The sequence below is a fragment of the Panthera onca genome, chromosome D2, assembly GCF_046562875.1.
Source record: "Panthera onca isolate mPanOnc1 chromosome D2, mPanOnc1 haplotype 2, whole genome shotgun sequence".
Classification (NCBI taxonomy): Eukaryota; Metazoa; Chordata; class Mammalia; order Carnivora; family Felidae; genus Panthera; species Panthera onca.
Window position 1 is genome coordinate 70,034,870 of NC_138349.1, and position 72,089 is coordinate 70,106,958.

Consider the following 72,089-nt stretch of genomic DNA (forward strand, 5'->3'; position numbering starts at 1 on the left):
CACTTCATGCAATAGTTTAATGCCAGATAAATTATCTCTAATGAAAAATATTTGGGGGCGCCTGGGTGGCTCAGTCAGTTAAGCATCTGACTTCAGCTCAGGTCATGATCTCACAGTTTGTGGGCCCACATAGGGCTCTGTGCTGACAGCTCGGAGCTTGGAGCCCACTTTGGATAGTGCGCCTCTCTCCCACTCATGCTCTGTCTCTCTCTCTCTCTCTCAAAAATAATAAACATTTAAAAAATTTAGAAAAACATAGTTGAAGAAAAACTTAATTCTAATTTTAGAAACAAAATATATGTATTTAGGTAGATCACCAATTAAAGGAATGCTAAAGAAAAATTTTGTCCAGTTAGCACTTTGAAAATAGAAAGGGTCTTCCAACTTCATCATTTTTTCATGTATTGGTATGTGTAAAATTGAATTTTATTTTTGTGGCTCTAAATTATCTATAAGATGTGAAAAATCCCTGGCCATTAAAATGTTAACCCCAGTTACTGGTCAAAATAGGGCAACTGAGCTATTTGCTGTCTTAAATAATTTGGTGGTCTTAGAGGATGACCTTCATCCTGGAGAAGAGAGGCTAAAGAAAAAGTGACTTGCCAGAGCCCCCAGGTATTGGGAAAGTTAGGAGAGAAACACTGAACTCCCATTTTTCTCCACCATTCTGCACGACCACAGTGGAACCACCCAGAAAAACTGCATCTCATGACAACCCATCTCCTTTCTTAAGAATAAGGGGGCTTAACCCTGAGATTAGTTTCAAAGAACTGCAGGTAAGAGTGGCTTCAAAACCCAGAGCCTAAATCACTTGCCCAGGTTGCTTCCCATTGAAAAGCTGAGGCACCAGAGGACCGTGAGCTCTGGGAGGTCCCTCTGAGCCAGGTGGTGAAGTGCCCTTGGACTGGGTTCTGGCCCTGCCCGTGCCTGCCTACAACTTTGATCGTGGACCCCTCCTGAGCCTCACTTTCTCCCTTTCTAAATATGGACAATAACACCAGCTCACAGGACTCTGAATGGATTATGTGAGAGTGGGAACACCGGGTGCTCTGTTCACCTCCGATCTCCCTTCTTCTCCACCACACTGCTCTGCCCACATGTGTGGTCTTCAAGAGCCATTCAGACATGAGCTAATTCTAGTACATTAGTGACTATATACAGCAAGATAAATGCCATTTATTAGATCAATTGGGGGGAGATTTTTCCTCACTAAAATGGGATTTTGTGCTTTACAAAAGGATTCACTTAAAATAGCTTATTGCTTTAAACAGAGAGCCCCTCCTTCACACATTTATGGACAATTTACCACTTAGGAAACGAAAAAATGAAGTATTTGGGGTATTTGATGATCAATTAGAAATGCAACAATTCTGTCAGCCAAAGGTGAAATATTTATAAAAAATACATACACATCATTTTTTAGGAATATTCCTACTACAAGCAGCCAGTCCAACACAGATGCACCTCCATGGTGCTCAGCATCAAAGACAGCCTCAGTCCAGTGCAGAAAGGCAGAGGCAGGGCCCTGTTCCCTTATGTTCACCAATGTAGGGCCAGTGCCTTGCTAACCAATCTTAATTTAGTGGTGAAAAATAGTCTATAATAACCTTGTCAAGAAGTTGGTTCCCATAATCTCCCTAGCTTGCTTCTCAAAGTCTTCTCATTCAATAGAACTCATGACTGTTTCATGTAAAAACCCTTCTTCCAATTTCAATATGTTGCCCATGAAGATTCCACAGGGTGTACAAAGCAGGAGACTCACTGGCCCCTGGGGACCATAGCCATGAAGCTGCTGGGCATGTAGGCCCTTGCCCAACCCCTCCACTGGCCACAGGCCAACTCTGTTCAAACCCAGGCTTGATGTCTTCCCAGGTTGCAGCAAGGAGGGAGCCCCAGCTGAAATTGCATGCGGGTTACAGGCTCATTGTAGCCTAGATTCAGAAGACGTGGACTTACAGTGGATGCAGAAACCACCCCATGTTTCCCTTAGCTCTGAACAGAAGATTCCACAAGTGCTGTGGACAGACAAAGGGCATATGAAGAAAAACCACCGTCCGTGTCCTCAAAAGTGTGCAGTCTAGTGTGGAAGGTATGTCTAATACATCCACCACGTGGAAAAAAATTCAGGGTCAAATTTGGTGCCCACGTTGCACTAGGACTTGATTGTTATGCAGCTAGAGAAGTCAAAGAAGCTTTGTGAAGAAGGTAGATCGGGGATGGACTTTAAAGAACGGTTGGTAACAATGACCATAACCATGAGTCCTTCGCATTTGCCTGTGCAAGGTGCTTTGCATGTGACTCTCCACCATGTCACTCTTCTGTCAACACATGGAAATTTATATTAATATTTTCATATTATGTGAGGTAACTCTGACTTTCAAGGTTAAAAAAAAGTCACACACAGCCAGCCAAGTGGTAATTACATAACTTTAACACAGATCTCTTTAACCTTGAAGCTCAAAATTACAATTTTACACATTAGGGTAGGCAGGAGGAAGGAGGAACTGTGTTTTTCAAAAAGGCAAAAGGGAAGATGGGGTTGAACAAACCTATGATCTGTGTAGGGGACAGAGGGAAGGGCACCCTTGTTAGTCAGCAGGAGTCTACTTGCAGAGGAAAGGATATGAGGTCAAATATGTTGGGAAGGGTGATTATGGACCATCTTGAAGACCTACCATGGGAGACTGGCCTTGGAAAATATGGCAGTAGGGCCTCACAATAGGTTCTGTAGTAGAGGCCAGGCTGTGACCATAAAGACAGGACCAGGGGCCAGCAAGAAGGTCATGGAAGAAATCCAAGCGAGGACACTATGTGTCTGAAGTCCAGTTGTGGAAGGAAGGAAGGAAGGAAGGAAGGGGAAAAGGGAAGGGCAGGGCAGGGAAGGGAAGGGAAGGAAAAGGAAGGGGAGGGGAAGGGAGGCAAGGAAAGGAAGAGAGAGGGAGGGATGGAGAAAGGAAGGGGAAAGTGGAGAAGCATTCCACAGGGAAGGACAAGAAGGCATGGTAGAAGGAGAAGGCAAGAGTCAAGATAAAGTTACTATGGACCTACAGAACATCTGAGCCCAGGGCAGCGGCCACTGAGCTGCCCACCCAGGGGCCAGATTTTCCATGGTGTGGCCGTCTCCCCAGCTAGTGCGAAACTTCCATCAGAGCAGGTCTTCATTTCATTCACTGATATATCACTAAGGGTATCTCCCTTCCATTCCAATCCTTTCTCCCCACCCGATGTTCACATGAACTTACAGTCTTATTGCTCTTTCTTGTTACTCTAGATCTCAAGAGAAGAAAAAGAAGGACAGAGGGAAGGAAGAATCCTTAGTTGCTCTGTGATACTGGTACATTTCATCATTTCTCTGGGCCTCAGTTTCCATATCAGTTAAATTAAGATTGTAACCTCCTGCAGTTGTTACGAGAATTAAATCAGATAGCAAAGTGCAATCATCTATTAAATGTAGCAGAGGTTAAGTTATATATGCAAATTATAATTTATATGAAATTCTACATGTAAAATCCGTTGGAAGTAACAACTATCACACTAAGTATTGTGCCTTCTATCTCTCTGGAATCTATTGTGAGTAGAATAATTGGGCAATGAGAAAATCTTGAAGCAGTGAGAACACGTGACTCCTCATATACAAAGCGTCCCAGGAAGATTAACAGCTGACTTTGCATGAGAAACCGTGGAGGCCAGGTGCAGTTGGACGCCATATTTAAAGTGTTGCAGGTGGAGGGGAAGAGTGATCAAGGATTCTATATCCAGCAAAACTATTTTTCAAAAACCAAAGATGAAATAAGGACATTCCCAGATAAATGGAAACAGAGGATCCATCGCTAGGAAACCCACCTTACTAGAAATACTAAAGGAAGTTCCTTAGGTTGAAAGCAAGGGACTCCAGATGGTAATTCAAATCCTCATGAAAAAGAAAGCGTACCAATAAAGGTAATTACATAATCATAAGACATATTTTAAATGCACATTCTATTTTCTTCTCTGAACTGATTATAGAAACAGTTGTGTATGTATATGTAATACATATAATGTACTGTGAAACCTGTAACATACAGAAATGTAATATATTTGAAAATAACATCACAAAGGAGGTGGGTGGGGACAAACTTGTAGTCGAGTAAGGAAATGGCACCAGGCGGTAACACAAGTCCTCAAGATCAAATGAACAGAAGGATATGGTAAAGAGGATTAATATAACCAACTCCATAAATATGTACTATATAATTCCTTTTATTTCTTTTGCTAACTTCTCTAAAAGCTATAAAGTACATAAAGTAGTAATTGTAACAATGTATTATTAGGTTTGTAACATATATAGATTAATGTGTATCACAATAGTAGTATAGAAATGGGAATGAGAAATAGACTTGTTTTTAAGTTTATTTACTTATTTTGAGAAAGAGAGAGACAGAGCATGGGAAGGGGCAGAGAAAGAGGGAGAGAGAGAGAATCCCAAGCAAGCTCCATACCGACAGCACGGACACCGATGCAGGGGCTCAAACTCACAAACTGTGAGATCACAACGTGAGCTGAAATCAAGAGTCGGACGCTTAACCAACTGAACCACTCAGGCGCCCCGAGACAATAGAATTATACAGGAGTAGTGTTTCTATATCTCACTAGGATCAAGTTAGTAAGTCATACGTAGTTAATAGATCCAAAATACATTCTGATGAGTAAAGAGCTATGTGCTAGGCCCTAGGGTGACCACTAAAAACAACAAACAAAAACTCCAAGAAAATCATTAACATTTAACAATCATTAACAACGTTACAATATTATCCTAAGAAAATTATTATAAGTATGCCCATTTACTAGTGACCAAAAAGCTCGTTGCAGAATAAACTGTGAAAAATAATTTAATTTTTTAACACAGAGAATTAGCCATATATTTAATGTTTATCCATATAGTGGTTTAAGTTAATGATTACAGTCATCTAAAATTATGTTGTAGAATTGCATTAAGGGAAAAGAGAGGTGGCTACAATACAAATTTTAAGTGTTATAAAATAGTAGGTACAGTATGGTTCCACTTCGGGAATGACATTTATATTTTCACAATTTAAAAATGTGCTTTTATCGCATTTTATTATTTCTGAAATGGATTCATCTTTCCACTGAAAGTACTTCTTTTAGTTTGCAAAAGGCTATTAATTGGGCAAGATGTATCTTAGAATTGATATCTTAGAATCAAGAAAACACACACACACACACACACACACACACACACACACCGGCCCCAAAATGCTGGGCTTGAATGTGACACTTGCCAATGAAATGAGAATGTGCACGACCATACCGTGCCAAGACCAGGCAAAGCTTCGAACGTTCCCAAGGGTTTGCTTGGCCCCTGCCCAGACCACTGGGAGGAGGCCAGTCGTCTTCACCCAGGAGTCCCCGGACTTGACCTGACCTGGAGCAAAGCCACGCTGCTGCCCTGCCAACCACGTGGAAGAGAAGAAAATCACTGAGCGATGTGGGGCTTTTGTTATTTCGGCAAAAAACTAATACCTTCTCCCGAAAGTTGAACGCAGGAAGGAAAACCTCATTCACCTCAAGGGTCTAGTCCGTTGAGTTCTGGTTAGCCAAGGATCTACAACGTGCTTCATCGAGGTTAATATCAAAGTAGATGAGTAGCAAACTTCCTGGGACTGTTTGGTCTAATCTATGAGTCGCTGTGTACTCATAACTCCAAACAGACTGTGTTCACACCTCATGGTAGCTTACTCAACATTACCTCTAAGATCTCTGTGCTCATTACTTCAGACAATGCTCTATGTCACTGTGACCTCATGGGGTCAATGGTGATAGGAACTGTATGGCCCGTCAGTACCCCCTGAGGTCTGCTCATCCCCCACTCATTCAGCACGCACCCATTCATTCAGCACGTCACTCTCATGTGGTGTGTTAGCCACTCTGGTTTCCCCTGGAAACACAAATGTGAGGATGACGAGATCCAGCCCTAAAGAAGCTCATGGCCTAGCGAGCCTATAAATACCATTCTGTTGGGTTTTTTTAAAAAAAGAAAAGGGCTCACTATAATCTCCAAGTTACTTGTCCAATGGTGAAAGGAATAGGGATAACAAATCCCGTGTCCCGATCTGTGGTTTGACGCAAGGAGACTTTGCGGTTCAAGGCCACTTTGGGGAGGGCTAAAGCGTCAGAGGAAATGCAGAAAGACCCTCAGAGAAAGGTAATTGTGTGTGTGGATGGATGAGCACGTGGTGTGTAGAAGGAGCACGCGCGTGAGCATACATTCAGTCCTCCAAAGCCAACTGAGGAACAAAGTGAGGACGTTTCTCCTTGGCCCCTCTGCCTCGCTCAGGGCCCCCCGCTCTGCGCAAATTGACCTGGTATAAGTAGAAAGAGCCTCAGAGGGGAGTCGGGCCGCCACCAAGCTGTCATTCTTGAGCGAGTTTCAATTCTCTTCACCTAGGGTCCTTGTCCAAAAAGTGAGAACTGTAGAGGGTTTACGGAATTGTGTGGGAACATTTTTGGCGGACACCACGGATGGGGAAGGAGCTCCTCGCCTTCCCAGGCACAAGCGACTTTCCAGGTCAGCAGAGCTGGTAAACCACTCAGCTAGATGGTGCCCTGCATGGCATTTGATGATTCTAGGAATATTCCAAACGGAGTATCTTAGTAAAATTACCAAAAGACACCCCTGATGTCCCCCCACACTTCTGATATCTGTGACTCTGGACCTGCGGATTAATATTTCCAGGTTGTGTCAGCTTCATATACTTATTAACTGCCTTTCTTTTTTCTTCTCAGTCCTAAACTATGTCCTTCAAGCTTCAGTGGCGCCCACTGGCTCCACTGTGGAGGTCACACCATCCATACACTGACCCCGCACCAGCTTCATCCAGCATCTCGTGTCATGGGGGCTGACACCCACATACCAGGAGGGAGCACCTTGTCCATGGATGGCTGAAACGGGCTTTAAATTATAGGCTCAGCTTTAATACAGAGGAAAACAGAGGACTTCAGGGCTGCTTTCAAAAAAAAGAGACAGGGTACCTGGATGGCTCAGTCGGTTAAGTGTCCAACTTTGGCTCAGGTCATGATCTCACGGTTTGTGGGTTCGAGCCCCGTGTCGGGCTCTGTGCCGACAGCTCAGAGCCTGGAGCCTGCTTCGGATTCTGTCTTCCTCTCTCTCTGCCCCTCCCCCGCTCACGCTCTGTCTCCCTCTCTCAAAAAATAAATAAACATTAAAAAGAAAATTAAAACACACACACACACACACACACACACACACACACACACACACACAAAGAGCCAAGGACATGCTCCGTGGATGAAATGAAAGCTCATTTACTAATTGAGGAAGAAGCATGCAAATCCAATCAGGAAGTAATTGGATTGGAGGCTTAAGGCCCTATGTTGGATGTGGGTAGAGGAAATCCCTTAAACTTATACATCAAGAAAAATAAAGCCTGCAGCTTCAAGAGAGAAAATGCTCTTAAAGCAGTGCTGCGGCAAACAAGCAGATGAATCAAAGACAATTCCACCTTTGTTTTGCATCTGGGGGGCTTTTTACAAGCCCGCCGTATTGAACTTGCTAGCTGGCAAGACAAAGTCAGTGATCAAACATCTGCTCACATGTGAATCCAGCTGATGAACAAGAAATGACAGAAACCTACTGGGAATGGGGGTAAAGGGGGAGAGACAGGGACAGAAAGGGAGGGGGGAGGAAGGGAGGATAAAAGGGGAGGAGAGAGGGAAACCATGGGGGTAGGGGAGTTGGTGGGGGGGGGGGGTAGAGGGAGCCAGATCAGAGTTCAAACCCATAGGTTCAGCATTTTCCTATATTCTCATATATTATTAGGCTCCCACCTTTGTGGAGAATTGGGAAAAAAGCATCAAACCTCTATTGGGGGTAAAGACAGATACGGACATTTTAGTGACTCCTTTGCACGAGAACCATACGTGACAAATGCCTTCCAAGGAGAAAACGGGAAGAATGGAGGGTTGACCTGCCTTCTCCTCCAGGCTGAGCAGATTTGCACGGGGCAGGGCCGGGGGAGGTGAGGAGGGGTGCACGTGTTGTTTTGTCTGTCCAGCCTCCTCTGCTCACCACACACAGTCTTCTCCTCACAGCACCCCCTTCCATTGGAGAAGTACTCCTCCCTCTCACCAAATGCTTCCACCCATTACAATATCCCACCCCTAGACTTGCCCCCGCCCGGCCCATCCTAATAACTTCGGCTTGGACACCATGACTGGCCCAGGGACGGCCGTGTGGCCTGGTGTTTGCAATGTGCACAATAAAAAGTCTTTCTTTTGTTGTGGCGTTGCTAACACTCTTACACAGATGTGATCTGTGGGTCCCTCTTCTGCTGTACGAGGAACAGGCCCCTCTGTACAAGGAGCCCGAGTCCCCTCGCTGGTACCCCAGAGCTGAGAAAGGACAAGAGGAGAGAGAGATGTCCCGACCTCTCTCTTCGAGTCCTTAGATCCAATCATGCCCAAGGAATGCCACTCCATCTCTGCCTGTCCCAACTGAGACAAATAAGTCCCTCTTTTCCTTAAGCTAGTTTGAGAGAGTTAGGTTTTTCCTGGCATCAGAAAGTGTCCTCATGGGGTCTGGTTTGTCACAGCACCACCCTTAGACCTGAGCCACTCCAGTGCCCCTGGGTGTCCCACTTGCAAGGGCTCTCGTCCACTCAGGCTCTCATGTGGCTACTCCCCTCCCCGTGGTGCAAAGAGTCTGGGGCCAAGGGACCACCTCCCCTTCTAGGCCAGGCTCCAGAAGCTCCTGCCTCAACCTGGGTCATCTCCCAGAGCCACACAGACCTCTCCCCTGGGTCTATCTTCCAAAGGACAGAACACCCTGTAGGTTTGTGAGCTCCCGGGCTCGAACTGCCGTCTGCAGGAGCATGAAATTAAGGTGTTCGTCACGTGGACCTAAGGCCATCACGATGCAAAGTAGAGTCAGGTCAGGGCTGGGGGAAAGGAGACTTTTTTGGTTTTTTGAGAGAGCACAAGCAGGGGAGAGGAAGAGAGAGACAGACAGACAGACAGAGGATCCAAAGCGGGCTTTATGCTGACAGCAGTGAGCCCAGTGTGGGGCTTGAACTCACAAACCACGAGATCATGACCTGAGCCAAAGTCGGATGCTCAATTGACTGAGTCACCCAAGTGCCCCGGGAGAGGAGACTTTCATCCACACTCTTTCCTGGGTGCATAAGTATGGGGTGAGGGTGCATTTAACCTCTCAACAACCCATGAAGTCAGTACCATGACCCCATCAGATAGATCAGCCAACAGAGTAGTCAAAAACATGAGAGAGAACACAGTGTGGCCAGAAGTAGGGCTTTCACGAATTGGTGACATTCTCTCACCTTTTGTGCCTAAATCACAGGGCAAATGCCCCGTGCCAGCACAGACATCAGGGCTTGTGCCTGAGCCGTACCAGCCAAATGGTGACCCAAACTCTGCCTCTGTCCCCATCTGACTCCGCTCAGAAGGCAAGTCCCTAAGTCCTTTGATTGGTCACCGAAGCTCCAGCTTCACAAAGCTCAGGGAGGCGTCAAACTGTTCACTCTTCAGGGACAAAGAGTGGGCACAAGAACACCAGGCTTTAGTCAGTTTGCTTCAAGGACTTAAGGAGGCCAAGCGCACAAGGCCCCGGGCACCCAGCGGTACGGAGCTCCTCACCCCAGCCTCCGGAGGTCAGTGCTCCCGATGTGCTTTCAGATCAAACCTCAGGAGCAAAGGAGTGATTAATCAGCCTTTCCAGCTGTGTCCAATCATTCTCGAACGCCAGCCCAATCTAAGTGGCTACAGGTTAGGGGCACAAAGAGGAACTCAAGACATGAAGCAAATTCCAAGAACCATCAATAAACCAGCTCCTCTCCGGATGATTAATGTTCATAAAATACCGGGGCGCCTGGGTGGCTCAGTCAGTTTAGCATCTGACTTCGGCTCAGGTCAGGATCTCACGGTTCGTGGGTTCGAACCCCGCGTCGGGCTCTGTGCTGACAGCCTGGAGTCTGCTTCGGATTCTATGTCCGCCTCTCCCCTGCCTGCACTCTCTCTCTCTCTCTCTCTCTCTCTCTCTCTCTCTGTCTCAAAAATAAACAATCAAAAAATTTTTTAAAAGGAAAGAAAAAAAAACCTGCATCACTGGGCTGGGACAAAAGAATTTTTAACAGATCAGTTTAAACCAGAGTCGGGAGGAATGGGAAGAGACCAAGGCTGATTTTTTTTCACCTTTTAAATGTGGGGGGAAATCAAAGGTTCCCAGAGGTGACCATGTATCCCAGGTCACCCCAGGATAGGCGAGAGCCCAGAGAGCATCGTTTAGGCTCTGCAGTGAACCTTCCTTCCTCCTCTCCGGCCTCTTCATCCAGGACTGGGATCCTGCTGCGAATAAACATCAACCGGTGTCTGGGTGGGAGCATCGCTGACTCCAGCTCAACTCCGACTTCTCTGGCTTGGGAGGCCCACGGCTGAGAGACGAGGCCTTTAGTTTCCGTGTGACTCCAGAAAACCACACCACCAGACAAGCTCTGCAGCCAGGGAGATAGAAAGACAGGAGGAGAGAGAGAGAGAGAGCAGGGCAGGTCCGCCCTCAGAGAAAGTCCCTGCTGCCCTAAATAATCTCTGCTTCACAGGTACCATAGACTCTCCACTTAAAGAGCACCCAATGCAAACGTCCTCACCTTTAAAACACAGTCATTGGGAACTGAAAACGAAAAGTTTTTTTTTTTTTTTTTTTTTTTTTTTTTTTCAAAAGAAAGGATGAAAATAAAAGGTGGGAAAAGATATACCAGGCAAATGGGAGTCAAATCCAAACACCAGGACAACAATCTCAACAATTTGCCAAAAATAGAATCCGGGGGCACCTCGGTGGCTCAGTTGGTTGAGCATCAACCTCTTGAATTCGGCTCAGGTCGTGATCCCAGGGTCGTGGGCTCTGTGGTGTCTAAATTTTTTTTTTTTTAATGTTTATTTTTGAGACAGAGAGAGACAGAGCATGAATGGGGGAGGGGCAGAGAGAGAGGGGGACACAGAATCGGAAGCAGGCTCCAGGCTCTGAGCCATCAGCCCAGAGCCTAACGCGGGGCTCGAACTCACGAACCGTGAGATCGTGACCTGAGCTGAAGTCGGACGCTCAACCGACTGAGCCACCCAGGCGTCCCCTCTGTGGTGTCTATAAAGAGTGACCATGTACCTTGTTGGGTTTTAAGGAATATGTATATTTAATAACTAATAAATATATATTTACATATATAAAAGGAATATAAAAGAATATATAAATAGAATATATTATGTTAAATAATAGAATTGATTAACATAATTTAAAATCCTATTATATTAAAATGTATTTAAAATACATACTTATATACAATATATTTTCTGATCATGTAACAATAAAATTAGAAATCAATATCAAATGAGTATGTCTTAAAATCCCATATACTAGGGTCACCCGGGTGGCTCAGTCGGTTAGGCATCAGACTTGGGCTCAGGTCATGATCTCACAGTTCGTGGGTTCGAGCCCCGCGTTGGGCTCCGTGCTGACAGCTCGGAGCCCGGAGCCTGCTTCAGATTCTGTGTCTCCCTCTCTCTCTCTTCCTCCCCTGCTCACACTCTGTCTGTCTCTCTCTCTCTCAAAAAGAAAGATTAAAAAATAAAATAAAATCCCATATACTAAAAAATAACGAGATTAAAAATAAAATTAAAAGAGAAATTGTAAAATACTCAGCAGTGAACTAACAATGAAAACACCGCATATCAAAATCTATAAAGCCGTCACAGACTGCTTTAGAGTAAGTTCTACCAAGTTTTCAAGGAGTAGATAATATGTTTCAAAATCTAACTGATTCAAGCAGCATATTAAGAAAAATTATAACTAATTAGGATGTATCTGTGGAAGCCATTAAATGGTTCAACGTTAAAAAAAAAAAAGACCTGTCAATGTAGCTTTTTTTAAATTATTATTTAAATTCTAGTTAGTTAACATGTAGTGCAATATTGGTTTCAGGAGTAGAATTCAGTGATTCATCACTTACATGTAACACCCAGTGCTCATCCCAAAAAGTGCCCCTCTCAGTACCCATACCCCATCCACCCCATTCCCATCCACCTCCTTCCATCAACCCTTAGTTTAACTTTACTAGAACAAAAAGAACAATTCTATGATTATCTCAATTTTTGCAGAAACAGTTGATAAAGTTCGATCCATATATTTTTTTAAAGAGCCCTTAACAAACTGAACAAATTACAAATTGAAAGGAAATGCCTTAGCTTTAGAAAAAGTTATATACCAGAAAACTTATAGCAAATCTTATGCTGAAGGGAAAAGCTTTATCCTTGCTCCCATTAAGATTGAAAGTAAGACAATGCTTTCCCATCACCACCATTCTTTAATACAGTCCTAGAGGTCTCAGCCAACAGGAAATCTTTTTTAATTTTTTTTCTTTAATGCTTACTTATTTTTGAGACAGAGCATGAGCAGGGGAGGGGCAGTGAGAGAGAGAGAGACAACAGAATCCGAAGCAGGCTCCAGGCTCTGAGCCGTCAGCACAGAGCCCGACGCGGGGCTCGAACTCACGGACTGTGAGATCACGACCTGAGCTGAAGTTGGACGCTTAACAGACTGAGCCACCCAGGTGCCCCAGGAATTTTTTTTTTTTTTTTTTTTTAAAGAGAAAGAACAAAGGGGCACCTAGGTGGCTCAGTCCATTAAGCATCTGACTCCTGATTTCGGCTCGGGTCATGATCTCACAGTTTGTGGATTCGAATCCCATGTCAGGCTCTGCACAGAGAGTGTGGAGCTTACTTGAGATCCTCTGTCTCCCTTTCTCTGCCCCTCTCCTACTCACACTCTATTTTTCTCAAAAATAAATAAGCATTAAAAAAATAAAAGAGGAAGCACATAAAATTTGGAAGGGAAAAGATTAAAAAATACCATTATTTACCAACAATGGAATCATCTATATTCAGAAACCAAACGGGGGGCACCTGGGTGGCTCATTCAGTTAAGCGTCTGACTTCGGCTCAGGTCATGATCTCGTGGTTTGTGAGTTCAAGCCCTGCCTTAGGTTCTGTGCTGACAGCTCAGAGCCTGGAGCCTGCTTCAGATTCTGTGTCTCCGTCTCTCTCTGCCCCTCCCCTACTTGTGTTCTGTCTCTCTATCAAAAATATATAAAATGCAAAAAAAAAAAAAAAAAAGAAACCAGAGTTCATAAAAATTGCCCTCCGTGGAAAACAAACTAACTCTTTTAAAGGACATTTTAAAAGAGCTGACTAAATAGGGTGACATTCCATGATCTCAGGTAGGTTCCCATCATATTTTAAAGGTACCTGTTTTCTCCCAAATAAACGTATAAATTCAAGGCTATGCCAATGAAAATGATAGCTGATCCTCTTGAGAATTTAATAAACACATTCTAAAATGTTTATGAAAGAATAAGATCTAGACACAGCTAAATCTGTATTGGAAGAGAAGAGTGGAGTGGGGGGGAACAGAATCTACTAGACATAACCACCTTCTCTAAAGCTCCGCTGATAAATCTGCGCGCTAACAGCTCAACAGCAGTAATGACAACAAACGTGACAGAGTGTGTTTGAGGCTACGATAAAGGACGACCGCACCCACGGAGACCAGGACATCCCGGGATGGGCTTAGGAAAACTGACTCCCAGCATGCCATGCTTTCCTAAACCCATAGGAAATGGCGGAAGCCAGACGGCCCGACACCCCAACGTGGAAGGTAAGACTGTAAGTTTTAGAGAAGATGATGTAGGAGAAAAACCTGGCATGCTAGGAAGGGAGAATAACTTACACAGAATCCCGAAAGCACAAAACATAAATTCAAATATTACCGAATACGATTGTATCGCAGTTAAGGAGCTCTGGTCAACCAAGAACTCCGGAACAAAGGAAATATTTTGTGCTTATGTAGCAAATACTCATACACTGCACACCGTGTGCCTCGGTGCTTTAAAATACTGACTGAGTCAATGTTCTTAGCTGCCCTATGAAGTGGGTACTGTTATTATCCCCATTTTGCAGACAAGATGCTGAGCTGTGCAGACGTTAACTGGCCCAGGATCACATAGGTTAATGAGCATGGCCAGGAGGCAAACCCAGGCCGTCTAGATGCAAACATCTGGAGTCACATTCTTTTCCTTTTTTAAGTAAGCCCTATACCCAACATGGGCCTTGAACTCACGACCCCAGATCAAGAGTCACACACTCCACCCACACTCTACCAGGCACCCCTAGAGCCACATTTCTTAACTACTATGCCGCACAGACACTCCACAGAGTGGAGACAGATTGGGACAAGATACTTGTGAGGGTGTGTCTAAACCATGTTCCAAAACAAAGGACTAACGCTTGGAATACGTAAGGAGCTCCCGCAAATCGGCAAGCCTAGGACAACGAAGTCCGACAGAAAAATGATGTGCGTGCCAAGGCTAGAAGAGGAGATCTAAAAGGACTGACAAGCATATGGATGGGATATTCAAATGCATTACTATCAGAAAAATGGAAATTAAACAAGAAAATATCACATCACACCTGTTGGACTGGGAAAAACTGAAAAGCCAGACGGGAGGCTGCAGGGGGTTAACTGTTTACTGTAAACCGGCTCGGCCATGTGGCAAACAACCTGATCGTTGTTATTCCGCGTATGTGTATGGATACTTTATGACCCAACAAGGCAGCCCCTGAGTGGTTCTGTCTTAGTCCATTGCACTGCTATAACAGAGCACCATAAACTGGGTGGCTTATAAACAACAAAAATCTATTTCTCACAGCTCAGGAGGCTGGGAAGTCCAAGATCAAGGCGCTAGCTGGTTCAGTGCCTGGGGAGAGCCCACTTCCTGGTTCATGGATGGCTGTCTTCTCCCTGTGTCCTCACAAGGCAGAAGGGTTCTGTGGGGTCTCTTTCATAAGGGCACTTATTCCATTCATAAGGGCTCTGCTCTCGTGATCTAATCACCCCCCTCTGGAGGTGGATGTGATTAGATCATGACCAGGTCGGATCCTAGCCCCTAATCACATTGGGATTAGGATCTGAACATGTAAATTTCAGAACACAAACCTTCCGTCTATAGCACCTTCTCATAGATGTCCCAGAACGGGATGAATATGCGGACATTCATCTCAGTTTGTTACGGAGTCCGGGAAGTGGGGCGATCTAGGCATCCGTTTCCAGATGAAGCAACATACACCGTAAGACGGATATGCACTGTGGAATCCTGTGCAGCTGTGAGGGACCCACACGCCAGATGTACACACAGCAGTAGGAACAGACCTCAAAAACATCGTGTTGAGTAAAAAAAGGAAACAGAATTAGATGTAAAGCACATTACCATTTATGTAAATTTTAAAAAGGCATCCATGCAAACTACACCACATGTTTTATAAATCACACTTATACATAGTTTACGCATGAACTATATATTTTATAAATTATATGTTTGTTTACAAACAAAAAGACAGATACAGATACAGATCCAAAACAGGCAACGATTGCCTTTGAAGGAAGGAACTGGAAGTGGGAAACGCCTACCAAAAGGAATGAATAATGAAAATTAGAAACCAGCGTGGGATCTTGCACAAACAATGATGATAAAGTGCCCTGAGCCACGAAGTGTGATTAATTCAGCCCTCCTTGTCTGGGGTTAAAAAATAAATTCCAAAATTATGAAACACAGTTAGGGACTGACCATTGGTTTTACACAATGGATTCATCCTCCATAGGGTCACAAGCTTCCCTTACCTACTTAGATTATTTTGTTGTAAAATTTAGGTTTCCAATAAGACTATTAAATAATGCATTTGTCAAACAGGGCTACAGGGCATGCCTTTAGGGAGCTTTCAGTTTTTTCTTTTTGAACAACAAATATATATCAGACCTGTTTGCTATCTTTGTCCTAAAAAGTTACTTTGGTCTCATGTTTAGAGCAGTTGGTCTCCAAAGTAGGGTACAGGTAACTTAAAACTAGTTACAACAATCTACTAAGGGATGGAAAGAAATGTTAGAAATTCAATGTTTATCTTGCAAAATGAAGACATTGTTTTAGGCTATTTGCTCCACGATTAAAGTTGCAACTCTGGCTTTTTCAACACATCAGACTGTCCTAGGTTGGAAGCAATGCACGGGTATTGTGAGCGACCCTGGAAGAGGTGACATGGCGTTCTCATTCACTCATTTCTTCCTGCGTGTGATGCAGTGACATATGCCTGACTAGACTGTCTAGCTTGAACTGGAGCCACTCTTACAAAATGACCTTAAAAGATTCCTGCAAGGAAACTATAGAGTGAAGAGAAAGCTAATCATGCAAGCCCAGTGAACAACCAGAAAATGGCAGAGATGACCCTTTTCCCGTCCTTGAGACAAAACCTCCATCAGCCACGTCCACAAGAAAAACAGGGACAATCTAATCAGACCTGATGGATAATCAGTCACAAATACTGAAATAATCAAGGAGATGATTTGAAGAATGGATTTACAGCCACTCTTAATCTCCCCGAAGTGTGTATTATGCTGAGATATTGGCTAATGATAGCATAAAACCATCATGATGAGTCAGACATTTCAAATCTAAACAAGATTATAGAGGCGAGGACAGACCTCTATCCGTTCTTCAGCAGTGTTTAAAGTAAGAAAATATTTAAGCCACCACTTTTGGCTATTTTTAAAATATTTTTTAGAGGGACCTGGGTGGCTCAGTCGGTTAAGCATCCAACTTCAGCTCAGGTCATGATCTCACAGTCCGTGGGTTCGAGCCCCACGTCGGGCTCTGTGCTGACAGCTCAGAGCCCAGAGCCTGCTTCGGATTCTCTGTCTCCCTGTCTCTCTGACCCTCTCCCACTCACACTCTGTCTCTCTGTCTCTCTCTCTGTCAAAAATAATTAAACATTAAAATTTTTTAAAATATTTTTTAAACCTTATTTATTTATTTTGAGAGAGAGAGAGAGAGAGAGCAGGAGGGGCAGAGAGAGAGGAAGAAAGAGAGAATCCCAAGAAGGCTCCACCATCAGCTATCAGGGCAGAGCCCAACGAGGGGCTGGAACTCACCAACCATGAGATCATGACCTGAGCCAAAGTTGGACGCTTAACCGACTGAGCCACCCAGGCGCCCACCCACCACTTTTGAAAAGCTCACTGAACCCAATGATAAATTTGAAAACTTCTTTCAAGGCTTCTCTTTCATAGCAATGGACTAACAAATGCACTTACTTGGGAAACACATTGTTTTGTTCCTGCTGGGGAAAAAAAGTGACTGAAATAAACTATGAAAAACAATAGCAACAAACTAGAACGTAATCCTTTGTTAGCAGATCCTGCTGAAAGACACAAATTCAAATCTCGGTGAGCATTTGAAAGAGGAGGCATCAAAGCAAATTACTTGAGGAAGTTTGTTATACAATCAGATGAAAGTACAGATGTCCCTAACGTGTCTTGGCTTATAGTATGTACTAGATTCTGTATTAATAATGCAGTGTGCTTTCAAAAGTCTTTTTTTTTTATGAGCTTCTGACAGATGCCCTGGAGATGTGCTCACCATTAAATGATATCCTTAATAAAAATAAAGTCTTAACAGGAAGACATGTTCCTCCATGTGGCCATGGAGGGAGCTACTCCTTTAACCAGAATTCTCTCTCTTTTTTTTTAATGTAAGGAATTCTGGGCTTAGGTTTATGAATAAAGCACCTCCCTTGAATTTCATTTGCAATAAGTTACTGTGCCATAGAAGTGGATGTCACAATGCAACAGTAAGTGACACTGGATGTCTCTGATGTTGGCTTTATAAAAACAAGACCTTTAAACTTTCACTGGGAGTGATCATTCAACTTTATACCACAATGGTTGCCTCATGGCAAGATACTTAAGAGACTTATCAACTCAACCCTTCTTCTTGTACAAGGTGTTCCAAGTCGGCTGACATTTTCTGTGATGACAAGAGGCACTCAACAGTTTGCCTGCCAGCAGATTTTATTAAGATATGTAAATGAATTTTTATAACACTCTGGGTCTTCAAGGTAAAAGTAAACTTGTAACTAAGAGTGAAGAAAGAACTCTTTCAGAAACAAAGTTGTGTATTGGAGAAGGCATTTTTTAAAACCAAAGTCGGGAAAGGTTTGCATCATTATGTGACTTCATTCCTGAAAATTACCGAAGTGTGACACCTACAGAAACCCTGGTATCTACACACTTTCAAAACTTAGAAACATCAAGAAAATGAAAAGGCAACCCAAAGGATGGGGCAAAAATATTTGCAAGTCATATATCTGATATCATATAATATACTAAGAACACTTACAACTCAAGAGTAAAAAGGCAAACAGCCCAACTTAAAAATGGGCAAGAGATTTGAACAGACATCTCTCCGGAGAACACACAAAATGCCCAATAAGCACATGAAGACATGTTCAACATCATTAGTAATTAAGGAAACAGAAATCAAAACCACAAGGAGGTACCCTTCACACCAACTAGGGAGGCTATAATAAAAAAGACAGATAGTAACAAGAGTTGGCAAAAAAAAAAAAAAAGTAGAGAAATTGGAACCCTCAAATGTTGTTGATAGGAATGAAAAATGGTGCAGCCACTTTGGAAAACAACCTTCCAGTTACTCAGAAAGTAAACACGGGAGCACCTGGGTGGCTCAGTCGGTTGAGCATCGGACTTTAGCTCAGGTCGTGATCTCACGGCTCGTGGGTTTGAGCCCCACGTTGGGCTGTGTGCTGACAGCTTCAGAGCCTGGAGCCTGCTTCGGATTCTGTGTCTCTGTCTCTCTCTCTCTGACTCTCCCCCAATCATGCTCTCTCTCTCTCTCTCTCTCTCTCAAAAATACACATTAAAAAAAAATTTTTTTTAAAGAAAGTAAACACAAAGATACCATATGACCCCATAGTTCCACTGCTAAGTATGTGTTGATAAGAACTGAAAACATATGGGGGTGCCTGGATGGCTCAGTCAGTTAAGGTCCGACTGTGGTTCAGGTCATGATCTCCCAGTCTGCGGGTTCAAGCCCGTGTCAGGCTTTGTGCTGACAGCTCAGAGCCTGGGGCCTGCTTCCGATTCTGTCTCTCCCTCTCTCTCTCTCTGCTCCCTCCCCCCACCAGCACCACTCATGTGCTGTCTCTCTCTCTCTCTCTCAAAAATAAATAAACACTAAAAAATAAAATTAAAAAAAGAATTGAAAACATACGTTCACACAAAAGTTTGTACGTGAATGTTTGTAGTAGAACTAATCATAATTACCAGAAGTGAAAACAACCTAGATGCTCATTAGCTGATAATGGATTTTAAAAATGCAAGGTATCAAGATAGTGGGATATTATTTGGCCATGAAAGGGAATAAAGTATAATACATGTCACAACATGGATGAACCTTGAAAACAGTACGCTAAGCGAAAGAAACCAGTCACAGAAGACCACGTGTTGTATGATTCCATTTATATGGAATATCCAGAAAAGGTAACTCCCTAGGGATCAAAAGTAGATTACGGAGGACCTAGTGGTCGTCAAGGGCTAAGGGGAAGGGAGAAAGGAAGGGTGACTGTACTGGGGATAGGATTTCTTCTTGTGGCGATGAAAATGTTCTAAAATTGCCGATAGCGATAGTTGCACAACTCTGTGAATATACTAAAAGCCATGAAATTGGGGGTTTAAACGGGTAAATCGTGCGGTATGTGAACTATTAACTCAATAAAGCTGATACGAAAAAAATCCTTAAAAACAGACCCTTCCGACATGCTTCTAAAATTTCCAGACAACCCATAAAGGCAACCCCATTCGTTTTAAGAACCTCGCTGATTAAGGCAAGGAACGCAGAAATGTAGTTACTACGTTTTGTTTTGTTTTGTTTTTTTAATTTTTTTTTTTAACATTTATTTATTTTTGAGACAGAGAGAGACAGAGCATGAACGGGGGAGGGGCAGAAAGAGAGGGAGACACAGAATCAGAAGCAGGCTCCAAGCTCTGAGCCATCAGCCCAGAGCCCGACGCGGGGCTCGAACTCACGGACCGCGAGATCGTGACCCGGGCTGAAGTCGGCCGCTTAACCGACTGAGCCACCCAGGCGCCCCGGTAGTTACTATGTTTTGAAAAAGAAAGTGGCGTAATCAATAGATAGAACTGGAAAAGAGTAACGAAGCTCAGCAAAGGCCTAGCAAGTGCCACCAACCACGGGTGGCTTCCACCTAGACCCACTGTGTCTTCTTTGGGGGCAGCTGCCATTAATCCAAGTATCCAAACTGGACCTAACACAAGCCTTAGAATCACCACATCACACAGAGTGGAGCCAAGATGTCAAAAGAAAATAAAGCCTCTTCAAACAATTTTCCTCACTGAGAGAAAACAATTTTTGCACGTTTTTTTTTTTTCAAATTTTTTTTGATGTTTATTTATTTTTGAGAGAGACAGAGACAGAATGCGAGTAGGTTGGGGGAGAGAGAGAGAGAGGGAGGCACAGGATCCAAAGCAGGCTCCCGGCTCTGAGCTGTCAGCGTGGAGCCCCATGCGGGGCTCGAACTCACGAGCTGCGAGACCATGGCCTGAGCCAAAGTTGGACACTCAACAGACTGAGCCACCCATGTTTGCACACTTTACTAAGTAACACATAAATGTTAACTCGCAATATTTATTGCATCACTTTGACCTTTGTGTGTAGGTATAGTATACAAATTATATTAACACAGTTGTATAGTGGATAAAATAAAATAAATACCCCCACTGAGGCTGCAAGCCCAAAATCTTGTCGCAGACATGATCAGAAAATCTAAGAACCTAGGCTGGAGGAGGAAGTTGAAGTTGGAAGGCTGGGATATTCTACGTTCCGCCAACTCTCTGCGCGAGTCTGAGCGAAGGGTGCAGTTGTGAGTAACTGAGCCACAGTCGGCCACCCCATGAAGAAGGAAGTTTCTGCAAGGCTCCAAGGAGCCCGAACCTGGAACAGAAGCCGAGGAAGGGCAGGATGGGCTCCCATTTGCCCCCAGGGCTCTCCCGGCTCCTGCTGTGACTACTGCTCTGTCCCGGTCTGCCTGTTCCCTGCCAGCTGGTCAGTCCTCCTGTCTCCCCGGTTCGTGTGATGCAGGGCTAGACTGCTTAGTGTGGTTGCCTGCCCCTGGTCCCCTGGGCAGAACCCGAAAGCCGGTCTCCGGGTCAGGTATGCATGCGTGTGCTCACACACACACACACACACACACACACACACAGCCTGGACCACCAGGGATGGAGCAGGGAGGAGGGGTGGAACTGATTATAGCAGGCACTGTGCCTGATAGGGCTCCTACAGGGGACGTAACAAGAAATGCTAAGACTGGCAGGGACCCGCGAACAGACCACCTTCTCCATCCCGCTTTCTGCAGTCCAGGGATACCACCCTCGCCCTTTTAGGGGCCACAGGGTCCCACGAAGTGGGAGTCAGAGGCCTGGGTTCTCGTCCAGCTCTGCACAAGGAGCCTGGCCTCTGCACCCCCCGTTCTGCGTGCAGGGCACACGGGCGCTTTGCAGGTCCTTGCAGGGATGCGGAGACAGTGTCATGAGGTGAATCTGGATTTTCCCAAAAGGATTGTGCCAGTACACTTGGGTACATCAGGTGACGAGCTCAACGGTCACGCTGAGGTTTCTAAGTGGTCTTCCCGACAAGTCTCTTTTGCCTGGGCCGCAACAGAAGAGCATCCAGGAGCACCCCGTGCCTTCCTGAGCCAGCGGCATCCTCTGCTGCTGTGTCCAATATCACAGACAGGTATTTCGGACACGCTGGGGACACACACGACATAGACTCACTATCAGAGCCAGGAGGAAACCCAGCCACTACCCAGGGCTAACTCCCGTTTTACGTGTAAGGGAAGTGGGGCCCAGGATGGGAGAGGGACATTCTCAGTTCACACAGATACACAGACACAATAGACATTTCTCACGATACAAGCCAGTGCTCCTGGGATGGCCCGTAGTTAAGAATTGTGGAAAAATAATAATAGCTCCCCCAGCAAGTCCTTTCCGCTTGCCACGCATTATCTAAAGCAATGTTTCCAAACTGTAAGTCATGACTTGATATTCTCGGGAAATCTCTTTAGAAAATTGAACCCGGGACGAAGTACAGACTAGAATAGGATCTATCAAAGTATGTCACTTGGTACGCCTGGGTGGCTCAGTCAGTGAAGCGTCTGACTCTTGATTTCTGCTTAGGTCATGATCTCACGGTTTGCGAGATCGAGCCCCCAGTTGGGTTCGGCACTGATATCTCAGAGCCTGCCTGGGATTCTCTCTCTCTCCCTCTCCCTCTGGCCCTTCCACGCTTGTGCCTTCTCTCTCAAAACAAATAAACATTAAACACACACACACACACACACACACACACCCCAAATTCATCACTTAAGAGTAGAGGTAAGTATTGTTGTCACAAACCGTTGTTTCATTTTTATAGACACACAAACACATGCAGATACATACATGTCTATAAGCGCTGAGTATTTATCTACTGGGTTACTAAAAAATGCCTTTCTTCCTGAGGTCCTCTTCAAAAAGGCATGAAGGCCCGTGACCTGAGGACGAAGTGTGCAGAAAGCAACACTGATGGGAAGAGAAGCTCTTTGTGCACACACATAAGGGGATACAGCTGAGGAGCAGCCCGGCAGGGGTGGTCACTGCCACCGGTGAGGTGATTGGAAGCCACGGGGTAGGCTCTAGGCAGCTGCAAAACCAGCTGGTCCACTTTTGTCACACTCCAGGCCACACCTGGCTGCCTCAGGTAAGGACATGGCAGGAGTTCCACCCAGGATGGGCTCAGGCCCACCCGACCCAGCTCCCATCCCTCGGCCCAGGATGCTCCCGTGCTGTTCAGCCTCACCAGAATCAGGAGGACATTAGGGGGCCTCACTCCCCTGTGCCTCTCAACAGTAGAGAATGTATCTCCTGGACACTGGCCAGGGCCTGCTACTCTTCCAAAGGTCACGATTGCTACACGAGGTAGAGGAGAAGCATGCCCGGTGTTGAAATTGGGTTTCCAGTGTCCTCCTGTCTGAGAGCAGCGGGCCGTGGGCAGCAAGGGTGCTCAGCAATGCTGTGGATCACACCCCGTCACACAAACTGCAAAGGAGCTTCTCTAAAGGGAACTGGGATTGGTACAAACATTTCTTGAAGCAAATGGTCCACTGGCAAGGGCTTGACAGATAATCAGGGAATTTAAGAACTGCCCTTACAATTCAGAGTACAAACCTGGGTGAAGCCCTTCCAGGTCCCCTAGTCCAAGGGTCACAAACACTGTCTGTAGAGAGCCAGAGAGTCAGTGTATCAGCTTTGCAGACCACACAGTCCCTGTCACAACTCCGCTCCTCTGTGGTACAGCAGGAGCCCCACAGACAGGAGGAAATGAGAGGGTGTGGCTGTACCCATAGAGCCACATCCACAGGGACAGGTAGGGGCCACGTGATCTGCTAGCCAGAGTTGGCTGACCCCACTCTAGTCCAATCTCCCCTTTTTATGATTTGGAAACTGCTATCCGGAAGAGGGAAGCACGGTCAAGTGTCCTGGGGAATGACTGCTGGCCAGATAAGGACTCCTGCTGCCTGGAGACAGCCTACCCAGTTCTCTATCAAATAACGTCCCGCTACTGAGACATAGACTTTCTAGCTCTGTCTTGCCCAAGAGGAAATTCAGTTTAAAGGTTAAATCGTTGGGACCAGAAGTCAGGCAGATCTAAGTTCCAAATCAGGCATTGCCCTGAATTGCCTAAGTTCTGTAAACATTGGTCCTTTTCACTGGAAAATAAACGATAAAATTGCATTAGGCTAAAACTGTCCTGAAGTATATACAGGTAAAGACGAACAAGGTGAACATTTGGGGCAAATGTGGGCAGGCTAAGCATGTTGAGGTGAGGGTGAACAAGGCGAAGCTACATCGCACACAAGGCAAAGGGAACAAGGAGGGGTATGTGAAGGGCCTAGATGTAATGAGCGCTCAGTAAATTCCGGCTGTCTTTCCCCACCCCTCAGACCTGAACTCTCACACCTCCTGTCAAGCTCCACCCTACTCTTACTTGAAAGGATGGAAGATAACATAGGTGGACTTTGAAAACCATAAAATACTGAGATGGCATCACACCCTCCTAGACCTCATCCACTCCTTTTTGTCCATTGAGATGTCTCCTTCCATGAACATGGTATACTCGTCCCCACCTACACATTTGTCACACATTTATGGAGCGTCTTTGGGCCAAAAACTACTAAGCAGAGTGTCATACGTGTGATCTACTCACACGGTTCCACTCACTTGCAAAGGCATCATCTATTCTCTTTATATACTCAAACCCTATCTCTGCTTCCTGACTTGAGTATTATTTTCCCCAGGATGCCACCATTCTCCTACTGTCTTCTGATCCTCAGCAGTATTCTTACCTCTGATCATTCCTGTATCTCAGGGGCTGAAACTCTTATTCTCTCATCCCAGGAAGTTTCTGGCCTAGCTTAGGCCATTGAGAGGCACTGGCACATGAAACGTGGAAGACGGAAGAGAAAGAGTAAAGTAATATTCTTCTCTAATAGCAGTGGGTATGTGTATAGTTAGACAGCAGACACAGGGTTCATGGTGTCTAGGCAAGCTCCCAGAAATCGCTTACTTCAATTCAGCAAGCAGCTGACTTCCAAGTGGTGACTTCCTACAATTCTGAGCACTTCTTAATTTTCTTAAATCCCGGAGCACTGCTCCTGACCCTTGTAACCTCAATTTGATAAGCATGTAAGTCCTTATATTACATCTTTTACTACTAAAATACAGAGTAGTTTTAGACCAAACCCTGACTGTTATGGTCATTGGAGCGCTGAAATGAGTTTCCACCATGAAAACTAAATATGGCATTATCTTAACAGTTTTGTGGCAGGCATGAGGAAACCAGGATCAGAGTCTGGGAAGATGGCACCGCATGTCATGTGGTGGTAAAACACTTGGTAAAACTTCCCCTTGCGATAATTTGGAAACCATTTGCCTCTCAAGCAGGGTCTCTAAGGGAAATCATTGGAAAGAACCAGTATGATAGTATGCATTGGCCACTACTGGCTTCTTGGGGCTAGGTTTATAAGTAAAAGAAGAGATCAAAAGAGACCTGGCCAATGAGTAAGCAGAATAAAGAGAAATACAGTCTAGAAATTTGGGTGTTGAAGGGTTGGAAAATCCAACTATTTCTAAAGTCAAAAGTTCAATAGATTTCTCAGCTGAATAAAATAACTCGGCCCTCCATCGATGATCAAATTAACATTATTTTTCTAAAAATTTTCTTGAATAATATGAAAATGGCCACCATTAAGCTGACAAAGAAAGAGCAATGACAGTCCGGCAGAAAAAATAATTATTAAGAAAAATAATAATGGGGGGGCACCTGGGTGGTTCTGTCAGTCAAGTGTCAGACTTCAGTTCAGGTCATGATCTCACTGTCAATGAGTTCAAACCCCGCATCAGGCTCTGTGCTGACATCTCAGAGCCTGGAGCCTGTTTCAGATTCTGTGTCTCCCTCTCTCTCTCCCCCTCCCCTGCTCACTCTCTCTCTCTCTCTCTCTCAAAAATAAATAAACATTAAAAATTATTTGAAAAAAAGGAAAATAATCATGGGAGTTATGTCTAGGAAAAATGCTTTGAGTATTACTAACAGTTACTAACACAGAACTATACAGAAACAACGGACGTGGGGGGGTCTTCCAGAAGGCAGAATCATTGTTGTGATGGTTTTAAAATATGTCTCTAAAGTTTCTTCTAACAAACAGAACCAGGTAAAGGGACAATGTATGACTTTTGAAATTAAGATTTTTAAAAAGGTATTGTGGCTTCCTCCTTTCCCTCTTAGATAGTTCACTCGGGGAAGCTAACTGCCACACCATGAGAACACCGAAGTAGTCCTATAGACAGGTCCATTGGCGAGCAACTGAGATTTCTTGCCAACAGCCAGAGAGGAACCGAGGCCTCCAGCCCACCGTTGTGTGGGTTAGCAGCTCCTCCGACACCAGTCAAGCCTTCGGATGACAACAGCCCCAGCCAACGTAGTGACTGAAACCTCAGGAGAGACTGAGCCAGAACCACTCAGGAAAGACACTTTCAGACTCCTGACCCTCAGAAACTGTAAGATAAATAAGCATTTATTGCTTTTGGCTGCTAAGTTTTAAGATATTTTGCTATGCCACAATAGACAGCTAGTACAATGGCTGAATCCAGAGGTGGGAGGGGAGGGGCTCTTCACAATGTCTGCCCAGCAGGAGCTTGAAACTACCACATGCCTACCGCTTTTCAATTTGTGTCCAGTACTAGATGAACCTGGAAAATATGGACTTGTACTGTGGCTATCCTGTTCTTCTTTCACCATTTATATTCAGTTTATGAGGACGTGGGAAGACACACACATTTTAGTTCTTAGGGCGTTACACCATAAGCAACCACATGTAGACTGGTGGGACGAATTGCACATCATTTGAGTGTGACCATTAAACCGGATGCAGAGACTAGATGGGATTAAGGGATGTGTTTCTCTTGGGGAGGGATGAATGTAGGAGAAAGATAAAAACAGGTACTCGATGCGGTGCCTGGGTGGCTCAGTCGGTTGAACGTCCTGCTTCCGCTTAGGTGATGATCTCACGGTTCATGGGTTTGAGCCCTGCATCGGGCTCTGTGCTGACAGCTCAGAGCCTGGAGCCTGCTTCGATTTCTGCGTCTCCCTCTCTCTGTCTCTGTCTCTGTCTCTGTCTCTGTCTCTCTCTCAAAAATAAACATTAAAAAAATTTAAAACAAAACCAAAAACAGTTATTTGATGACCAGAAGGATGGACCTTGGCAAAGACAATACTATTCCCAAATAGTATTCTCCACATCCCATTTTTCTTCTCCTCCTGGACACACAGCTAGGTTCTATTTCCCAGTCTCTCTGTGGTTGGCGAGGCTGTGTGAGCTCTGTAAGGGAATGTGGGCAAAAGTGTCCACGGCACTTCCAGGCCCGGCCCCTAAAAAGCCTTCTGAGCCCTTCTTCGTGCCCTCTATTCCCTCACTGGCTGCCCATAGGCAGTGTATCCAGTGGGGGGCCCAGGGGCTCAGGGAATTGCTGCTTCTAGAGCGAAGCAACCTAGGTCCCTGCAAACATCATGCACGTGATGCACACACACACATTCACACACACGCTGGCCTACCGAGTAAGACAGAAATATGTTTTTATTTGAAGACATTTGTTATAGCAGTTACCTGCCACAACTAAAACAATTTAGCTCCTCTGCTCTGCGTTGCAATTTTACTGAGAGCTGGTGCCACACTATCTCACAATTATATGCAGGCAACCCGTGAATTATAGCAATCCACATTTACAATCCTCTGACAACCGCCTCGTGACATTAGTTATGGTATTTCAAAACCAGAAGAATACAAAACCATATCTCCCCGGAGGGCTTTGGCCTTGGCCTGGCACCACAAGCCTCCTTTAGTGGTGAAGAGCGTAGACGCTGGAACTCATGTTACTCAATTTGGTTCTCATATCGGCCATGTAAGAAATGTGTTTTTATCAACAGTTTGCTATGCCTGAGAAAGTCAAGGCCCTAGGAGGCTTGGAGCCTTGCCCAAAGTCATACATCTGATAACTTTAGAGCTAGTGTTCCTGTCGAGCTCTTCTGACTTCAAGCCCCACGGTGTCTTCCTCATCACGACGCAAGGGGGAAAGTCCATCTGTGGCCTTGAGGTTGTCTCTCTCTCTGCATGACTTACTGCCAAATGCCTTCAAACATGCGAAAATAACAGAGAGGACAAGTACACATAATGCTTCTTCCCGGTTCTGACAAAGCCCTTCCCAGACAAAGATGATTCCATTCCCAGTTGGGAATATTTTCCTGAAGCAGGAATGTGCATTCCCCATTGAGGACAGAGGCCCCTACCCCATCCTATGTGTAGAGTCCACAGGGCTTTTCCCTTCTCTGTTGGGCCAAAGAGAGGTAGCCCTACGACATTCCCCTGGGAAGAAGGCCAACTTGAAACCGGTAGTCTGGACCCCAACTGCTTTGAGAGGTTAATATATCCCTAACCTCCAGTCACTAAGCAAATGAGCCAACTGTTAAAATTGTCTTTCCCCAGTTCCTGATCCGACGGGACATATCTGTCCTGTGGTGACTCTAGAAGTACCACAATAGGTGGAACAGGGTTCTTGGGGAAACCCAACTACACAAAGCACGAGCCACGGTGTTCATCACAGTCCATCGCGGTTCTCAGTGGCCGTAACACAGCATCCCTCAGCTGGGTACAAGGAAGACCACGTATGTGCCTTCTGAAGCAGACGGATGCTCGGAGCTGGATAAACCAACGAAAAGGTGTTTTTACACATGCCAGCAGCTTGGGGTTGGAGCTCAGAGGCCGGGCAACCAATGAGCTCTTGCCTCCATGATGCAATGCTTCCAATATGGAATCTGGGTGGGTGAAGGACTTATCACTCACTCACCAAAGTTTACAGGGATGAAATCTGTGTAATCCAGGGCTTTCTCCCATAAGGAGAGGCTCAGGGAAGCTCTGGTCGAACTCCGTTGCTGTCTTCCTCTCCTACAATTCACTTCTGAGGGTTTCTTGGGCTTTTATGCCTTCTAATATCATTAGCGTAAAAAGCCCTTCAGTTAAGAGACTTTCCGAAGCAGTAAATATTTTCGGGAGATTGATGCTCCACACTCTTCAGAGTCCTGCTGTTATTTTTATCACTTCCATTTTATCCATGGAAACAGAGAGCCGGCAGCAGAAAAACTTCCCAATTGCGCGGATTCGCGGGGTGAGGACTGCTGGCCCCCGGATACGGATTTTAAAAGCAGAAAGGACAGAAAGGAGCCACAAATCCAAGCGTGGCTCTGGCAGCATTTTCTGGGCTTTCAGTCCAACCACTCCCACCTGCACGCATCCTCTCTCTCATTGTGCTGCCAGGGGGCCTGTGTGCAGGGCAGCGAGGTGGGAGACTGGGCCAGCTGAGCTGGTCTCTGATCCCAGAGGCCATGTGACCTTGAGCGAGTCCATAGGCCAGTGTGAGCTTCAGCTCCGACACTGTAAAGTGAGCCGACCAATGTCCCCCTGGCAGAGTGGTGGTCAGGATTAGAGGAGGGTATGCGCGAGTCCCTGGCACGAAGCTGGTGCTCGGGGAAACCTGAGCCAGGAGACTGGCTTCAAACGGTGTCCGTTCCAGGCAATGCGGTCCAGGAAGATGGGGGCGGGGTGCAGGGGGGTGGTTCAGCTCAAGTGGTCAGCGACATGGCTTCAGGAGCATCTGCAGGAGGCTGGGACGAGCCAATCTGCTGGTGCCCACCAGGGTCAGGTGCCCGAGGTAGCCTCACGCCAGAGCGAAGACCACTTTTCCAGGAACGCGGACTCGGCATTGCCCGTGTGGACTTCCACAGCGTCCCCAAAACAGAGGAGCCTCGCCAGCATGGCAGTCACACTTCCCACAAAGGTTGCGCGGGGAACACACTGGTCTTCACCCAGGAATGTGCCAACAGGAACTTCACTCAGCCAGATTGCCTTGGGCGCCTGAGACATCTTCCTGGCACATGTAGGGGCCGCTGTGCTTTGAGAAAAGTAGGAAAGGAGTAAAGGGAGAAAATGCTCCCGATCCCTTATGACCAAAAATCACACTTCTTTGGTTGAGTGTGGTTTTAGATCCGGCTACTCAAAAACATCAGGCAGAGGGGGGCCGGACGTCTGTCTTCCCTACCGTTTGAGGACAAAGGAGGCAATGGCCTCAAGAGAAGCTGTGTGTAAGCCAGACAAGCTCCAGTCAAGGCCTCTGGGAGAGGGAGGGACCAGTGACAGGAGGGCACGTGTCCAGAGGAGGGGGAAGGGGACCTGAGATCAAAGACTGGCGTTCTCCGCCCTCCCCCATCCCCCTCCCTCTGCCCTCCCTCCACACCTCCTCCCCAGCCACCAAGACGGCTGCCCTGCCAGCCCCGTACCAGTTCGTGCAAAGGGAACAAAACACGTCACAATCACAGAACCACCTCCGAAACAGAAAACGCTGCCAGCTTTTTTGCCCAGGGTGAAGCAGGACTTGGGTAGGGAGCTCAGCCCCGGCCACCATCAGTGAGCTTGCAAATACTGCAGTGCCACACCTCGGGGAACACAAACCGTTGAGGATGGGGTCCTGGCATGTCACGCTTGGCATCAGAAGCTCATCTGAAATTTCCAAGATGTTCTCTTTAATACCGTCATCTGGATGACACGGAGGAGCTTCGATAACTTCCCCGAGTGATAAAATTAGTCATGCTATGCTGCAAAGCTGTTTCCAATTTACGCCGCTGCTTACACTCAAGTTCTCCCAGCATTTGGCACATGCATATTTCAGTGCCTTCTGCCTTTAACAATGTTTCTCTTAGAGGCTTACTACTTGGGAGACTGAATTTCTTGCTCGGAAGGGACACAAAGACACAGGATCGGGAGCTCTCCTCCATCACAAAAGCCACAGTTGACTCCCTGCCATTCTGAGCATGCGGGCTCCCCGGTGGCCACCATCTTGAGCCACGGAATTTTTTTTTCTTTCACAAATGGGGATCCTGATACTGGGAGAGGACTTTCTCACGGCTGCACAAAAGTGAGGGAACCTGGATTAAGGTCCAACCTGCCTGGATGCACCCCCGGAGTGTTTTTCTCCTAGGCGGTCGCAAAATTAGGGGCAGGGCCGTCGTTGGGTACTTGACATTGTGTCCGTCAGCCTCCGTGTACAGCTAGAGTCCCATTTCCAGGTGAGGTCAGTCCTGAGGACACTAAGCCACTGAGTCCCTGTCGCTTTGCAGTGATGATGGGCAAACCACAAATTGCAAATTGGCTGCCCCTGCGTGCTTCAGCATTGTTGCTAGGTCGGTGGCGGCCAGGCACCAAAAACAGAGCCAGCTAGGTGAGTTAGCGGGTGGCTGATACATCCTCTCCCCTCTGCTTCAGCATTAGGCAAGGAGCCCTTTAGATGGTCCAAAATGCCTGTCCTCTTCCTTTTCCTTCCAAACCTCCTCCTTGCCATCTTTTGGTTGAATCTTCTTGAGGTCTCCGGATTCATCCACTGTAAGCAAGCCTCCTCCGGCTGTCTCCCGCAGTGTTCAATGTGGCCAGGCTCTTAACTGAGTCTTAAACCCAGTTCTGAATTCCCTAACTCAAAGACGGGCGGATAACCTGAGAAAAGCCTTCCTCGGCCCTTCGTGGCAGAGGTAAGTGCCCACGTTCTTCCCCTCCACTTGGATGGACTGAGGAGGGACAGGGAAACAGCTCACCGCACCTAGAGACAGAACATAAGAGGACTCCCACAGGTCAGACCCCAGCCGCAGGGCAGATTTCTTCTGGGGGCGTCTGGCCCCTACCCTGTCTGGACCCTGACTGAGCAGCGATCCCCTGAACAATTTCCAGGAACGATCCCTGTGGATTCCGGAAAAAGGTCATAGAGTCTCAAACAACAAAACTTTACCCCCCTGCTAAGTATCAATCATGTACTAAATGTTGCACAGGACGTACACTGACCCTCAGCTGGCCCGGTATCTGAAATTCAGATGTCGCCCCCGAGAACACGCGGACTGCTAATCACACGTGGTAGGGTGCTCTGCAGGCTCTCGACAGGTGGGCTTCCGAGGGGTCTGGAAGAGGTGTCACTGCAGATCTTAGTGAACAGCGTGTCTCCTCTGACATCGGGCTGCAATCCTGCTCCTCTCTCCAGGCCAGGGAGGATAGTGTTCTAGAAGTGGACATTAGTCTCTGTTACAGAAACAGTAGGAGATCGCTCCCAGGGCAGGAGGTTGCTCACTCTGCACCATAAAAGAACCGTCTTTCCCTTCCCATCGATGACAGCACCCATCTTGCCCTCTCTTCTACTCAGTGAATTAGGTTCTGTTTTCAAAGGAGTTTTATTGCTGATGGTCAGGTCAGTCCAGCAGGTACTTGTGGTGTCAAAGAGTCTAGGGCAGGATTTTTTTTTTCCTATGGAGGGGCTGCAACAATTTATTCCTGCTCAGATTCCTACTAAACCAGAGAAAAATCACTGCTGCCTTCAAGGTATCAGATTGTAAACGGCACTCTTGTAAAGGTATTTTTGCTGTATTTTATACAGTTCTGCATACAAGAATTCTTTTTAAAAAATTTTTCTAACGTTTATTTATTGTTGAGAGACAGAGAGACACAGAGCGTGAGCAGTGGAGGGGCAGAGAGAGAGGGAGACACAGAATCCGAAGCAGGCTCCAGGCGCTGAGCTGTCAGCACAGAGCCTGACACGGGGCTCGAACTCATGAACCGCAAGATCATGACCTGAGCTAAAGTCGGTCGCTTAACCAACTGAGCCACCCAGGTGCCCCAGGAAGTCTAATTTAATAGCCTCTTGACTCCCCAGCAACAGAGGTGGCACACGACTACCCAGGGACAATGCAAATTGAAGGCAAAGTTCAAAGAATATCTAAAGATCCCACCACTTCATGAGCGAGTCCTTTCTAAAGACTTTTTCTTAAGTAAGATTTCTCTAGCACTTTCCAAATCTCTTGATTGTGTCCCAAAGATGAACTCGGCCCTTTCTTATTAAGGGAGGGAAGAGAAGAGGGAGGGAGACTGAATGATATTCTCCCTTTTCAGCAGCATGAGTATGAACCACTCCTGGACATCATCAACTCCTCACTGTGACTTAGGGACTTAGTGGCTTCTTGAATGGCTGTTTTAGAGATAGGTAAGAAAAGACCAGGATGGGGGTTGCGTGACTATTCCAAGATCAGAAAGAAAGACAATTGGTGAATTCAGAAATAGGTCCCGGAGTCCTAGTTCAGGCCAAGGCACCTGCCTTTCCATCCCAGATGGATTTACTTAAAGAGCTGAGTTTGCCGAACACCCCCAGGAATAGGCAGAGACCGCAGGCAGTACTCAGGGCTGAGGCCCTTCACAGGGAAGCTCCAAAGAGGATCTCTAGGTCTCTGATGTCATAGGGAGCACCGAGTTCTTGATCGCTGCCACCTTATAAGAGTTTAAGAGTCGATCTGGGGGCTCCTTATCCCAATTCTCAGCTCTTATCCCCTCAGTTCCTCCTCTTTGTGGTCCCAAGGCTCCTACCGAGGCAAGATTAGTATAGACGCTGCCCTCCAAGCAGCTTCGGGGTTATCTTTTCCCAGGAAGCGGTGGTTCAAGTGTGCTTGGGGTCTGACCTTATGGCTTGAAGGTAAAACCACAATAAAGGAAGTGAAGGAAGGGGCGCTGGCTTCCGCTCTCAGCTGTAATTACACTGGAAACAATAGAGAGTTTTTATAATGAACTGGGTCATTTCTTGGCCTGGTGACCCCGAGGTCTGGCAAGAAACCTGTCGGTCAGGAAAAGCAACTATGCAACTTACAGCTTATTGGGTCTAACACGCTCTTGTCCTCAGATCCCAGCTCTCTCACCTGAACCGAGCACCCTGCTTGAAATGTTTTGCTAAGTGAATCCACTTAGCAAGTCTAAGGGTCATCTAGGCAGAGGGGCCCCTAAGTAATGTATTTCTGTAACAAACCTTGACCTAGCACTTACTAACTTCCACATCTCATCTAAGCACTTTACATACACCAGTCCCTTAAGCCTCAAAAGAGTCCTACTGGGGGAGGAGGCTGGGAGATGGCAGAGTAGGAGGACCCCAAGCTTACCTCATCCCATGGATACAGCTAGATAACACCCACATAAGCGTAAATAACCCGAAAAGCGACCTGAAAACTGGCAGAACAAACTCCACAACCAAAGATGGGGAAGAGGCCACGTCGAAGAAGGTAGGAAGGGCAAAGACGCAGTTTGGAAGTGAAACAGACCATGGCAGGAGGGAGCAGGGGTCATGGAGAAGGGCAAGAAACAGGCTATCACACTGGGGAGCCCACACGGGTTAGATGAGTCCCCGTAACATTTGGCTTTGAAAGCGAGAGGGGCCGACCTTCGTGAGTTCTTACAACCATCTGGACTTAAAGCCTGGAATTTTAAAAATCAGCACGCTTGGCCCCGGAAGAGCCGGTTAGGAAGCTGAGTCCCCGCCCTTAAAGAGACAGCAGACAAACAGCCGGTGAGATACAGCCTGGAAGCAGCAGTTTGAAAAACGCCAGGGACAGATGGGAGGGAGAGTTCTTTACTTATCTCAGAGCATGGCCTGGAAAGTCTGGGATCATGGGGAGACCCCTTCGGGAACAAAGTAGCTGGCATATGCCATTTTCCTCCCCCATCCCTCAGTATAAACAAATGGCCACCTGCAGGAACCAGCACTGTGCCAACACTCACTAAATAACTTGCTTACAGCAAGCCCCACTTCCTGCACTTCCGCGGATCCACCCTTTCCAGTCAAGGCTTACTTTAGTCCCTGTGCTACAGGGCCCCTCCCCCAGAAGAACAGCCCTGCATCTCCCGGCCCACACCTTTTGTGCGGCCTCAGTTTTGGCAGCAGTGGTGGCAGGTCTCATTTCACAAGCAGACTAGTGCACACCTTGTTAAAAAGGAACCAAACGCTGCCAACAATAGGCAAGAAGAGCCTTGGCAGACAACTGGACTAAAGGAAGAAGAGGCCAGGACTCAGCAGGAGGGCACACACAACACACATAGGAGATGCTCCCTGATGTGCCAGGTCCTGGGGAACAGGGGACGTTACAGTGCAGGACACTACAGGACCTCTTTCTTGTTCATAAGGCCATTACCTTCAAGGCCAAGAGACATAGTTGACTTTCCTAACATGCAGAAACAGACACAGAGAGTTAGACAAATTGAGGAGACAGAGGAATGTGTCCCAAATGAAAGAATAGGACCAAACCAGAGAGAAATGGATATAAGTAATTTGCCTGATAGAGAACTTATTATTTTTTTAAGTAGACTCAACAACAGAGTCCAATTCAGGGCCTGAACTCACCACCCTGAGATCAAGACCTGAGCTGAGATCAAGAGTCAGATGCTTAACCAACTGAGTCACCAAGGTGCCCTGCCTGATAGAGAATTTAAAGAAATAATTATAAAGATATTTATTGAACTTAAGAAAAGAGTGGAGGACATCAGTGAGACCCTTAACAAAGAGATAAAAAAGAGCCAATCGTCAAAAACAGTTCTTGAGGTAACTCAAGAAGCAAGAAAAATCTCAAATAAACAGCCTAATCTTACACCTAAAGAAGCTAAAAAAGAAAAAAAAAAAAAAAAAAAAAAAAAAAAAGAACAGATCAGTGAAACCAGGAGCTAGTTCTCTGAAAAGATCAACAAAATTGATAAACCTCTAGCCATATTCATATAAAGAGAGAGACAGAGAGAGGACCCAAGTAAAATCACAAATGAAAAAGGAGAAACACCAACACCATAGAAATACAAACAGTTGTAAGAGAATATAACGAAAAAGTATATGCCAACAAAGTGGACAACCTAGGAGAAATGGATAAATGCCTAGAAAGAGATAACCTACCAAAATTGAAGCACAAAAAACAGAAAATTTGAACAGACGTGCTGCCAGGAAATTAACTGAATGAGTTATGAAAAAACTCCCAACAAACAAAAGGCCAGGACCAGATGGCTTCACAGGCAAATTCCACCAAACATTTTTTTTTTAAGTTTTTATTTATTTATTTTGAGAGAGACAGAGACACTGTGAGTGGGGGAGGGTCAGAGAGAGAGGGAGACAGAGAATCCCAAGCTGACAGTGTGGAGCCTGACACAGGACTTGAACTCACAAAACTGTAATCATGACCTGAGCAGAAATCAAGATTCAGGTGCTCAACTGAGCCACCCAGGCACCCCCCACCAAACATTTAAAGAAGAGTTAATACTTATTCTTCTCAAACCATTACAAAAAATAGAAGAGGAAAGAAAACTTCCAAATTCATTCTATGAGGTCACTATCACCTTGATACCAAAACCAGATAACGACACCTCAAAAAAGGAGAACTACAGGCCAATAGCTCCGATGAACATAGATGAAAAATTCCTCAACAAAATATTAGCAAACCAAATCCAATAATACATTAAAAAAATCATTCACCATGATCAAATGGGTTTATTCCTGGGATGCAAGGGTGGTTCAATATTTGCAAATCAATCAACATGATATACCACATCAATAAGAGAAAAGATAAAAACCATATGACCATTTCAATAGATGCAGAAAAAGTATTCAATAAAGTATAACATCCGTTCATGATAAAAACCCTCAACAAAGTAAGTCTAGAGGGCACATACTTCAACATAATTAAGGCCTTATATGAAAAACCCACAGTTAACATCATCCTCAATGGGGAAAAACTGAGTGTTTTTTCCCTAAAGTCAGTAACAAGACACGGACATCCACTCTCACCACTTTTATTCAACATAGTACTGAAGTCTTAGCCACAGCAAGCAGAAAACAAAAAGAAATAAAAGGTATCCAAATTGGTAAGGAAGAGGTTAAACTTTCACTATTTTCAGATGGCATGATTCTATATATAGAACACCTTAAAGAGTCCACACACATACACACACACACACACACACACACACACACACACAACTAGAATTGATTAATGAATTCAGCAAAGTCACAGGAAATCACTGTACAGAAATCTGTTGCATTCCTACATAATAATGAAGCAGCAGAAAGAGAAATTAAGAAAACAATCCCATTTACAATTGTACCAAAAACACAAAATATCTAGGAATAAACTTAACCAAGGTGGAGAAAGACCTGTATTCTGAAAACTATAAAACATTGATGAAAGAAATTGAAGATGACCCAAAGAAGTGGAAAGACATTCCATGTTCATGGATTGGAAGAATAAATATTATTAAATGTCTACATTACCCAAAGCAATCTACAGATTTAATGCAATCCCTATCAAAATACCAACAGCATTTTTTCACAGAATTATAACGAACAATCCTAAAATTTCTGTGGAACCACAAAAGACCTTGAATAGCCAAAGCAATCTTGAAAAAGCAAAGCAAAGCTGGATGCATCACGATTCCAGACTTCAAGTTATATTACAAAGCCGTAGTAATCAAAAGATTTTGGTACTGGCACAAAAATAGACACATAGATCAATAGAACTGAATAGAAAGCCCAAAAAGAAACCCACAACTAAATGGTCAATTAATCTTCAACAAAGCAGGAAAGAATATCCAATGGGAAAAAAACAGTCCCTTCAACAAACGGTGTTGGGAAAACTGGACAGCAACATGCGAATAATCAAGCTGGACTCCTTTCTTATATCACATACAAAAATGAATTCAAAATGGGCTAAAGACCTAAATGTGAGACCTGAAACCATAAAAATCCTAGAAGAATGCACAGGCAGTAATTTCTCTGACATTGGCTGCAGCAACATTTTTCTAGATATGTCTCCTGAGGCAAGGAAAATAAAAACAAAAATAAACTCTGGGGACTATATAAAAATAAAAGGCTTTGGCACAGCAAAGGAAAAAATCAATAAAACCGCAAGGCAACCTACTGAGTGGGAGAAGATATTTGCTAATGACATAATCTGATAAAGGGTTAGTATCCAAACTATATAGAACTGATACAACTCAATACCCAAAACACCAATAGCCCAATTTTAAAATGGTAGAAGGAGGGGCGCCTGGGTGGCTCAGTCGGTTGGGCGTCTGACTTCAGCTCAGATCACGATCTCGCAGTCCGTGAGTTCGAGCCCCGCGTCGGGCTCTGGGCTGATGGCTCAGAGCCTGGGGCCTGCTTCCGATTCTGTCTCCCTCTCTCTCTGCCCCTCCCCCGTTCATGCTCTGTCTCTCTCTGTCTCAAAAAATAAATAAACGTTAAAAAAAAAAAATTAAAATGGTAGAAGGAGCGCCTGGGTGGCTCAGTTGGTTGAGTGTCCAACTCTTGATTTCGGCTTAGCTCATGATCCCAAGGTCATGTGATTGAGCGCCACATAAGGCTCCACGCTGAACATGGAGCCTGCATAAGACACTCTCTCTCTCCCTCCCTACCCCTCTCCCCACTAATTTAAACAGAAAATCTAAAATAAATAAATATATATATGTATAATGGGCAGAAGACATGAACAGACAATTCTCCAAAGAAGACACACAGATGGCCAACAGACACATGAAAAGATGTTCAACATTACTCGTCATCAAGGAAATGCAAATCAAAACTACAATGACACATCACCTCCCACCTGTCAGAATGGCTTGAATAAAAAACACAAGAAGCAACGGGTGTTGGTGAGGATGTGGAGAAAAAGGAACCCTCTCGCACTGTTGATGGGAACGCAAACTGGTGCAGCCACTGTGGAAAGCAGTGCAGAGGTTCCTCAAAAAGTTAAAAATAGGGGCGCCTGGGTGGCTCAGTCGGTTGGGCGTCCGACTTCAGCTCAGGTCATGATCTCACGGTCCGTGAGTTTGAGCCCCGCATCGGGCTCTGTGCTGACAGCTCAGAGCCTGGAGCCTGTTTCGGATTCTGTGTCTCCCTCTCTCTCTGACCCTCCCCCGTTCATGTTCTGTCTCTCTCTGTCTCAAAAATAAATAAATAAATGTTAAAAAAAAATTTTTTTTAAAAAGTTAAAAATAGAATTACCTTGGGGCCCCCCGAGTGGCTCAGTCGGTTAAGCGTCCAACTCCTGATCTCGGCTCAGGTCATGACCTCATGGTTTGTGAGTTTGAGCCCTGCATCAGGCTCTGCACTGAGGGTGGGGAGCCTGTTTGGGATTCTGTCTCCCTCTCTCTCTGTCCCTCCCCAGCTCCCTCTCTCTCTCTCTCTCAAAATAAATAAAAATAAACTTTAAAATAAATAAATAAATAAATAAATAAATAAATAAAACTACCTTATGATCCAGTCATTTCACTACCAGGTATCTACTTCAAAAATACAAAAACATTAATTCAAAAGGACACCCCTATGTTTATTGCAACATTATTTACAATGGCCAAATCATGGAAGTAGCCCAAGTGTCCTTCGATAGATGAATGAATAAAGAAGAAATGGTGTATATATATATATATATATATATATATATATATATATATATAGAATATGGAATATTACTCAGCCACAAAAAAGAATGAAATCTTGCCATTTGCAAGGACATGGATGGAGCTAGAGCGTACAATGCTAAGCGAAATAATTCAGCCTGAGAAAGACAAATATCAAATGATTTCACTCATATGTGAAATTTAAGAAACAAAACCAATGAGCACAGGAAAAAGAGGGAGAAGAAAGAACGACAATCCAAGAAACAGCCTCTTAACTCTAGAGAACAAACGTGGCTACCAGAGTGGAAGTGGGGGGAGGCATAGCTGAAATAGCGATGGGAATTGAAGAGTACACTTAACATGATGAGTTCTGAGTGATGCATAGAATTCTTGAACCACTATATTGTATAACTGAAACCAACATAACACTGTATGTTAACTATACTGGCATTAAAGCAAAAACTTAATTTTAAAAAAGAATCCTACTGAATAGATCCCACTGTTGTCTCCATTTAAAAAATAATGGAGGGGAGGGGAGGTGATGGGCATTGAAGAGGGCATCTTTTGGGATGAGCACTGGGTGTTGTATGGAAACCAATTTGACAATAAATTTCATATATTAAAAAAATAAAATAAATAAATAAATAAATAAAAAATAATGGATCCCCTCCCACTGCTCCTTTTCAATATTGTACTGGAAGTCCTAGCTAATGCAATAAGAGAAGAAACAGAAATACAAGGTGTAAGATTAAGAAGGAAGAAATAAAACTATCTATGTTCACAGATGGTGTGATTGTCTATATAGAAGTCTGAAAGACTCAAAAAAGGACGCCTGGAACTAATAAGCAGTTACAGCAAGGTTACGAGATACAAGGTTAACATACAAAAGTCAATTGTCATCGTATATACCGAAAATGAACAAGTCGAAATTGCCATTTGCGTTGACACCGCCTAAAACGAAATACGGTAAAACCTTGGATTGCAAGTAACTCGTTCTGCAAGTGTTCCGCAAGATGAACAAACATTTCTAATCAATTTTAACTTGATAAATGAGTAATGTCTTATAACACAAGTAGTACGTGACACTGAATGTCACATGATCACCACTGAGTCCATGGTTCTTCTCTCACGCGCGTGTGCACACGGAATTGTGGGTGATCATCTCCCATGCTCAGATGCTAGGTCTCGGGCCACGGTATTCGGCAGAAATCAGTGATTTTTCAGAACATTGGAAGGTGCCCACGACTGGCACTTGTGTATTTTCTGTCACTTCAAAGCCCCCGTGGACAGTCCTTTGCTTTTCCGTGCAAGGGTGAGCTTAGGAATGCTTTGCGTCCTTTTAGGTCAGGCTGCCTGCAGATACAGAGCCTTTCCTCTGCTGCCTTATTGCCAGTTACATTAAATACAGTATATGACAAGAGTTTATTAATACTTTCTGTAGCAGTGATTCTGTTAGTGATAGTGAAAGTCGCCTTACGCGATAACCCTCCTCTCTCTTGTCCCCCTCACACAGCCGCAAAGGTTCTCAGAGGTAAGTGCAGGTTAATTTATTTTTCTTTGTATCTTGTATTTTCTTTATTCTTTTGTATTATATTACAGCATTGTAATCATTTTTCTAGGAATATTTTGGGGTTATGGAACGAATCATCTGAGTTTCCATTATTTCTTATGGGGAAATTCGCTTTGATACACAAATGTTTTGGATTACAAGCATGTTTCCGGCATGAATTATGCTCGTCAACCAAGGTTTTACTATACTTTAGGTATAAAGCTAACAAAATATGCCTAAGGTCTGTATGAGGAAAATTATAAAACATGATGTAAAATCGAGGCACAGAGAGGTTAAGTAACCTGTGTGCCTAAGTTTGTACAGCTTGTACAGGGGAGGGTGGGCTCTGAAAAGAGGGAGCCTGGCTCTGATGTCCATGTTATAACCCCCACGCTATGCTATCTTGCTGCTGAGTTTTAAGGACATCTGGCCCTGAGGTACCAAGGACTTACACGTATGCACTGCCCTCTACTGAATCTAAGCCACTGAATAGGAGACCTGGGAGAGACATTGGGGTGCGTTGAGCTCTACACTCAACTTAATAGATGAGAATGCTCAGGCCCCAGGGAGGAACTTCTTAAGGTTACTAACTAAGCCTCAGATCTAATCTTGAACCTAGAAAGAGCATATGTGTTTGCAGAATGACTGCCGTGTTCACTAAGCCCTTACACTCATTGGTGAGGGTGGGCTTGCCCATTCTGTACAGACCCTTGAAATCTCAATGGCTTGGCACAATAACAGTCTACTTCTTGATCTACTATAGTCTGAGGTGGGCTGGACGTGCGGCAGAGCTCCTCCATGCAGAGGCACAGGCTGCTCTCAGGGGCACACGTCCCCCTAACATCTCAAGGCAGGACCCCGTTGTTTCAGAGGAAGGGAAAGAGCCTGGAGATAGTGTTCATCCTTTCTGCCCGCCTCTAATTGGCCAGAACCCAGTCAACATGGCTCCCACTTAGCTGCAAGGGAGGCTGGGAAATGTAGGCTAGGAAGAGTGAAGGGAAACAAGATTTGACAGACACATAACACCGTCTCTAACATTTACCTTTGCATATATCACCTCATTAAACTTTCCCAGCAGCAGTACAAGAGGAGCATTATTATCCCCACTGAAGGAGATTAAGTAAATTGCACCGGATTCACCCTGTTAGTGGATGGCCGGATCAAGATTAAAACTGGAGTCTTTCAGGGGCACCAGGGTGGCTCGGTCAGTTGAGCCTCCGACTTCCGCTCAGGACACGAGCTCACAGTTCGGGGGTTCGAGCCCTGCGTCGGACTCTGTGCTGACTGCTCAGAGCCTGGAGCCTGCTTCGGATTCTGTGTCTCCCTCTCTCTTTGCCCCTCTCCTGCTCACGCTCTCGCTCTCTCTCTCTCTCTCTCTCTCAAAAATAAATAAAATAAGTTTTAAAAATTAAAAAAACAAACAAACCCTGAAGTCTTCCTGACTCCAAAACTCTCTGATTTCTGTACTACACCAAACTAGCTCTACAAGATCGTCTTGAGTCCCACCTCCAAGCTCTTTCACGACTCTACACAGCAGTGTGAGAATATAGAGAGGTGGAAAGATATCTTCTCCCCAGCTTTGTAGCCAAGGATGTAGCTCTTCTCCCAAATGCTGTAGGTGAGAGTATAAATTAGCACAACCTTTTTGGAGAGCAACTTGGTAACACTTATCCAAGTGATAAATATGTGTATTTTTGACCCAGCAATTATACTGGAAGTCCAGGAATTTCTCTGCTACAGATAAAGTTTCAACAGTGTACAATGATATACTTGCCTAAAAATCTTTATTGCAGCCTTGTCTTTAATAGCAAAAGAACTGGGGGAAAAGAAAACAAAAGTCTAAAAGGAAGGGATGGCTAAAATAAATATTGGAACATCCATTTGGCAAAATACCCTGCATCCACTAAAGAACAACGTGAGTTATCTCTACACGCCGACAGGAAGAATGGCTGACATATGGACAAGTGGAAATAAAACAATAATATATATGAGCTAATCTCATTTGTGAAAGAAAACATGGGTATGCATATTATATATAATGTATATGTTATAATATATGTCATGTGCAAGGTACTGAAAGTATTCCCAACAAAGTAGTATAAGTGGGCAAATTCAGAAGAACCTTTTATGTGATAACATTTGACTACTAATTTTTATAATAACTATAAATTATGTATATAAATAAAAGAATTACATTTTGAGAAAAATGCTGCTACAGTTCTGTACTTGAATGCAATGTTCCGACTAAACCTGAACTCTGATAATGTCCTACAGTTCCGAGGTGAAAAATATATTATATTTGAATTCACTCTGTTGATTCCTAAATGCAACAGTCCCTCTCTTGGTCAGCCTGGGATTGCCACAAAGGACAGGCTTCGATGGGTTAGCACAGCCTCATATCAGCCGGGTAAGAGCTCACTTTACTGTCCCCCAGATTAGCCATACCTAGCTCATGCTTGTTCCGTGGGCTTTTTAAGGGGAACTGCATCTCTTTCCACTCTGCTTGGCTCCTACATGCTCGCGGTCAGCCATAGGGTTGGCAGTGAGATATTTGTGGGAGCCAGCCCACACCACAACACCAACAATAACTGATTACACACAGAAGTGACTGCAAACCGCTAAACCCTAACTGAAAAGAGTCCCCCGCTCTCATCAGGGTCCCAGAAATGCTCTATTCAAGCCCCACAACACAAGTAAACAATGTTTTAAGGAGTCTAAAATACATTTTCAAATACAGGGAAGAGAGCCCAGAATACAAACAAAATGCAAATGTTTGTTACAAGCTGGGGCGCCTGGGTGGCTCAGTCGGTTAAGCGTCCAACTCTTGGTTTTCGGCTCAGGTCATGATCTCATGGTTCGTGAGTTCACGGAGCCTGCTTGGGATTCTCTCCCTCCTTCTCGCCCTCTGCCCCTCCCGCACTCGTTCTCTTTCTCAAAATAAATAAATGTTTGTTTTTTTTTTTTAAAGCTCATTAAAGCATAAAAACGCCATTATAACTGCCACCGAAAGATATTGTGGAACATAGGTACAGATTCCTTTTCTGGACATACATGAAAGGGATTTTCTTTTCTCATCTTTCAATTTATCTGTTAAAAAACTGAGAGAAAATCCATATATAAATTAACGGAATATGAAACAAAAGCGACAAATGGAAGCAGAGACACTGATAGAAATTGTTCTGATATCAAGAAGCGTATTGTAACCAAAGAAATTCAGACCACGCCAAAAGCAATAATTCGTTAAATAAGAAATCGATTTCTAGTCGAAGTAACGGATTATGATGACTAGGCTCTTGTACTGGCTGGTAACTCAACTAGTGAAGAGAAGTGAATCATACAATTCATTGAGAACACCAATTTTTTTTACTGATTTGGCCCCCAAAAAATGGCATCAACATAAATAACATAAAATTCCTAAGAAACCAGTACCACTGGAAGATTATCCCTGGCAAATTAATGAGTTCTTTCAAAGTAAAGAATACTCAACATCAGTCATTTGCACAAGAAAACTTGAACTGACCAGTGACAGAGAAAGAATTTATTCTGTGAATAAATATTAAAGGGAAGAGGCGAAAAGCTAATTTCTATTGACTGATACTCCCACTCTGTGTTTCTTACAAACTATAAGAAAATTCAGTAATAATATAAAATGATTAACTCAATATCTTTCAGCATACACTTAACCACAACCAGTTAGAAGATATATTAAAGAGTAATTTACAACAGAGAAAAGAAAACAGCTACTTAGAAATAAAGCCAACAAGAATTCAGGGAAAATCTATATAAAAAAATTAAAATGTTACTGTAGGACACATTAAAAATATTCTGAGCAAATAAAAAGATTCATTATACTCCTGGATTGGGAAATAACACAGTGTCATTTCTCCCTTACTTACTGTATCAAGAGCCTATAAAGAAGCAATCCAAATAAAATGCCAATAAGAGTGTTGTACTAGATAATGAGATCCTAAAGATTATATATAGAAATAAGCAAACAAAGTGGTCAGGACATTTCTGAAAAAGAAAAGTAATAATGAGGCAGCACAGGCAAATACTGACATATTCTCATTAATGACTGAAATAGTGGGATAACGATGAAAACCAGACAGGCAGATAAATGAGACAGAACTAAAAGTCCACAAAGAAACCCAAGCGCAAACGAAAATTTAGTGTATGGAAAGGACAGCACATGAAATCAGTACAGAAAATATGATGTCGGAACAGTTGGATAACCACCTGTGGAAAAAAGGAAGTTGAATTCACACTTCACATCTTACACCAGGGTAGATGTAATGTGGGTTTAAAATGTTTGTATAAAAATTAAGTCATGGGAGAGTTAGAAGATTCCATGAGATAATCTCTACGTTAATCTTGGCATAAAGAATATCTTTTTAACTGCAAAGCAAAACAGAAGCCATTTAAGAAAAGACTGATCCATTCGACTACATACAATATTTCAGGGTCTGCGTGGCTAATATATAAACAGCTCTTTTTCAATATAAACATAACCCAATAGAAAAAAAACAATGGATATGGGTAGGGGGTGGGGAGGGGCAGGGGAATACTTCCAAAATAAAATGAAAATAGATTTTAAACATGAAAAGATGTTCAGATCCACTTATTCTAAGAAGAATGTAAATTAAAATTTCAGTGGAGCACATTTTTTTTCACATATAAAATTGCAAATGTCAAAAAAATTGACAATCTATTATGGCGACAAGTATGTGGTAAAATAGGCACTTACAGGTGATTAGTGGCCATGTCAACTGGTACCTCAATAGAAGGAAATCTGGCCATATGCATCAAAACTACCAAAGCTCGGGGCACCTGGGTAGCTCAGTCGGTTAAGCGTCTGACTTCGGCTCAGGTCATGATCTCACAGTTTGTGAGTTCAAGCCCCGCGTCGGGCTCTGTGCTGATAGCTCAGAGCCTGGAGCCTGCTTCAGATTCTGTGTCTCCCCCTCTCTCTGTCCCTCCCATGCTCATGCTCTGTCTCTCTCTATCTCTCAATAATAAACGTTAAAAAAATTTTTTTTTAAATTACCAAAGCTCATATCTTTTGACTCAACAATTCTACCTTTAGAAATTTAGCCTGCATTATACTCACAAGTGTATTAAAATGGGAAGTTTGGAAACAACCTAAATGGCCATCGGTTGGGAACCAATTAACTAAACCACAGGTCATATACACAATGGAATATTACACAGTCACGGAAAGAGTGGGGCATCTTCTCAGGGACTGATGGGGCATGATCTCCTAGATATATTTTTAAATAGGTAAAAGAAGGAAAGTACAAAACAGAATTTGCTCTTAAAATAAAGACAAATCTGTTCCTTAGTATAGAGAGACTATCTCCGGAAAGATAAGAGAGATGTGTGCCCTTGGGAGGGCTGGTGAGGCAGGTGCTATTTATGTATTCTTCATACGTTTTCTTTTTCAGCTCTGTGTTTTGCTTACTCAGTAAATAAATGCTAAATAAAACTAAGTAAATAAGAAACAAGTACACCTCCTTCTGGAGAGAAGAGGGAGGTAGTTGAGATCGTACCTACTCGGAGCTGCGAGGGGCAGCTTGGAGGTGACAGCAATAGGGAATCACTCACGTAGCCAAAGAGACGGACCACCATGGGACAGAAGAGGAGAAGGGTCTACCTGTTCTGGAAACTGATTCCAAAAGCCACTGGTAAGAGCTTGAGACAAGAGTTGGGAATTTTTTAATAATTATTATTATCGGGACACACAGTCTGATATTTATCTGTCAGACCTGTTGGGACCTGCAGAAAAATGGGCTCCCTGATACCCAGGAGCTGCCTTCTCACCCCCCCCCCACCCCGTCATCTGGTGTCACCTTTTCTTAGCAGTATTATCCCCCCTCTTTCCCTTCACGAAGGCCTTATTTCAGATCAGGGCTAGCCTTCCCGCTCTCCCGGCTCCTCATGAGATCTAGCCCTGGTCTGAGCTTCACGACAGAAAAGTGGGCTGTATCTGTCATTGCACTCAGTGAGACTATCTTTGTCTGGGTTCCTGGGCGGATTGAATGACTCTGAGACTGTCCCCCGGGACACCGTGTCTACTGTGTTAGCAAAGAGACACAGGGATGAGCTGAGGTCCAGGGGACACGAGACCACCGCTGGCTTAGGGTGGGTGGCTTCATCCTAAACCAGCCCCAGCTCCCGCCTCAACGAACTTGGCACATTGTAGGCACAACGAGCCATCGAGAATGAAGGCAGGCCAAGGAGGGGCTCTGACAAGGCTCACCTGTCCTTCTGCCCACTGGGTTGTCAGCACATCTTCCCGGAAGAGGAAGTGTTTCTGAAAGTGGCAATTGTTGGCCGCCTGGACCAGAATCCTCTGGGATGCTTGCGGAAAATACACATGTTCAGGCTCTCCCGAACCTGCTGGAACAGAGGTCTGTGGGTGGAACCCCTGAATCTGCACCTTAAATACCCCATGGAATTCTAACATAGACGACTGGGAAACACTCTGAAGGACATGGTCCTAAGAACTCCATAAGCTCTGCTTTTTTATTTTGTAACTTTTTGGTGTGAAATAATTTCAAACTTTAGAGAATTCAGGAATAGTACAGAGAACCCCCTTATACCTTTGTTTCGCTACATCTGTGCACTCTCTCCATATATACGTACACACATACGTACGTATGATTACATATATAATTAGTATTTTCTGAACTATTTGAAAGTGAGTTACAGAGACAACATTGCCTTTCACCCCTGAATATTTCAGCATTTTTATCCTGAGATTTTACATAGCAACCGTATAATATTCAAATTCAGGAAATTTAAAACCGATGCAATTATCTGTCCTATAATCCGTGTACCAACTTCTTCAATTGCCCGATGGCGTCCTTTACAGCCATCCTCCCTGACCCAGGCTCCAATCCAGGCTACACGTGGCACTGAGACATCACGTCCTGTACCCAGGAATATTTCCCCAGTCTGTCTCCATTCTGCTCCTGGGGACCCCTGCTTTGGGGTCCGTCTGCTGTCTGTCCTCTCCCCACGCACCGGTCCTGCACTTCCGGGGACAGATGACGATGCACAGAAGACAGCAGGAAGACGAGACGCTGACCTTCGGGACACCTGGTTGTTCGGGTCGTTGCTGCTCTCTGAGTGTGCGCTGCGGCCCCAGGAGACCGAGGGCTGCTTCCCGGGCTCCGGGGAAGACGCGGACCTTGGGGCCCAGAATAATGGGCTGGCTGCACCCGCATAGTTCAGCCCACTTAAACCACGCCTTTGCTCTCTCCCTCGCCTCTGCTCTCCCTCCCCTGCCACTGCATCAAGACCAAAGCATTTGGATTCGCTCCTTAAACATGCTTTCCCTGGCCTTTGAGTAGGCCCATAAAGATGGGGAAGGTCCAGGGGCCCGGAGTCAGGATCAAGTTCCAGCCGCTAGTTACCATGACCCATGTTTCCTCCCCGCTAGAGCTCAAACACAACCCCCCCACCAGTAGGAGATAATGGCGTGCCCTTCAGGGAGCCTCTAAAGGGGGGAGACCTCACAGGGGCTCTCACAGGAAGCCAACCGAAACTCGGGCTTCAGCCAGCACCTGGGAGGGGTTAACACACTTGTGTTTCTGGAAAATTCTGCAAAGATCATTTGTATTTTTTTTTTCTTTAAAAAGGCCACCCGAAATTTTATAAGCTACTGCCTTACGAAACTGGTATCCAATCCTGTGTCTATAGATATTACCTGTGTGTATGCGCAATAGATAGGTACATAGATACGTAGATATGATATGTAACAATGAAGAATACTCCAGTGAATTCTTTCAGGGAGACTCAAAATGGAAATTAAAGCTATTTACATTTAGATTAGTTTTTTTAATTATTTATTTTTTAATTTACATCCAAGTTAGTTAGCATATAGTAGATCAGTTTTTAAACTGAGAGGTAAGGAACTATATCAACCAGATGGAAACATGACTATTAAAAACTTGCCTTGGGGGACGGGGGTGGAGAACTTGCCCTGGATTTTTTAAGCGAAATTCCAGACCAAAAAATTTTTCTATCCTTTTCTTTTTCTCTTTTTTTCTTTCTTTCTTTTTTTTTAAGTTCCTTTTGAGAGACAGAGAGAGCAAGTAGGGAGGAACAGAGAGAGGGAGGGAGAGAGAGAATCCCAAACAGGCTCCACACTGTCAGCTCGGAGCCCGACTTGCTGCTTGAACCCACCAACTGTGAGATCATGACCTGAGCCGAAACCAAGAGCCAGATGCTTAACTGACTAAGCCACCCACATACCTCTCTCTCTCTTTTTTTTTAATGTTTATTTATTTTTGAGAGAGAGAGAGAGAGCACAAGCTGGGGAGGAGCAGAGAGAGGGAGACACAGAATCCAAAACAGGCTCTAGGCTCCAACCTGCCAGCATAGAGCCCAACATGGGGCTCAAACTCACGAACTGTGAGATCATGACTTGAGCCGAAGTCGGACGCTTCACTGACTGAGCCACCCAGGTGCCCTTCTTCTTCTTCTTCTTCTTCTTCTTCTTCTTCTTCTTTTTTGTTTTTTTGTTTTTTAAACATTACTGGCCTCTTACTGGATTCTTCCTGGTTTTCTAATCCAAAAATCACTTCTCTGGCTTTCTCTTTACCAGAAAGTATAAACCCATATGGCCAATGAGGTACAGAAATCTGCAGCCTTTTGCTGAAGGAGGAGAGGACAGAGCCCAACATCTGGCTGAGAAATAGTGTATACACAGAGCATGTCTCTTACCCTCGTTTGGAATGTTCTAACCATAGAATAAATGCTATTGCCGTCAACTGTCTTCCTACCTTAGACCATGTTCATTTTGTCCTTTTTTTCCCCCTTGACATGCAGACTCATTCTAGAAAATAAAGACCATTTTTCATCTTGCTAGTTAATCCATTTCAAATAATCTCTTGCTAACTGAATGATCCAGTGGGAATAAAGTTGTTTTCCAACGTTTCCATAATCAATCAAAGAAACACCTTGTGTTTTGTCGCCATCCCCTTTTCCGGAAGACTCCGTGGGACGTGGCAAGATATTCTCATTTGCTCCTCTCTCTATACAGATCTTGTGTCTACTAGGCCAGGCAGTAAAAACAAGTGAGGACCCAGGCAAGAAAAGACTCTAAGAGGTCACACAGAAAGGACTCCCCATCCAGGAATACCCCTTAAAGCCACACTGTTCCCCTCAAAAATCTCAAAGCTTTGCATCACCCCAAGCCATAGAGGGCCTCTCCAGAGGATACCTGCTAAGCGCTTTCCATACATTCTGCCATCTAACCCTCAAAAACAAAATCCTGGAGGGCTGTTATAAACAAAGAGCATCTTTAACAGAAAATAACAAGTGTGACGGAAGATGTGGACCCGGAATGCGTGTACGTGGCTGCTAGGAAGGTAAAATGGTGTAGCTGCTGTGGAAAACAGTGTAAGGATTTCTCAAAAAAATTAAAAATAGAATTACCATGCCACCTAGGAATTCGACTCCTGGGTATACACCCACGTGAACGGAAAGCAGAGACTTTAACAGGTCTTTGTCCCCCCATGTTTATAGCAGCATCGCTTACTATACCCAAAAGGTGGGAACAACCCAGTTGTGTCTCCATCGATGGCTGAATGGATAAGCGAAACAGGTGCACGCGGTGGGATCCTGTTCAGCCTTGACAAGGAAGGAAACCCCGACGTACGCTGCGGACACGGATGAACCTCGAGGACGCTCGGCTACGTAAAACAAGAAAGTCCCCAAAACACAAATGAGTGCATGATTCCACTCGTATGAGGTACCCAGAGTTGTCAAATGCATAGAGACCGAAAGTAGGACAGTGGTTTCCTTCAGCTCAAGTCTCGAGCTCAGGGTTCGTGATGGGGCCCTCTGCTGTGGGCGCAGAGCCCGCGTTAGATCCTCGGTCTCCCTCTCTCTCTCTGCCCCTCCCCGCCCTCAGAAACAAATAAACGTTTAAAAATAACAGTCGGGGCGCCCGGATGGCTCAGTCGGTTGAGTGTCTGACGTCAGCTCAGGTCGTGATCTCACGGTTTGTGGGTTCAAGCCCTGCCTCGGGCTCCGTGCTGACAGTTCAGAGCCTGGAGCCTGCTTCGGATTCTGCGTGTGTGTCTCTCTCTGCCCCTCCCCCACTCGGGATTCTCAGTGGGTAGGCGGACCTCAAGGTCTGGGATCCGGCCGCTATCGTCCACCACTGTCGACCCCTGACCATCCACACCCGCCATCTACCGTCTACCATCGATCATCTACTTGGTGGGAAACAAAAGACAACCAGAAGATAAGAAGTAAAAATAATAAAAATATCCACCCTGGCTCTGGGCACTCAGGCATCCCAAGCGCCTAAAAGAGTTGACGTGGCCTTCTCGTCATAGCTAATTACAGACGCTAACCCTCTATCCCGAGCCAGTTGTAAATTGACCACAAATCAGTAGTCATCTTGCTCTATAACGTGACATGGGATTTGAAGCCAGGCCTCACAAAACCAGAGTGAATTCTAATAATTCCCTGATTTCCCAGATTTCGGTTCCCCCCCCCCCCGCCCCCCGCCAATGTGCCAACAGGAACTGCCATCCTGTCATTCCCAACTTGGTCTCTCCATCCAGCCCATCTGTGTCAGCCCCCCTCAGTGGTCATGGAAGGGGTCACGTGAGCAACCAACCAAAGGAAACAGAATTGTCCAAAAGCAACAGAAAGCCTCTCTTTCCACCCTCGGTGAAACAGAGTCAACTGAGGGCTACCTGCAAATTGGTCGTCTTCATGAGGTCACCGGGGACTGGACGACCTAGTCGATTTACCCGGATTGCACAGCAGTCCACATGTGTCTTGGTGGCAGCAGTGGCTGAGACCCCCGCCCGACGCCCACCCACACAACAGCCATGCTTCTGTATCTCCAGGTTCCGGATACAAGCTCCACCACTCACACTTCTGAGGGAGGAAGGGGCTGGGGGAGCCACGTGCCTGTCAGAGCAACCCCCCACGGGGGGGTCACAGCGCTAAAACAGCTCATTTAAACCGCGCGGTATTGAAAACCAAATGAAAGAGACAAAGAGTCAAGTAGAGAACACTGAAAAGTAAACATTACAAAACCTTCCAAACCAGAAGCCCAGAGGCACATTTTCTTTGGGGAGAGACCAGCTATTTGTTCTTCCTTCCAGGAGTGTGATGTTTATTTAACTGGAAAAGACAGCTTGACTTAATTGAGTGTGTGTGTGTGTGTGTGTGTGTGTGTGTGTGTGTGCGTGCGCACACGGAAGAGGGGGGCTTCTCTAGCTAGGCAGAATTTCTGCTCTCTGGGGCAGAAACAGGTCACACTCTAAGGTCCGTGACTGAACATGGGCACAATTTGGGTTTCTAGAAAAGAAGGAAGGGGATACATAACCATTGTTAAATGCCTACTTTCACTGGACAGATCTATGCCACACATTTAGGCTTTAAACATTTTACGCAACAATCCACAGGAAGAAGCACATTTTACCGTAGCCCAATGCACGCACGAGTGCACAAACACACACACACATTGACACATGTATTTCATAAAACTCATGCTTGCCCTTCTACATGTGAGGTACTCTGATCTTTTCTACGCCATTGTTTATATTTAATTTTTAATTGAGGTCTAGCATACCACAATAAAGCGCACAGATCTCAAACATACAGCTTGATGGATTTTTTTTCAGGGTTCCTAATTTTTTTTTTATAAATCGTTTTATTGCTATATATATATATATATATATATATATATATAACATATATATATAACATATATATATAACATATATATATTCACCCATTTCAAGTATACACCTCAAGAGGTCTTAGTGTATTTCCCGAGCTGGGCAGTCATCCCACAAACTAATCTTGGAACATCTAGCATTTTCATCAGCACAAAGAAAACCCACTATATGTTCTATTTTTTAGTTACTTATTTTTTTAATGCTGGTCACAACCTATCAAATTTATGTCACCAGTGGGTCACAGCTGCAGGTGAGAAAAGCTGTATCAGACGTTTTACGATAATATCCCACTTACTTTTCAAAACGAGTCCTGATAGGCCAAAGTATGTCCAAGTAGCTGCAGGGCCAAGGGGCAGGTGTCACAGTAATTCCAAGCTCACAGCACTCAGAAGTGATAGAGGCTGGTCGGGAGGACAAGCCAGACCCACACAGAAACCTCCCTCGTGGGGAGATGCTGACCTTGGTGACTCATTGCACGGAACAGATTACATCCAGAAGTGTTGCCAGACAAACTGAACTCAAACCTCGTTACGCAGAGCTCAGCAATGACATTCATAACCTGGGTGGAGCTGGGGGGACGTGTGCCCTAGCAGGATTTAGGAGAGGAGTCTGAGACGCAAACAAATAACCTACGAAAGCCGTCAGAGATATTGCTGCCTCAAACTCTTTCAACGTGGAGCAGTTGGTCCACATACATGGGAAGAATCCCACAGGGTAATTGGGGGAGAGAATGTGGTGATTAAATACAGATAAAAATGTCCTGTCTTCTCTCTTAGCCCGACTCAACCCGGGGGAGGCAGTGGGGAGAGGTGAGAGTAGGTGGATGTTTGTGTCTTTGTGTGTGTGTGTGTACGTGTGTGTGTTGGGGGAAAGGGAGGGCTCAACTCTCACCCTCACCCTAAACGATCTAGATGTGGCACAACAGGCAGACATTCCAGCCCAAGGTGCCACGAATTATGTGGACACAGATGCCACGCACTTGCCCACTGGGGCTCCAGGAGGGGTTCAGTCAAACACCGGAGGAAAGGAAAACCCAGAGGGCCTGGGTTCTGGATCTCCGACAAACTGAGCCATCCTGAGGTGATTGGCATCTTGAGGGTCAAAAGGTAGGGTGCAGGGCACGCAGAAGGTTCTGGCAAGCCTTCCGCCGTACACAGGAGTGCAACTGAATAAGTGCACCGTATTCCTCCACCCGTGGGTTTGATGGGTAGTCAAAGAGCGAAGATCATTGCGGGGAGGAAAGTAGATAAAAATTTTCCCCTTCCGATCTAGCCCCGTCCTCTGTCTAGACACCTGTAAGTAACAAAACCAGGCTCCCCTTCAAGATCCCAGTTTCCTGTTCCATAAGCCACCTTGATTCATGCAATTAGCAAGCATTTATTGAACACCTCTTAAGGGACGCCAGTCGGGATAGAGAGCACAAAGCCGTTTCATTTTCCCCTCGAAACCGTTGGTCTGAAGTTGAGGGTAAGTGTCTAAGAGGGTGCCGCATAAAAATCACCAATTTGGATACTGGGGAAGAACCAAGTTCAGTTAATGCCAAAAAGCTATGCCTGAGAGCCTGCAAACCCTATGCTAATCTGAACACATCCGCACCTTGGGCTCAGATAAGCTCACCCGTGCTCCACCCCCCAACTGCAACAAAGGGTCCCCACAAAAGAGCAGAAGCATGATGGGAGCAAAGCCGTGGAGGCAGCCTCTGAACGGAGCAGGGCTGACCGACTCACCAGCAGTGCGTTTGGCTTTATCACGCGCTTGCTCTAGGATGGGCTTGACATCTGTTCCGTGACCTGCTCCGTGGCCATGAGGGCTCCCGCTGCAAAATGCAGGGCAGGGTTAAAGAGCACAGCCTGATCCCATAAAACAGAGCAGAGCTGGCCATGGTGGGTTTGGGCCTCCCTTCCCCTGGAGCCTGGGACACTGACACTGACAAGCAGTAAAAGGTGGGGGGGAGGGGGGGGTTGCCCAGAGCCCTCAGTCCCCTCAGATCCAGGTGCCTGTGCTGCCAGATCTCCCTAGGATATGGGCTCCTTTGAACTTTTCAAAGGTATGGAAGAAAGCCTGGCTTTTTATGAGTTGTGCCTCGGGCAGAGGAAATGGCTGTGTGCAGAAATGGGGGCCAATTAGAGGCAAAGGTCCGGGAGTCGCTCTCCAGAAGGGCTTGCTGCAGCCTTGCCTCGGGGGTCCCGGGGCCAAGGCTCCAGTGCCCCGCTCCTGAGGGCTCCTGGACAAGGGGCTGCTGGACAGAGGCAGGTGACCATTCCAAGGTGTCCACTTTTGAAAAAAAAATTTTTTTTTAACGTTTATTCGTTTTTGAGAGACAGAGACAGAGCATGAGCGGGGGAGGGGCAGAGAGAGAAGGAGACACAGAATCCGAAGCAGGCTCCAGGCTCCGAGCTGTCAGCACGGAGCCCGATGCGGGGCTCGAACTCACGAAGTGCGAGATCATGACCTGAGCCGAAGTCGGACGCTCAACTGACTGAGCCACCCAGGCGCCCCTCAAGGTGTCTTCTTTTGGATTGAGGTCCACCTTTGACCCCTCTCACTGCCAAATTCTGGAAGATAGCAGCTTGGCCCGCATCCCCCATTCATCAGGTGCTGCGAGAAATGCCTGCGTGCGGCCAACATCGGTTCTGGTGGTGGGAGGAAATGGCACATTTTTTTTCTCGAGCGAAACTGTCTTCCCTGGGACTCTTACGGCCACAGAGCTCTCTTTCAGGGCTACCCCACCTGAGACCACTTACATGCTCTGTCCCACGGGGTGGCCGGCCCCACCTGGGACTGACGGTTTTGCAGGGACACAGGACTTCCAGGGCCAAAACAAGTTAGTCATTCCGCGCACAGAGCTTTTATCCGTCCGCTAAGAGACGCAGCGTTTCAAATGGAAACAAAGGAAACCTATCCCTGAGGACAGAGAGCATTGAGACTGGCCCTCCAGTTGCAGAACAAAGGCAGCCTCGTTTGAGATTCGGAGGACAGAATGCATGGAGACTTCCACATGTGCCCCAACCCAAACTACCCGGGTCAACCCAGACCTGAACAGGTGCCCAAGTGGAGCTGAGGCTGTGAAATGAACAAATCAGGAGACGCTAGATGCTGGCGAGGATGCGGAGAAACGGGAACCCTCTTGCGCTGTTGGTGGGAATGCAAACTGGTGCAGCCGCTCTGGAAAACGGTGTGGAGGCTCCTCAAAACATTAAAAATAGAGCTAGCCTATGACCCAGCAACAGCACTGCTAGGAATTTACCCAAGGGATACAGGAGTGCTGATGCGTAGGGGACTCACACCCCAATGTTTATAGCAGCACTTTCAACAATAGCCAAACGATGGAAAGAGCCTAAATGTCCATCAACGGATGAATGGATACAGAAATTGTGGTTTATATACACAGTGGAATACTACTTGGCAGTGAGAAAGAATGAAATATGGCCTTTTGTGGCAACGTGGATGGAACTGGAGAGGGTTATGCTAAATGAAATAAGTCAGGCAGAGAAAGACAGATACCATATGTTTTCACTCATATGCGGATCCTGAGAAACTTCACAGAAGACCGGGGGGAGGGGAAAGGGGGAAAAAAGTTAGAGAGAGGGAAGGAGGCAAACCATAACAGACTCTTAAATACTGAGAACAAGCTGAGGGTTGATGGGAGGCGGGGGAGAGGGGAAAGTGGGTGACGGCCATTGAGGAGGGCACCTGTGGGGATGAGCACTGGGTGTTGAAATGGAAACCAATTTGACAATAAATTGTATTTAATTAAAAAAAAAAAAGTGAAGCTGAGGGCTGGACCCTTAGAAACCCCACATCCTCGGGCCCAGCTGGGGCCGTGCCTGTCATCACAGCCACCACCACTACCACCAGGCTCCCAGACCCTGGAGTAGCCCTGCTCACACCTACCCAGGTATCCAGGAACGGGGAGGATAGACGCCGCCCAGGATGAGGTCCACAGCGTGGGTTCCAGGCCTCAGCTACAGGCAGGAAGGGCAGGGAGAGATGCAGAGCTGAAGGGAGAGAAAAGGAGGCCATCGGGCCAGGAGAGAGAAAAGAGCCGAGAGAGAGAATTCCGGTCGGGGTGCTTCGAAATTGGCTCAGCCTTCACTGAGCAATGATACCTAGCATTCCCCGAATGCCTCCGTGGCTGAGATCTCTATTAGCCACACAGAGACTCTTCCAGCATCCCCCTGAGGGCAGCTTGGATTCTCCAGTTTTTCGTGTGAAGAAACCGTGCCTGGAGGAGTTTAAGCCACTCGCTGGAGGTAAGGTAGCTAAGCAATCTCATCACAGGGATGTCTGACGGCAAAGCTCTCGACAGCTAGAACATCCAGCTTTCTGTCTCCTAAGGTTCTATCTGCAGAAGTACCCAGTGAATCTCCGTGCCATGCCCAGGACTGTTTCTATCTTCCCTAAAACGTTAAGATCCACAGGTACTGTCCTTAGGACTCCTTAGGAGAAGCCCTGGCCGGTCACAAAGCCCCGCCTGGGGCTCGGAAACGGCCGCGTAGCTCCCCCTGCTGGCCACTCCGAGAGCACAGAAAGGGCGTTGGGATGGCAACGCGACCGGCAACGAGGACGCTTCACATTGACAAAGAAACCGGAACGCGGCAGCCATGCTGGGGACTGCTCTGTACTTGGCGTAGGTCATTCCGGAGCCCAGAGGAAAGCGGGGAGCGGTGCCCCGCGGCTGGGTTCCCAGAGGAATCCTGAGAGGGTCGTCCCGAAAATGGAAATGATCTTTCGGATGGAGGGATCTCCAAGGCAGGCAGATTGCGCTCGCACAGCCTGAATCCAAACACAAAGAAAAGACGAGAAATGAGAGCTGATGCTTGACTAAAAGAAAAATCACAAAGGCCATACATAGACCTACGGCAAATGTTTACATGTTTGAGCCCTTACTGTGTGCCCACCACTGTTCTAAGAGCTTTCCCATTGTTATCTCATTTAGTCTTCACAGCAATCCTATGAGATAATATTATGATTAATTTTATCGGATGTGGAAAATGGGGCACAGAGACGTAAAGTAATCCGTACAAGGTCACACAGCCAGAAAGTAGCAGAGCAAGGGCAGATACATAAAGCAAAAGCCCCAAGTGCCTGGCCGGCCTAGTTGGTGAAGCGTCCAATTCTCGATTTCTGCCCAGGTCACGATCTCACAGTTCGTTGGATCGGGGCCCGCGATCGGCTTTGTGCTGACAGCGCAGAGCCTGTTTGGGATTCTCCCTCTCCCTCGACCCCTCCCCAGCTCGCACTTGCTCTCTCTCTCTCTCTCTCTCAAAATAAACATTTTTTTTTTTTTTTTTTTTTAAGGCAAAAGCCCTGTGGGAGACAGATTTTATGCTTCAGGAACAAGTAAATTCTGCCCTCCTGTGTGTACAGAAACAGTGTCTCCAGGTATTCGGTCTGTCTGTTGCTCGCTCCTTCTTCATTCTTCTATCCCTGGTAACAAGCAAACAAACAACAGAGCATTTGTGAGTCCGAAAGTTAAGGTGGTTCACGTTGGCCACAGTGAAGAGGGAGCCCCATACACTTCCCCTCCCAGAAATAGACACTCTGCTCCTGCACCGTGAAAAGATCACCTCACCCCCTGAGCGGAGCAGCCCACAGAGACAAAGGGGGCAAGCCTGGGTGCCCGGAACCCTAGCCCAGGGCAACGGCAATATAGTAAGTTACCGCTCATGGTTCGTTACAGGGCTGTGGCATTCCCGGGAAGAAAAGAAGGCACATTGGCCGAGGCGCAGACAGACATCTGAATCTTATTCCCCAGTTCTTACGAGCCGCTTAGAGGTCATGTTTCCCCCACTCCGTTTTCTACTAAAGAGATGACGTCGCGCCCTACTTGCTTACCAGGAGAGGTAAGTGAGGGCAGGGGGCAGAGGTGACTACAGCCGACCTCAGCGCGATACTTGGTTCTTCCGTAAAATACTAAGCCTGCTGGAGCTCAGAACTGAGACTAAAGAGAAAGAACGTGGCGCCTGGTGTCCCTGGCTGGGTGCTCTTGCTTTACAGACGGACGCCCAAGACACCCTGGACCCCCAGAACTCTACCCTCGCGAGAGGGAGGAGTTGGCGGGCTGGCGCGGAAGTGGGAGGCCGGCTGCGGGGAATGAGCTTAAACCTTAAAACTGGAAACGTCCCCGGGATCTTGGCAGGGTTTTAGCGCTTCCCTGCGCCTTTAGATGAGGGACTTAAGCTGACCTTCCGACAGCGTCCCCCAGTATTGTGCAAGGACAGAGCTAAGCTTTTAGCAGCACGCTGGAGCACAGATGTGCCAGGGACGTTCTGTTAACAAAGCACAAAGGCTGGAAGGCAGGAACAGACCATTCTTGTCCACCGTTGGGAGAGAGCTCCGTTGTGTTTCTCCAACAGGGCAGAATTTGTGTCATTAAAGACTCCGTCATCGCCACCACTGTCAAAGGCAAATCCCTCCCAAGGCCGGCATCTGAATCCGACCACTGGAGCAAGGATTCTGAGGTTTCGACGTCAAAGCCTACAGCTCCAGAGAAAACCCAGGCGCTCGGATCCCCCGGGTAGGGGGAGGGCGGGCCACGCTGCGGCATCCCACCCACTCAGGAATCCCTTCTTTCCACTTGTCTGAGCAGACTGGGAAGGAGGGCCTCCGGCAACCAGCTGGAAGAGAGTTGGCTGGGGCTCCGCTGTCACTGATTTATGAAGGCCTTTCGGGGCCAGAATGACACCATCCACCCTCCATCTACCTCCTGCTAATTTATATTCTCAGAGCTTTAAATCACAGCGACAGCCCCGCAGGCCCTTTGACCAGTCAAGGGCTTCCGGGGCCCCGCACGCTGCTCTCCTGTCCACACAGTGGGTCCTACAGTTCCCCATCCTCCCCAACCTGCTCCAAACCGTACTCCCTCCCAGCTCCTGGGGCTCTCAGGCCCTCTGCTCAATCAGATAAACAGCAGAGCAGTGACTTTCTCTTCGCTGACTTGGAAGCTCCCTTGTCTGAAAAACATTGCCAACGTTAGAAAAAAAACAAAAACAAAAAACCTTATTGATGTTATGACTCACCCTCACCTGGTATTATTGCTAAGCTGCAAAGCAAACATCTGCTCCCACCAACAAAATAAATGCGAAATTACTAAGGTACCTAAGTTCGTTTTCTTTTTCCTTTTTTAATGTTTTTATTTATTTTTGAGATAGAGAGACAGAGTGAGAATGGAGGACGGGCAGAGGGAGAGGGAGACACAGACTCCAAAGCAGGCCCCAGGCTCCGAGCTGTCAGCACAGAGCCCGACGCGGGGCTCGAACTCACGACTGAGCCACCCAGACGCCACCCTAAGTTCGTTTCCTAAACACATTCTACCACACCACTTACATCTTGCTAGGCTAGAGGTATTTTCCAGTTGCCCGAGGCATCTGAATGCCCATTATTTCCACCCCACTTTTATTATTTTTTTTATTATTAAAAAAAAAATCTTTTTAATGTTTTTATTTATTTTTGAGACAGAGAGAGACAGAGCACGAGCAGGGGAGGGGCAGAGAGAGGGGGAGACACAGAATCCGAAGCAGGCGCCAGGCTCCGAGCTGTCAGCGCAGAGCCGGACACGGGGCTCGAACTCGCAGACTGTGAGATCATGACCTGAGCCAAAGTTGGACGCTTAACCGACTGAGCCACCCAGGTGCCCCTACCCTCCTTTTAAATGCTAGTCCAAACCTTTGAAGTCTACTGCCTCTTGCAAAATAATAATAATAATAATATAATAATAATAATATAAAAACCACAGCACACTGGAAAGCCTTATTATTTTTGAGGGTACCGCAGTAGCTTGCTCTCCAAATGGTGGCTATAGTCAAGCACACGAAACACAAAGCAGGTAGAAGCAGAAAGTAGGCAGGAAATGAAAACCAGGCTGGCTAGAAATTGGAGAAAGGCTTTAGGAAGCAAATATGACAAGGAAAAGAGAAAGTTGTGGGTGATTTCGTCCCTGAGATCAGAGCTCCAGCCCACCGCTAAGGGTTCCGGGAGCCATTCTTTCAGTGGGCAGACAGCCAGTAAGCATTTATTATGCTCCCACTGTGTTGCCACTGTGTTGGAATTAGAAGTCGTCCCTGAGTTTAGCCAGGCTCTTCTAGAGAAAGAAATCCACCCTTACACAGTTAAATCGCCCAGATTGCCTCTGTGGCCTTTCCTGTCCTGCTGCTTCTGTCAGAGGGATTCCGTTTCTGACACAGGGAGACCAGGGATAGACTGTCATCTGTTGATTCAACTCAAGGGCAAAACTCAGGAGCCTGTGAACTTGGCCGGGGTGCTCTCCTACTCACTTTATGTACGGGGAGCCATCACAGCACTGTTTTCCTCCAAACTCCAAACAGGAAGCGAGGGTTGTGATTTACTTCAAAGGGCACAGGGGGGCCCTAAGATGGCCTGAAAGTGAAGGCGTAAAACATTCAGAGTGAATAAGTGCTGTGGCAACTCGATTGCCCCCAGTGGACTTTCACCTTGCGTTTTATTCTAATACGATCAAAGCAGTGGTGGGGGGAGGGCACCTTGGAAGAAAGGGGGTCTGATTAAGACTGTTTGAGTTTATAATCTAGTTGGAGTAAAAAACCTCTGAATCATCGGCAACCCCAAAGTTCTGACAGCTCTGAGAACTAGGGGAATTCGCAAGAGACACATCACACCAAGAATAATTAAACGACCAGCTGCAGGTGGAATGGGAACCTCAGACAAAGCAGAGGTCAGAGGGAGCAGGGCATGGCCTCCTCCCTGTGGGGACTGAGCCAACTTTGGAGAGGAAAAGCAAAAGGAAAAGGCACCACAGTCAGGAGGCCCTATGAGCAAAGTCATGAAGAAATGGAGCAAACAGGTTTCTGAGGACGGTGGTCATTAACCCAGTAGGTGAGGAAAGTTCACTTAAGGCAGATGGCAGATGAGGTCAGAGAAGCTTATAAATAATATAGGGGTCATTAGACATCTATGCAGGGAAATCAAAATACTGGAACAACTATTTTACAAAGATTAATCTAGTATCAAAATATAGAAAGGGGGGGGCGCCTGGGTGGCTCAGTCGGTTAAGCGTCCGACTTCAGCTCAGGTCACGATCTCACGGTCCGTGAGTTCGAGCCCCGCGTCGGGCTCTGGGCTGATGGCTCAGAGCCTGGAGCCTGCTTCCGATTCTGTGTCTCCTTCTCTCTCTGCCCCTCCCCCGTTCATGCTCTGTCTCTCTCTGTCTCAAAAATAAATAAACTTTAAAAATATATATATATAGAAAGGGGACGTCGGCCTCTGTGCTGACAGCGTGGAGCCTGCTTGGGAGTCTCTGTCTCTCTCTCTCTCTCTCTCTCTCTGCCCCTCCCCCGATCTCTCTCCGTCTCTCCCTCTCTTAAAATAAATAAATACACATTTTAAAAATATAGAGAGAGAAAGGAGGGGGAACACAGAAAGAAGAAAGAGAAAAATTCTGGGAAGCCCCTAATGTCACCCAAACCCAAAGCCCTGGAGAACTGGAGACAGGAAGGAGCGGGGAGCGTAAGAGTGACATCAGAAGAGGAAAGATTCGGGGTCCGGGTGACTATAGAAGACAGAAGGAGAAGTAAAGACGATGTGGAGACTTTGAGCCTCTGTATTTCTAACTAACATGGTGGGACTTCCCATCAAAGCTCCCCCAGCCGCCACTATTGTTAGCATCCAAATCCTGCCTTCAAATCAGCCGGATCTTAGGAGTTGACTGAGCTCTGAGGCAGAGCCTGGGGGCAACCGGGCCTCGCTGGTGGCTGTTTTCATTGGGATACATTTCAAGCGTTCTAACGGAGACCAAAAACAATCGGGACTTAAAGCAGACATTGATTTCTCTCTCCCGTAATAGTTTGCACCTGTGAGAGCCCAAGGCTTGTACGGCAGCCTCCTGTGTCTAAGACCAGGTTTCTCCTTTCCAGTCGCTCTGTCATCCTTAAGGTGGTGTCCTTCCTGGCGTTCTCCCAGCTGGCCTGCTCCACCCCCTCCATAGTCTAGGCAGCAGGATGGAGGAAGGAGTAGAAGGAAATCACTCTCCTTCCCTTTAAGGATATGACCTCGACGTTGCACAGCCCTTTGGCCACACCTTAGTATGTCCACACCCAGGGCCAAAGGAATCTAAATGAAAATCGAGGGGCGCCTGGCTGGCGCTGTCAGTTAAACATCTGATTTCGGGTCAGGGCGTGATCTCACGGTTCATGGGTTCGAGCCCCACCTCAGGCTCTCTGCTGTCAGCACAGAGCCTGCTTCAGATCTTCTGCCCCCCTCTCTCTCTGCCCCTCCACTGCTGGTCACAAATAAATGAATAGACAGATAGATAGATAAAAATGGAGTCTTGATCCCGGACAACCCTGGTGAAAATCCTATTGCTGTGAAAGAAGAAATGAATGCATATTGGAGCTTCACCTGCAGGTACCGTTACAGAAACACTTCACCTAAAGCAATAAATCACACCTGTTTTTGAGCAGTGTGGGAAGAATTGCCCAAGAAAATGGTGGTACCATTCACGGAAATAAGAGAAACGAGGAGGAATCCCAGCAGGGGAAGTAAGATGATTAATTCATCTTGGGATGTTTTCATGGGCGCCCCAACGAGTACTGGATTGGGGCCACGAGAGACCTGACACCATAGCTCAGGGGAGAGACGGGGGTTGGAAACTCAGGTGACAGCCATGATGGCAGAGACCAGGAATGCCTTCCAAAGAGACTAAGAAGGATGTGTCTTATCCGGGACTATTTAATGGGCTTCAGTTACAGTACTGGATGTTCCTAAATGGCTTCCAGAAAGAAACTAAATCCTTCTCTCCACGGGGATTCTTTGTTCCAAATGGCACAGTGCTTAACCTTGGGAAGAAAAAGGGTTCCTTTTTTCTATTGAGTCTGTATTTGAACCCTTGATGGACAATGACTTCTTAGTAAGCAAGCCGGCACCTTCTTGATGTCGGTCCCTCTTAGCCTGCACTGCTGGGAGGGAGGGCTCAACACAAGAAGGGAAGTGTTGAGCATTTCCAAGGCGCCTACCATCAGATAAGCTGCCCTTTTTCTGGCAGTCATCAGCATTTTTGAGCATCCTGAATTTTTCATCCTCCATTGCATAGCCGTCCATTTTTAAAGTGTTTGCAAATAAGTAGGATCGGGGGTCAAGTGGATTGGGAACCAGCACCTTCACCTGGCGACAGAGATGGATGGATCTCCAGTCAGTGGGCATGAAGTTGGCTCCAGAATATAGAGTGGCCCCCTCTTCCAATCTACTCGGCAACGTTCTAGCTAAGCTGGGGAGCCAGCCACCCTCCCCTCTAGAAGATAGATATAAATGTCAAGCGCTGAAAGAATGTGCACAAAATGTGGCAAAAAGAAAGAGAGAGAGAGAGAGAGAGAGAGAGAGAGAGACAGTATTCCAACCCACAAATCTGTGGAAGTCTCTCACAATCACGGCTGCAAGATCACTATTTTGTCCGATGACTTTCTGAGCATCAAAAGATCGGGTTTTATATCGAGTTATTCCTGTCCTGAAGCAAGATCAGAAACGTCGCACAGGGGGTTTAGATTCGTCTGGGGTGCAGGGTAAAGCAAGAGTGCAGTGAAGTCAAGGCAATGCTTAATGGTTTGGGTTTCTTGCCAACCAGCTAGGTACAGTTGGAAGCTAAGTAAGGCCATGCCTATTTTTAATAGCTTTGTGAACTAATGAGGCAAGAGTCCTTAAGAGGCACCTGATGTCTTTGCCTCCAGCACAGAAGGAAACTAATATTTACTGAGTATGTATTACATGTTAGACACTTTACATATGCTATCTCGTTTATCGTCCCAACAAGCCTAAGAGACGGGTTTTATTACTCCTACTCCACAGGTGGGGAACCCAGAGTTCTGAGAGATTAAGTAACTTGCCCAGGGTCACACAGCCAATTAGTTGTGTGGCCAGGATATGAGCCCAAGTCAGTCTTGATTTATGGATACATAAAGGGGAGCAAATTATCGTAAAGGAAATATACACAGAATTTTTTATTAGAAAATGTTATATAAAATCTTGACAGTAGGGTGGTTCTACAAAATGTTGTCTCTGTAGATTAGAGAGATTATAAATCTATGTTAAAACTGAACTAAATGAAAATGGACAAAGTAGGGGCGCCTGGGTGGCTCAGTCGGTTAAGCGTCCGACTTTGGCTCAGGTCATGATCTCACGGCTCATGGGTTCAAGCCCCGCATCAGACTCTGTGCTGACAGCTCAGAGCCTGGAGCCTGCTTCAGATTCTGTGTCTCCCTCGCTCTCTGCCCCTCCCCCACTCACGCATATATATGTGTGTGTGTGTGTGTGTGTGTGTGTGTGTGTGTGTGTGTGCGCGCGCTCCCTCTGTCTCAAAAATCAACCTTAAAAAAAATAAAAAGAAGGAAAATGAACAAAGTAAAAATATAAATTACGTGTGACACCACATGAGCTTATTAAAAGAAATATGAAGCCTTATAAATAAGGTTAGAAATCTAAAAATATCAAAAGTCAGTGAAACTTTAAAGCATGTAAAATTCTCACCCACTGTTTGATTGGAGTGTAAGTTCAGGTGTTTTTCTGTTTTGTTTTGTTTTGTCTGGAAACTGTTTAACATTAGCTACTAAAGCTAAATATAGACCAGCCCTCTGACCCATCAGTCCTACCTAAATACCCCAAGCAAAATAGGTGTATGTGCCCACCAGATACCTGAGCATTTATAGCAAGTTTATTTGCCACAACAAAAAACTGGAAACAACCCAAATGTCTGTTCAGAGCAGATGGCTATTTCTTGCCTTTAAGGCCTTTCATGAGTCCCTGTTTTACTGATCCGACTTCATTCTCCATTCCTATTATTTAAAAGATCACAGTTCCAAACTGGTAAGCTTTGCACTCGGTCCTGGTGGGAATGAATCTGTCGGTGATTCTGAACATGTGAATCTGGCGGTGATTCTGAACATCGGGGCAGCCCGGGTCAGAGGCTGAGGGAATGAGAGCAAGACTTGGGAGGTAATTAACTACCCTGGGAGGGTTTGTGCATGTTTACATTTCAAAGACTAATAAAACCCGGATCCTTTCCTCCTGTTCCAAAGGGTTGTAACAATCCCAAAACACCAATGTCGTGGTGTAAAGAGGAAAGGAGTCAATTCACAAAAGGGCTCATAAACATGTAATCATGTACAACCTCACCGATACTCAAAAAACAAAAAAAATGCAACCAAATCCAATACGACTTTCTTCTGTTCGTCAATTTAGCAGGGGGTTTTTAAATTTTTAAATATCAAGTGTTAGAAAGGTGAAGGTAAGTTTCTCCCAAACTGGGGATAGAAGATACTTTGATAATAAGTTATTAAATGTCTTAACTCACACGTACCCTTTGTCCCCTTTTAGAATTATCCAAAGGAAAAACTAGTGGACCCATGTGACAATCACAATGCCAAGGGCCTCATCACGGGGTTGTCTTTGATAGAAAAGCCTAATAGTTCAACAGTAGAAAGTTGGTTAAATACATGATGGTATGTCCATCCACTTTGAAATGCTGCAGGAAAATATTCAATGACATGAACAATATTCACGATATACTGTTAAATGACGAGCAAGTTATAAATGTTATCCAAAGTATAAGAATATATACATATATGTGTATTTATATAAATATAAATAAATATATATATATATACACATTTATAGAAGAACACTGGAAGTCTCCATACTGAATAATATTATAATAATATTCCATATTATTAATATAGAAATAGAAATATATATACACATTTATAGAAAAACACTGGAAGTCTCCATACTGAATAATATTATAATAATATTCCATATTATTAATATAGAAATAGAAATATATATACACATTTATAGAAAAACACTGGAAGTCTCCATACTGAATAATATTATAATAATATTCCATATTATTAATATAGAAATAGAAATATATATATACACATTTATAGAAAAACTCTGGAAGTCTCCATACTAAATTGATGACAATATGGAATATTTAAATTTCCTTCCTTCTGCTTATCTACATTTTCTAAGTTTTCTAAAACGAATTCTCATTACTGCTGGATTAAGAAAACCAATAAACATTAATATATTTAATAACATAAGGGAGTCAGCTGAGAACTGGATGCAGCCTAGTGGCTCCTGGGTAGGAGGACCATTGTCCTCCAGCTGCCCGACCTGCTTCCCTGGGGCCCAGAAACAGCCTTGCCTCCCCGCCTCCCCCACCGCCTCCGACCATTGAGCCTCTCAGGGCTTGAAACCCACAGCTAGTCTCCGCAACGGTGGGCGGGGCAAGAAGGGAGGGAGCTTCTGATGCTCCCGGGGGCTGGGATGAATGTGATCCCACCAGTATCTGCTGGTCCCCCAATGCTCCCTATACACACTGGGCAGGTTTGGCAGTATTAATAGACCAGTTCACTATGGGTTACATAGGTGTAAGCAAGCTGGCGACCACCTCACCACAATGCACGACATCGTTTCTATGAGAGTACCTTCCAGGTCCCAAACACCTGACTTCTTGGCAACCTTTGGCTCCTAACACGCCTGTAAACTGACCACTTAGAATTTACTGCTTTCGGTAACTCGGAACGGTTCAATCACAGGCAGCAATGAGGATTCCTCCAAGAAGAGCTGCTCTCAAAGGTCTTGCTGCCCACAGCCACCTCTTGCTACGGCCCTCAGTACCAGCCCTCCGAGGGAAACCCACAACCTGTAAAGAAGATCCAGAGCTTCATTACAACAGGATCAATGAGTGCTCACTGACCTTTCAGCCTCTGAGTCTAGTGGACATAAGGGCCATTTACTCTGCCCTAGCCACCACCTTGTCAGTGACCATTAATGCAACGATGACACCACGTGACTCCATTGGGGTTGTTGTCTCGGGAGGCTTCGTGCATCGACTGGCAAAGCCATGCTAAGGTCAGCACCATAACTAGGAGCAGAGGGAGCCTAGTTTGAGCTAAACTTTGCTGTCAGCTCCCACTCATTCTCGCAGAGTTGCGATATTTACCTCCAATTACTGGATCTCCGACGCCACCCTTCCGCCTCCCTCGAGTGGCTCTTGCAGGGCCACTCACCCACATAAAAACAGAGACGTTTTTCTTTTTTCCCCCAAGGAGGGAACTATGGAAATGAGGTGGGCAGCTGTGTCAAAGTGAAAGGGACAGGCGACAGGAGGCCTGCACAGTGGGGTTTTCTGCCCACTGCAAGTGTTGGGCATGGCCTTGTAAACCAGTCCCTTAGATTTTTTTTCCTAGTGACTGTCAGTTGACTGGTCAATGCTTCAGATCTTAATTTCCTTAATTGTCAGATAATGAATAGATCTATACCGACCCATCAGCATCCTAAGAAAGCCCCATTTTATCAAAAGAGGGAAGGGAAGGGAGTTATTATTTAGACTCTGAGGAAGGAATCCCTGAGGCCTCCTTTAAGTGTTAACATGTCTCCTACACCTGGTTTAGAATGGCTTATTGAGAGGAAGGCCCAGGTTAAATCAGGGCCCTCAAACAGCCCTCTAGACTAGAACGCCAGCAAACTATGACCCAAGGGCCTTTTTGTAAATAAAGTTTTATTGAAACACAAACGCCCTCATTTGTTAACTGTTGTCTATGGTTGCTTTTGTGCTACAAAGGCAGAATTGAGTAGTAGCAACAGAGGCCACGTGGCCTGCAAAGTCTAAAGTAGTTATTCTCTGGCCCTTGGTAGAAAAAGTTTGCCGACCCTGGTCTAGACAGTGGAGAGCTGCTGGACCCCATCCTGTTGCCCCAGGGCATGGCCCCTAATAGATACCCCAACGCCCACATCACAAAAGCAGCCCACTGCTTTTGGAGGAGAGGTGCACAGAGGTTGGGACATAGGGAGTTTAGGGGAGAAAAAAGGGGGAGAGAGGGAAAGACAATTTAAGATCTTCAGAAACACAGAAGGCATCTCAAAAAAAAAAAACATAAATTCTTAAGAATATATAACTAAATGTACAAAATTACGATCCCAACCTAAAGTTTTAGCTAGTGCCTAAATCTGAGCACATCTGTTACAAGCCAGCAGGCATAATAAAAATCATAATAAGAATAATGAACCACCTTGTATTTCTAGAGTGACTTTGTTCTAGCAAGTTCAAAGCATTTCCTTCTCACCTTTCACCTGCCTTCGTAACATTTATGAGAAGTGTTGTTGGACTCACTGAACAGATGAGAAAATGAATGAAGCTGTAACAAAACTGGATTTGAAGTCTCTTCACTTCAGATGACCATATAGCTTTTTGTCTGATAAGCCCTTTTGTGAGTGAATGGGGGTGCAATTAATAATTACTCTTAGACAACAGGTGTGAACCAGAACTGTCCTGGGCACCCATTGATTCTCACTTTGAAAACTATATTCCAGGGGCACCTGGGTGGCTTAGTTGGTTTACTGTTCAGCTCTTGATTCAGGCTCTTGATTTTTGTGAGGTCCCACTAGGTGTGAAACCTGCTTGAGATTCTTTCTCTCCCTCCCCCTCCACCCTTCCCTTGCTCATTCTCTCTCTCTCAAAAACAAACAAACAAAAAACAAAAAACAAAAAAAAAGCAAAAAACACAACCCTGATATTCTAGAGAAAAACTGGAATGAGAAAACTTCAATTTATATGATTTTTAGCAAATCAAATACCACCAAACTTATTTCTTGGGACTTTGGAATATAGAAGACAGAGAAAAGGAACCTCATAAGCCTCCTAGAATCACAACCTTCTAGAATCCTAGGAAGTGGCTGAACGGCTCAGTTCCAGGCCTGGGACCACAAAGTGATTCATCCATCACCCTGTCATTTGGACTTCCAAAGCAAGAAGCATTCTGAAGAGAGACGGAAGTAGAGGCAGGAAAGCAATACCTGTAGCCAAAGGAGCTTTGAAACCCACGAGCAATCTTGACCTTCATGGCGGCCCAGGCCCAAAGCCGAAAGCTTGTATTCTTAGACGAGTGGGTGAAGTGTTGGCAACTAATTCTTTCAATTCTTCTTGTGTGTTGGTCAAGAGAGAGGAAGGAGAGAGATATGGGGAGGGGTGGGTGTTACCAACCTTTGTTGGCTATTCATCTTTGTCCCTTCATGTCACACAGGAGACATCCCATACATGTTTGATGAGGGAATGAAGATATAATGCCCAAGAATTTTTTCTGCGATGAAAAGTCACAGATCCAAGAAGTTCAGAGAACCCCAAACAGGCCCAACACACACACACACACACACACACACACACACACACACACACACAACCACCTGCCATGTCATAATCAAACTACTGAACACTCAAAGATAAAGAGAGAAATTATCAAGGCAGCCAGGAAAAAAATGACTTATATAAGGTGAGAAATGATAATAATTATAGCTACTGCTTGACCAAAACCATGGAAGCCAAAAGACAATGCAGATATATCTTTACAGTAGTGAAAGGAAAAAACCTGTCAACCTAGAATTCTATTTCAAGCAAAAATGTCTTTCAACAACAAAAGCAAAATAAAGATTTTTCAAACAAGCAAAAGCTGAAATGATGTATTGAGGCATACCAGGTCTGTAAGAAATGTTAAATTTCTTCAGCCAGCAGGAAAATGATGTCAAATGAAATTCACAATCTCAATAAAGGGAGGAGTGGAGAAGAGTAACAGATATGGTAATATGGGCTCAATGTTTTAAAAACATTCTGTTCCTTAATATATAATTTTTTATTATTTAAAGCAGAGTTCACAAACTATAGCCCACAGGTCAAATCGTGCCTGCTGCCTGTTTTTGTAAATAAGATTTACTGAGGGGCACCTGGGAGGCTCAGTCAGTTGAGTGTCCAACTCGTGATTTTGGTTCAGGTCACGATCTCCCTGTTCATGAGTTCAAGCCCCATGTCAGGCTCTCTCTCTCTTCCCTCCCCCATGCTCTCTCTCCCAAAATAAATAAATAAACTTTTTAAAAAAATTTTAAAAAATAGAGGCGCCTGAGTGGCTCAGTCAGTTAAGTGTCCAACTTTGGCTCAGGTCATAAATAGGCCTAGATGGATTAAAATAAAAGTAAAAGCCTGGGAAAATACATGGTGTATAGACAACACTAATTTTAAAAGCTCAAGAGTTTCTATTTATAGCAGACAGAACAGACTTCAGGACAAAGAATATTATCAGGGATAAATACGAATGTTAAGGTGTATGGGGGAGGAAGAATTGAGAAAAGGGTGGTCAAAAGGTACAAACTTCCAGTTACAAGATAAGTAAGCCCTAGGGATATAACGTACAACATGGTAACTATAGGTAACATTACTGATTGATGTAAAGGAAAGTTGTTAAGAGAGTAGATCCTGAGAGTTCTCATCACAAGGAGACATTTTTGTTATTTCCTTGCTATCGTATCCACATGAGGTAACAGATGCTAACTAAATCTGTCATGGTAATCATTTCACAGTATATGTACATTAAACAATCATGCTATCCACCTTAAACACATACAGTGATATATGTCAAATATTTGTCCGTAAAACTGGAAAAAAAGAAGATGTTCTATTATGACAAATGGATCAATGCTTCAAGAAGCTATAAGAAAGCCGATACAGTTGCCCATAATAATAGAGCTTTCAAAACACAGAAAGCAAAAGCTGATAAAAAGAATAAATAGGGGCAGCCGGGTGGCTCAGTCAGTTAAGCGTCTGACTTCAGTTCAGGTCATGATCTCACAGCTCACGGGTGTGAGCCCCGCATTGGGCTCTGTGCTGACAGCTCCGAGCCTGGAGCCTGCTTTAGATTCTGTATCTCCCTCTCTCTCTCTGCCCCTGCCCTGCTCATGTTCATTCTCTCAAAAATAAATAATAAACTTTTTTTAATTGTAAAAAAAAAAAGAAAGAAAAAATTGACAAATGCAGATTTATAGGAGATTCCAACATTTTTCTCTTAGTAATTGCTAGAACAAGTAGACAGGAAAATCAGCAAAGATGTAGAAGACTTCAACAACACTACCAACCAACTTGACCCAATTGATATAGAACACGCCATCTAAAAAGAGAAGAATACACATTCTTTTCAAGCATACGTGGAACATTCACCAAGATAGCATTCTAAGCCGTAAAACAAATCTCAATAAATTTTAAAGAATTGAATTCATACAAAGTATATTTTTCTGATCACAATAGAATCAAACCAAAAATTGACAGACAAAAAAATGGACTATAGTCGACATTGCCTACAGTGTAGAAAAACAGCATTCTCATACATGGTTGACAAGACTGGAAATTAGCATAACCCTTCTAGAAGTTAATTTGGCTCCATTAGAAGTTAATTTGGTACCAGGAACTTACAATGTGCATCCATTTAATCCAACTGTTTAGGAATTACGAGGAATTTTAGGAATTATGCTAAGGAAATAACCATGGATGTGGATAAAACTTAAATGCCAGAAGGTTCAACACAGTATTATTGTTAATAGGCAAAAAAAAAAAAAAAAAAAAGTGTGCATAGGGGAGGGGCAAGGTATCTTAAATGTCCAAAAATAATAGATTAAATAAACTTTTATGTAGTCATATAGTAGAGTACTATGCAGTACTTAAAAATATTTTTATAGTGGGGCACCTGGGTGGCTCCATTGGTTAAAGGTCAGACTCTTGATTGTGGCTCAGGTCATGGTCTCACAGTTTGTGAGATCAAGTCCTGCATCGGGCTCTGTGCTGTCAGCCTGCTTGGGATTCTCTCTTTCCTTCTCTCTATTCCCCATTCATGTTCTCTGTCTCTCTCTCTCTCTCTCTCCCAAAATAAATAAACATTAAACATTTTTTTTTAATGTTTATTTATTTTGGGAGAGAGAGAGCATGAGCAGGGGAGGAGCAGAGAGAGAGGGAAAGAGAGGATCCTAAGCAGGCTCCAGGCTCCAGACTCCAAGCTGTCAACACAGAGCCCGACGCGGGGCTCGAACCCACGAAACACGAGATCATGACCTGAGCCGAAGTCGGACGCTTAACCGACTGAACCACCCAGGCGCCCCTAAATAAACGTTTTAAAATAAATAAA

At 45.2% G+C, this 72,089-nt stretch overlaps 2 long non-coding RNA genes across 2 annotated transcripts; one reads left to right on the forward strand and one right to left on the reverse strand.

Annotated features, from left to right (window-relative positions):
* Positions 1-54,443: 54,443 nt before the first annotated feature.
* Positions 54,444-57,362, reverse strand: LOC132685431 (uncharacterized). Its single transcript, XR_009613091.3, has 3 exons — positions 56,017-57,362; positions 54,867-55,287; positions 54,444-54,755 (listed from the first exon to the last, which is right to left on the reverse strand). It is a non-coding gene; the product is annotated as an uncharacterized LOC132685431 (long non-coding RNA).
* LOC132685432 (uncharacterized) lies at positions 56,687-59,471 on the forward strand. The gene is made up of 4 exons (XR_009613093.3): positions 56,687-56,752; positions 57,424-57,507; positions 57,806-57,968; positions 58,482-59,471. It is a non-coding gene; the product is annotated as an uncharacterized LOC132685432 (long non-coding RNA).
* The last annotated feature ends 12,618 nt before the right edge of the window (positions 59,472-72,089 follow it).